General features: G+C 32.2%; 1 pseudogene; it reads left to right on the forward strand.

Moving 5' to 3' along the window:
• Positions 1–12689: 12689 nt before the first annotated feature.
• On the forward strand, positions 12690–40310 carry LOC139852372 (pleiotropic drug resistance protein 3-like; annotated as a pseudogene).
• The last annotated feature ends 31779 nt before the right edge of the window (positions 40311–72089 follow it).

Consider the following 72089-nt stretch of genomic DNA (forward strand, 5'->3'; position numbering starts at 1 on the left):
TTTTTAAAACAACCATAACCTTTATTTTATCAATAAAGGTTTTAAAAACATTACGTAGATTATCAAATAATGATAATCTAAAATATACTATTTACACATGACCATTACATAATGGTTTACAATAGAAATATATTACATCGACATATGTTTCTTGAATGCAGTTTGTACACAATATCATACAAACATGGACTCCAAATCTTGTCCTTATTTTAGTATGCAACAGCGGAAGCTCTTAGTATTCACCTGAGAATAAACATGCTTTAAACGTCTACAAAAATGTTGGTGAGTTATAGGTTTAACCTATATATATCAAATCGTAACAATAAACCACAAGATTTCATATTTCAATACACATCCCATACATAGAGATAAAAATCATTCATATGGTGAACACCTGGTAATCGACATTAACAAGATGCATATATAAGAATATCGCCATCATTCCGGGACACCCTCCAGATATGATATAAATTTCGAAGTACTAAAGCATCCGGTACTTTAGATGAGGTTTGTTAGGCCCAATAGATCTATCTTTAGGATTCGCGTCAATTAGGGTGTCTGTTCCCTAATTCTTAGATTACCAGACTTAATAAAAAGGGGCATATTCGATTTCGATAATTCAACCATAGAATGTAGTTTCACATACTTGTGTCTATTTTGTAAATCATTTATAAAACCTGCATGTATTCTCATCCCAAAAATATTAGATTTTAAAAGTGGGACTATAACTCACTTTCACAGATATTTTCTTCCTCGGAAATAAGACTTGGCCACGGATCGATTCATGAACCTATACAAATATGTACATATATATATCAAAGTATGATCAAAATATAATTACAACCATTTTTATTATGTTTTAAAGATTTGAGTGTATTAAGTCAGCTGTCCTCGTTAATAACCTACAACTAGTTGTCCACAGTTAGATGTACAGAAATAAATCGATATATATTATCTTGAATCAATCCACGACCCAGTGTATACACGTCTCAGGCTAGATCACAACTCAAAGTATATATATTTTTGGAATCAACCTCAACCCTGTATAGCTAACTCCAACATTACTGCATATAGAGTGTCTATGGTTGTTCCAAATAATATATATACATGGGTCGATATGATATGTCAAAACATTTGCATACGTGTCTACGGTATCCCAAGATTACATAATATATTAGAATACATGTATAATACAATATAAGTTAGCTAGGATATGATTTGTATAGATTTGTTAAACATTTCCCGTAGCTAAAAAGATCAAAAATATCCAATCTTGTTTTACCCTTAAATTCTTCATTTTAAATCCGTTTTGAGTGAATCAAATTGCTATGGTTTCATATTGAACTCTAATTTAAGAATCCAAATAGAAAAAGTATAGGTTTATAGTCGGAAATTTAAGTTACATGTCAATTACTAAAGAGGTAGTCATTTTCGTCGAAAGAACGACATCTTGATGACCATTTTGAAAAACATACTTTCACTTTGAGTTTAACCAAGATTTTTGGATATAGTTTCATGTTCATATGAAAAATCATTTTCCCAGAAGAACAACTTTTAAATCAAAGTTTATCATAGTTTTTAATTATCCAAACCAAAACAGCCCCCGGTTTCACTACGACGGCGTATATCCGATTTTATGGTGTTCATCGTGTTTCCAGGTTTTAAATCATTAAGTTAGCATATCATATAGATATAGAACATGTGTTTAGTTGATTTTAAAAGTCAAGTTAGAAGGGTTAACTTTTGTTTGCGAACAAGTTTAGAATTAACTAAACTATGTTCTAGTGATTACAAGTTTAAACCTTCGAATAAGATAGCTTTATATGTATGAATCGAATGATGTTATGAACATCATTACTACCTCAATTTTTCTAGATAAAACTACTGGAAATGAAAAAAAATGGATCTAGCTTCAAAGGATCCTTGGATGGCTTGAAAGTTCTTGAAGCAGAATCATGACACGAAAACAGTTCAAGTAAGATTTTCACTCGAAATAAGATTGTTATAGTTGTAGAAATTGAATCAAAGTTTGAATATGAATATTACCTTGAATTAGAAATATAAACTACTGTAAATAACAAAGGTTCCTTGATCTTAGATGATTACTTGGAATGGATTAGAAAGCTTGGAAGTAGACTTGCAAACTTGGAAGTATTCTTGATTTTTATGAAACTATACTTATGGAATTTATGAAGAACACTAAGAACTTGAAGATGGAACTTGAGAGAGATCAATTAGATGAAGAAAATTGAAGAATGAAAGTGTTTGTAGGTGTTTTTAGTCGTTGGTATATGGATTAGATATAAAGGATATGTAATTTTGTTTTCATGTAAATAAGTCATGAATGATTACTAATATTTTTGTAATTTTATAAGATATTTCATGCTAGTTGCCAAATGATGGTTCCTACATATGTTAGGTGACTTACATGGGCTGCTAAGAGCTGATCATTGGAGTGTATATACCAATAGTACATACATCTAAAAGCTGTGTATTGTACGAGTACGAATACGGGTGCATACGAGTAGAATTGTTGATGAAACTGAACGAGGATGTAATTGTAAGTATTTTTGTTAAGTAGAAGTACTTTGATATGTGTCTTGAAGTCTTTAAAAAGTGTAAGAATACATATCAAATCACAACATGTATATACATTCTGATGGATTCGTTAAGTCTTCGTTAGTCGTTACATGTAAGTGTTGTTTTGAAACCTTTAAGTTAACGATCTCAATTAATGTTGTTAACCCAATGTTTATTATATCAAATGAGATGTTAAATTATTATATTATCATGATATTATGATGTATGAATATCTCTTAATATGATACATACATTAAAATATCGTTACAACGATAATCGTTACATATAAGTCTCGTTTCGTAATTCTTGAGTTAGTAGTCTTGTTTTTACATATGTAGTTCATTGTTAACACACTTAATGATATATTTAAATATCATTTTATCATGTTAAATATAGTGTATCAATATCTTAATATGATACATATGTATTTAGTAGACGTTGTCATAACGATAATCGTTATATATATCATTTCGAGTTTCTTAACTTAGTAATCTCATTTCTTATGTATATCACACATTGTTAATATACTTAGTGAGATACTTACTAATCATAATCTCATGTCAACCATATATATATGTATATATATACCACAACATGTAGTTTTCACAATTTTTTAACGTTCGTGAATCGCCGGTCAACTTGGGTGATCAATTGTCTATATGAAACTTATTTCATTTAATCAAGTCTTAACAAGTTTGATTGCTTAACACGTTGGAAACATTTAGTCATGTAAATATCAATCTCAATTAATATATATAAATATGGAAAATTTCGGGTCACTACATAAGTTAAGTTGCCCATTGACGCCTTTGGATAGTAAATTTTTACTCGAATTAGCAAACGGTAAATTAATTTCAGCAGATAATATATGTCGGGATAGAGAAATTAAACTGGGGGATGAAACGTTTAAAATTGATTTAATACCAGTCGAGTTAGGAAGTTTTGATGTAATAATTGGTATGGACTGGTTGAAAAAGGTGAGAGCAGAGGTCGTTTGTTATAAAAATGCGATTCATATTATGCGTGAAAAGGGAAAACCTTTAATGGTGTACGGAGAAAAGAACAACGCGAAGTTAAATCTTATTAGTAGTTTGAAGGCGCAAAAACTAATAAGAAAAGGTTGTTACGTCATTCTAGCACACATCGAGGAAGTTAAACCTGAAGAAAAGAACATCAGTGATGTTCCCGTCGCAAAAGAATTTTTCGATATATTTTCGAAAGAATTACCGGGATTACCCCCACATCGATCCGTTGAATTTCAAATAGACCTTGTACCAGGAGCTGCACCAATAGCTCGTGCTCCATACTGACTCGCACCCAGCAAAATGAAAGAATTACAAAGTCAGTTACAGGAACTTTTCGAGCGTGGTTTCATTCGACCAAGTACATCACCATGGGGAGCTCCTGTTCTGTTTGTCAAGAAGAAAGATGGTACATTCAGGTTGTGTATCGACTACCGAGAGTTGAACAAACTTACCATCAAGAACCGTTACCCATTACCGAGAATCAACGACTTATTTGATCAACTACAAGGCGCGTCGGTTTATTCGAAGATCGATTTATGTTCTGGATATCACCAAATGCGGGTGAAAGAGGATGACATTCCGAATACTGCTTTTAGGACGCGTTACGGTCATTACGAGTTTATGGTTATGCCGTTTGGATTGACTAACGCACTAGCTGTGTTCATGGACCTCATCAACCGAGTTTGTGGGCCATATCTTGACAAGTTTGTCATTGTTTTCATCGATGACATACTTATTTACTCGAAGAATGATCAAGAGCACGAAGAACATTTGAGAAAAGTGCTAGAGTTGCTGAGAAAAGAAAAACTGTACGCTAAGTTTTCAAAGTGTGCATTTTGGTTGGAAGAAGTTCAATTCCTCGGTCATATAGTGAACAAAGAAGGTATTCAAGTGGATCCAGCAAAGATTGAAACCGTTGAAAAGTGAAAAACCCCGAAAACTCCGAAACACATACGCCAATTTTTTGGACTAGATGGTTATTACAGGAGATTCATCCAAGATTTTTCCAAAATAGCAAAACCCTTGACTGCATTAACGCATAAAGAGAGGAAATTTGAATGGAAGGATGAATAAGAAAAAGCATTTCAATTGTTGAAGAAAAAGTTAACTACGGCACCTATATTGTCATTACCTAAAGGGAATGATGATTTTGTGATATATTGTGACGCCTCAAAGCAAGGTCTCGGTTGTGTATTAATGCAACGAACGAAAGTAATTGCTTATGCGTCTAGACAATTGAAGATTCACGAGCAGAATTATACGACGCATGATTTGGAATTAGGCGCGGTTTTTTTTGCATTAAAGACTTGGAGGCACTACTTATATGGGGTCAAAAGTATTATATATACCAACCACAAAAGTCTTCAACACATATTTCATCAGAAACAACTGAACATGAGGCAGCGCAGGTGGATTGAATTGTTGAATGATTACGAATTTGAGATTCATTACCACCCGGGGAAGGCAAATGTGGTAGCCGTCGCCTTGAGCAGAAAGGATAGAGAACCTATTCAAGTAAAAGTTATGAATATAATGATTCACACTAACCTTACTACTCAAATAAAGGAGGCGCAACAAGGAGTTTTAAAAGAGGGAAACTTAAGGGATGAAATACCCAAAGGATCGGAGAAGCATCTTAATATTCAGGAAGATGGAACCCGGTATAGGGCTGAAAGAATTTGGGTACCAAAATTTGGAGATATGAGAGAAATAGTACTTAGAGAAGCTCATAAAACCAGATACTCAATACATCCTGGAATGAGAAAGATGTACAAGGATCTTAAGAAACATTTTTGGTGGCCAGGTATGAAAGCCGATGTTGCTAAATATGTAGGAGAATGTTTGACGTGTTCTAAGGTCAAAGCTGAGCATCAGAAACCATCAGGTCTACTTCAACAACCCGAAATCCCGAAATGGAAATGGGAAAACATTACCATGGATTTCATCACTAAATTGCCAAGGACTGCAAGTGGTTTTGATACTATTTGGGTAATAGTTGATCGTCTCACCAAATCAGCACATTTCCTGCCAATAAGAGAAGATGACAAGATGGAGAAGTTAGCATGACTGTATTTGAAGGAAGTCGTCTCCAGACATGGAATACCAATCTCTATTATCTCTGATAGGGATGACAGATTTATTTCAAGATTCTGGCAGACATTACAGCAAGCATTAGGAACTCGTCTAGACATGAGTACTGCCTATCATCCACAAACTGATGGGCAGAGCAAAAGGACGATACAAACGCTTGAAGACATTCTACGATGATGTGTTATTGATTTCGGAAACAGTTGGGATCGACATCTACCGTTAGCAGAATTTTCCTACAACAACAGCTACCATTCAATCATTGAGATGGCGCCGTTTGAAGTACTTTATGATAGAAAGTGCAGGTCTCCGATTTGTTGGAGTGAAGTGGGAGATAGACAGATTACGGGTCCGGAGATAATACAAGAAACTACCGAGAATATCATCCAAATTCAACAACGGTTGAAAACCGCCCAAAGTCGACAAAAGAGCTACGCCGACATTAAAAGAAAAGATATAGAATCTGAAATTGGAGAGATGGTCATGCTTAAGGTTGCACCTTGGAAAGGCATTGTTCGATTTGGTAAACGAGGGAAATTAAATCCAAGGTATATAGGACCATTCGAGATTATTGATCGTGTCGGATCAGTAGCTTACCGACTTGAATTACCACAACAACTCGCGGCTGTACATAACACTTTCCACGTCTCAAATTTGAAGAAATGTTTTGCTAAAGAAGATCTCATTATTCTGTTAGACGAAATCCAAATCAATGAAAAACTTCAATTCGTCGAAGAACCCGTCTAAATAATGGATCGTGAGGTTAAAAGACTTAAGCAAAACAAGATACCAATTGTTAAAGTTCGATGGAATGCTCGTAGAGGACCCGAGTTCACTTGGGAATGAGAAGATCAGATAAAGAAGAAATACTCGCACTTATTTCCAGAAGATACGTCAACACCTCCAATTGCTTAAAATTTCGGGACGAAATTTATTTAACGGGTAGGTACTGTAGTGACCCGAACGTTTCCATGATTATATATATTAAATGAAATTTTTATTTACATGATTAAGTGTTTCCAACATGTTAAGCAATCAAACTTGTTAAGACTTGATTAAGTGAAATAGATTTCATATAGACAATTGACCACCCAAGTTGACCGGTGATTCACGAACGTTAAAACTTGTAAAAACTATATGATGTTATATATATGGATATATATACAGTTAACATGGTATTATGATAAGTAAACATATCATTAAGTATATTAACAATGAACTACATATGTAAAAACAAGACTACTAACTTAAGGATTTCGAAACGAGGCATATATGTAACGATTATCGTTGTAACGACATTTAATTGTATATATATAATATTAAGATATATTAATACATCATAATATCATGATAATGTAATAATTTAACATCTCATTTGATATAATAAACAATAGGTTAACAACACTTAACAGGATCGTTAACCTAAAAGCTTCAAAACAACATTTACATGTAACGACTAACGATGATTTAACGACTCAGTTAAAATGTATATACATGTAGTGTTTTAATATGTATTCATACACTTTTGAAAGACTTCAAGACACTTATCAAAATACTTCTACTTAACAAAAATGCTTACAATTACATCCTCGCTCAGTTTCATCAACAATTCTACTCGTATCCACCCGTATTCATACTCGTACAATACACAGCTTTTAGATGTATGTACTATTGGTATATACACTCCAACGATCAGCTCTTAGCAGCCCATGTGAGTCACCTAACACATTTGGAAACCATAATTTGGCAACTAGCATGAAATATCTCATAAAATTACAAAAATATTAGTAATCATTCATGACTTATTTATATGTAAACAAAATTACACATCCTTTATATCTAATCCATATACCAACGACCAAAAACACCTACAAACACTTTCATTCTTCAATTTTCTTCATCTAATTGATCTCTCTCAAGTTCTATCTTCAAGTTCTAAGTGTTCTTCATAAATTCTATAAGTTTTAGTTTCATAAAATCAAGAATACTTACAAGTTTGCTAGCTTACTTCCAATCTTGTAAAGTGATCATCCAACCTCAAGAAATCTTTCTTATTTACAGTAAGATATCTTTCTAATACAAGGTAATACTCATATTCAAACTTTGATTCAATTTCTATAACTATAACAACCTTATTTCGAGTGGAAATCTTACTTGAACTTATTTTCGTGTCATGATTCTGCTTCAAGAACTTTCAAGCCATCCAAGGATCCTTTGAAGCTAGATCTATTTTTCTCATTTTCAGTAGGTTTATCCACAAAACCTGAGGTAGTAATGATGTCCATAAAATCATTCGATTCGTATATATACAACTACCTTATTCGAAGGATTAAACTTGAAATCACTAGAACATAGTTTAGTTAATTCTAAACTTGTTCGCAAACAAAAGTTAATCCTTCTAAATTGACTTTTAAAATCAACTAAACACATGTTCTATATCTATTTGATATGCTAACTTAATGATTTAAAACCGAAAAACACGAAAAACACCGTAAAACCGGACATACGCCGTCGTAGTAACACCGCGGGCTGTTTTGGGTTTGATAATTAAAAACTATGATAAACTTTGATTTAAAAGTTGTTCTTCTGGGAAAATGATTTTTCTTATGAACTTGAAACTATATCCAAAAATCATGGTTAAACTCAAAGTGGAAGTATGTTTTTCAAAATGGTCATCAAGACGTCGTTCTTTCGACTGAAATGACTACCTCTTACAAAACGACTTGTAACTTATATTTCCGACTATAAACCTATACTTTTTCTGTTTAGATTCATAAAATAGAATTCAATATGAAACCATATCAATTTGATTCACTCAAAACGGATTTAAAACGAAGAAGTTATGGGTAAAACAAGATTGGATATTTTTTGATTGTTGTAGCTACGGGAAATATTGTAACAATTCTATACAAATCATATCCTAGCTAACTTATATTGTATTATACATGTATTCTAATATATTATGTAATCTTGGGATACCATAAACACGTATGCAAATGTTTTGACATATCATATCGACCCATCTATATATATTATTTGAAACAACCATAGACACTCTATATGCAGTAATGTTGGAGTTAGCTATACAGGGTTGAGGTTGATTCCAAAAATATATATACTTTGAGTTGTGATCTAGACTGAAACGTGTATACACTGGGTCATTGATTGGGTCAAGATAATATATATCAATTTATTTCTGTACATCTAACTATGACAACTACTTGTAGGTTACTAACGAGGACAACTGACTTAATAAACATAAAACATTAAAACGTATTAAAAATGTTGTAAATATATTTTGAACATACTTTGATATATATGTACATATTTGTTATAGGTTCGTGAATCGACCAGTGGCCAAGTCTTACTTCCCGACGAAGTAAAAATCTGTGAAAGTGAGTTATAGTCCCACTTTTAAAATCTAATATTTTAGGATGAGAATACATGCAGTTTTATAAATGTTTTACGAAATAGACACAAGTAAATGAAACTACATTATATGGGTGAATGATCGAAGCCGAATATGCCCCTTTTTGCTTGGTAACCTAAGAATTAGTAAACCGATCTACTAATTGACGCGAATCCTAAAGATAGATCTATCGGGCCCAACAAGCCCCATTCTGGAATTTGGAATGCTTTAGTACTTCGATTTTATCATGTCCGATGGGTGTCCCGGAATGATGGGGATATTCTATATGCATCTTGTTAATGTCGGTTACCAGGTGTTCACCATATGAATGATTTTTATCTCTATGTATGGGATGTATATTGAAATATGAAATCTTGTGGTCTATTACTATGATTTGATAATATATAGGTTAAACCTATAACTCACCGACATTTTTGTTGACGTTTTAAGCATGTTTATTCTCAGGTGATTATTAAGAGCTTCCGCCGTGCATACTAAAATAAGGACAAAATTTGGAGTCCATGCTTGTATGATATTATGTAAAAACTGCATTCAAGAAACTTATTTTTGATGTAATATATTCTTATTTTAGATTATCATTATTTGATAATCTACATAATGCTTTTAAACTTTTATCGATAAAATAAAGGTTATGGTTGTTTTAAAAAATGAATGCAGTCTTTGAAAAACGTCTCATATAGAGGTCAAAACCTCGCAATGAAATCAATTAATATGGAACGTTTATAATCAATATGGAACGTTTATAATCAATATGAACGGGACATTTCAACTTGGTCTCGGTTCATTTTGCAAAAAAATCCTATACATGTTGTTTCTCATCATGATGATAACCGAATAATCAACCAATCAAATATATGCTTTCAATTCGCCATCGTGCCCGGTCTTCGAAGTCTTGAGCTCTGATACCACTTGTTAGGAATTGACAGCGGAAGAACCTAACTAACGATACCCTCGTCAGCAAAATCCCAATCCACGCAATACTTGTGTAAACGGATTACACCTACATACGACAAACGAATAAGCAAAACGATAAAGTAAATGTAAACGACACAAGAATTTAACGTGATTATATCTCAAATCCAAACACGATCAATTTATTTAAACGAGAATGTTGTGTCGTCCAGCGGAGCCTAGAAGAAGATGACTCGCGCAGACAGCTGACTCAAATGGGAGGTGGGTTTGTTTTTACTCCACGAACGCAAACCAGAGATTTCTTCTATCATTTTATGCACACGGTTACAATAAAGCCAGGGGTCTGTTTATAGTGAAAGATTAAATCTAGTTCCTTGTTGTGCAAGTTAACTTGATTTTCAAGCAAAAGACATTTTAAAAATCAATTACTTGCTCCATAGGTAAACTTGACATTCAAGCTAACTTAATCTCCAAGTTAAAATGATTTTCTTTACTTTTATGTTTAAGTTTTCATATCTCAACAAGAGGTGAGAAGAGAGAGGAAAATAAATAATAGTGAATTTACTTTTTTACCCTCACATGCTCTTCACTTTGTTAGAGTCAACAAAAAATTGTAAGGGAAGTTAACACGAGGAACTATTATTGTGCATTATCAAGTTAGTCAGAGATTATATATGTATATAATTCCTAAAAAATAAGAATGACTAGAACATAAACACTATCAATATATTTTACTCTCTGTTAAATTATATATACTGAAACTGAAATAGTTAAACTTTAGATATCAAGGAACTTTTTTAAAATTTTTCGTTTTCTTCTATTTGCATATTAAAAGATCGTTTTTTTTTTAAAAATTTTTTTTTTGAAATTTTACTTATCCAATTTGTACCTCATTTAGTGCTTATCCATAGATTGGTCCTCTCACTTATAATTGTAATTAAATTGAATATATATATATATATATATATATATATATATATATATATATATATATATATATATATATATATATATATATATATATATATATATATATATATATATATATATATATATATATATATATTCAATTTAATTACAATTATAAGTGAGATAACTATAATTAGTTACCCTTTACTTTCAAAAAATCATAGATTCTAAATAGATATGAGGTCATATAACTAAAGATTTACTATACAATGTAAGTGATATTTTGTAAAAAGTATCCAAGAGTAACGGTGTCACAAAACTAAAAGAAAGTATCATAGATTCCAAAACATTTGGTCCTATAACTAGAAAAAGTAATACTCAGTAATATGTATACAATTATTTTATCCCATATACTAAAACACATCCAGATTTTCGTCGTTTATATAGTTTCGGATTGTCGTTTTGAGTTTCCGTTCACACTACAATCGATCCCTTAACTTTTGCTCAACTTACACAACGATTCCTAACGTTTACATTTTTTCAGGAGTAGAAAGTGTAAATATATAATTTTATTAAAATAAAAAAAACTAATTCCACCCGAATTTATAACGAGCCCTATCTTCTCGCTCGGTGCGAGTTAAATTTTTTCGGGACCACCGTTTAACTCGATTTTACGAACACACCCAGATTTTCGTCGTTTCAGTTGTTTCAGATTGTCGTTTTGAGTTTGCGTTCACACTACAATCGGTCCCTCAACTTTGGCTCAACTTACACAACGACCCCTCAAGTTTACATTTTTTAGGGGTAGAAAGTGTAAATATATAATTTTATTAAAATAAAAGAAACTAATTCCACCCGAATTTATAATGGGTCCTATCTTCTTGCTCGGTGCGAGTATAATTTTTTCGGGACCACCGTTCAACTCGAAATAATTTTACGAACACAAAGCGACTAACTATACGCGAAACGGATATCGTTAAAAAAACACTAAATATTTCGGGCTATATCTCATACATATACATACACGTATTAGATATATTAGGTACCAAACAACATATACCCAAATTTGGCGGCGCGTTGAATACAACCGCAGCAATGCGCGGTCGAATTTTTTTCTAGTTATTTTTGATTATTAGTCATAAACATTTAAATATTAAAAAAAAAATCATACATTTTTTATTTAGTAAAGGTCAACATTTATATACTTAAAAAATATATTTTCATGTAAGACCATCAACAATTTAACAATATATATTTAGTGAGAACCTCTCATACACAATCATGCATACACACACAAACTCTGCTTTCTATATATCTCTGGATACAGTTATTTGAACTTTGAAGTCATCCTTTATAAATTATTCTATTTTAAAAAGTTATTTATTCTTCGTAATAAACTAATAACGTGCATCCTTACTAGTTACATGCATATATGATGATATGCAGCGGCGGAACTTGAACCCGACTACAGAGGGGGCGAGTCTAAAAATTTAATAAATTTTTCATTGTCAGCAGGGCGAACACTAAAAAAAACTTTATTTTTTGGTAAAAACAAACTTTTTTTAGTGTAAAATTTTTTTTCCCGTTAAATCCATGGGGGGCGGATATCCGCTTTGGGTTGCTCTATGTTCCGCCACTGATGATATGTTAATATGCTATTATTTTGATCATGTATATATGATATATGATTGTGTTGATTTAAACTTAATGAAATGTGCATAATATAAAGTGTTGAGATTAGAAGTATGGCTCAAGTAGTTGGTTCTGAAGATATAGAATCAATCAGAATTGAGCTGCAGCCGGAAATAAGGAGTTCAAGATCATATTTTCATCAACATCTACGATCTAACTCGGACGTCAACAATCTGCCTGATGATGAAACAGAAGAAAACGATGTTCAACAGTGGTCGGCAATTGAAAGATTGCCAACATTCGAACGTTTGAGGTCATCATTGTTCGATGATGAAAATGGAAAGAAAGTAATTGATGTCACTAAACTTCTTCCTTCAGAGCGACACATGTTTATCGACAAGCTCATAAAACATGTTGAACATGACAATCTTCAGCTGTTGCAGAAACTTAGACAACGAACACATAAGTAAGGTTACCTCAATAACAAACTTTTTAGATTAAGTAAAGATGCAAGTTAATTAATCTTTAATTAATTTATTTATCGGTTTTGTTAGAGTTGGCGTTAAGTTGCCTTCAGTAGAGGTGCGATATAAAGATCTATGCGTAGAAGCTGAATGTGAAGTTGTTCATGGCAAGCCCCTCCCTAATCTATGGAATGCTTTAAAAAGTTTGCTAGTATATATCTGAACCGATTTCGTCATTTAGCTATCGTAGTTGGTCAATTGGTCAAATCTGATGATCTGTCTTCTTCAACAGGACATTGTTATAATACCTGGGTTGAAGTCGAAACGGGAAAAGATAACCGTCATAAAAAATGTCACTGGTGTCATTAAGCCAGGAAGGTATGAATATATGCTAACATACAATCTATCTGATATTGCAGTCTTTTTTTTTTTTTTTTGGCGAAAAACGGAAATTTAAATTTAACAAGATCCGAGGATCTGAAACAAGTACAAGTTGTAGTGACCCGAACTTTTCCATGTTTAAATATATTAATTGAGATTGATATTTACATGATTAAATGTTTCCAACATGTTAAGCAATCAAACTTGTTAAGACTTGATTAATTGAAATATGTTTCATATAGACAATTGACCACCCAAGTTGATCGGTGATTCACGAACGTTAAAACTTGTAAAAACTATATGATGACATATATATGGATATATATATATATAGTTAACATGATACTATGATAAGAAAACATATCATAAAGTATATTAACAATGAACTACATATGTAAAAACAAGACTACTAACTTAATGATTTTTAAACGAGACATATATGTAACGATTATCGTTGTAAAGACATTTAATGTATATATATCATATTAAGAGATATTCATACATGATAATATCATGATAATATAATAATTTAAAATCTCATTTGATATTATAAACATTGGGTTAACAACATTTAACAAGATCGTTAACCTAAAGGTTTCAAAACAACACTTACATGTAACGACTAACGATGACTTAACGACTCAGTTAAAATGTATATACATGTAGTGTTTTAATATGTATTTATACAATTTTGAAAGACTTCAATACACTTATCAAAATACTTCTACTTAACAAAAATGCTTACAATTACATCCTCGTTCAGTTTCATCAACAATTCTACTCGTATGCACCGGTATTCGTACTCGTACAATACACAGCTTTTAGATGTATGTACTATTGGTATATACACTCCAATGATCAGCTCTTAGCAGCCCATGTGAGTCACCTAACACATGTGAGAACCATCATTTGGCAACTAGCATGAAATATCTCATAAAATTACAAAAATATGAGTAATCATTCATGACTTATTTACATGAAAACAAAATTACATATCCTTTATATCTAATCCATACACCAACGACCAAAAACACCTACAAACACTTTCATTCTTCAATTTTCTTCATCTAATTGATCTCTCTCAAGTTCTATCTTCAAATTCTAAGTGTTCTTCATAAATTCCAAAAGTTCTAGTTTCATAAAATCAAGAATACTTTCAAGTTTGCTAGCTCACTTCCAATCTTGTAAGGTGATCATCCAACCTCAAGAAATCTTTGTTTCTTACAGTAGGTTATCATTCTAATACAAGGTAATAATCATATTCAAACTTTGGTTCAATTTCTATAACTATAACAATCTTATTTCAAGTGATGATCTTACTTGAACTTGTTTTCGTGTCATGATTCTGCTTCAAGAACTTCGAGCCATCCAAGGATCCATTGAAGCTAGATCCATTTTTCTCTTTTCCAGTAGGTTTATCCAAGGAAATTAAGGTAGTAATGATGTTCATAACATCATTCGATTCATACATATAAAGCTATCTTATTCGAAGGTTTAAACTTGTAATCACTAGAACATAGTTTAGTTAATTCTAAACTTGTTCGCAAACAAAAGTTAATCCTTCTAACTTGACTTTTAAAATCAACTAAACACATGTTATATATCTATATGATATGCTAACTTAATGATTTAAAACCTGGAAACACGAAAAACACCGTAAAACCGGATTTACGCCGTCGTAGTAACACCGCGGGCTGTTTTGGGTTAGTTAATTAAAAACTATGATAAACTTTGATTTAAAAGTTGTTATTCTGAGAAAATGATTTTTATTATGAACATGAAACTATATCCAAAAATTATGGTTAAACTCAAAGTGGAAGTATGTTTTCTAAAATGGTCATCTAGACGTCGTTCTTTCGACTGAAATGACTACCTTTACAAAAACGACTTGTAACTTATTTTTCCGACTATAAACCTATACTTTTTCTATTTAGATTCATAAAATAGAGTTCAATATGAAATCATAGCAATTTGATTCACTCAAAACGGATTTAAAATGAAGAAGTTATGGATAAAACAAAATTGGATAATTTTTCTCATTTTAGCTACGTGAAAATTGGTAACAAATCTATTCCAACCATAACTTAATCAACTTGTATTGTATATTATGTAATCTTGAGATACCATAGACACGTATACAATGTTTCGACCTATCATGTCGACACATCTATATATATTTCGGAACAACCATAGACACTCTATATGTGAATGTTGGAGTTAGCTATACAGGGTTGAGGTTGATTCCAAAATATATATAGTTTGAGTTGTGATCAATACTGAGATACGTATACACTGGGTCGTGGATTGATTCAAGATAATATTTATCGATTTATTTCTGTACATCTAACTGTGGACAACTAGTTATAGGTTACTAACGAGGACAGCTGACTTAATAAACTTAAAACATCAAAATATATTAAAAGTGTTGTAAATATATTTTGAACATACTTTAATATATATGTATATATTGTTATAGGTTCGTGAATCAACAGTGGCCAAGTCTTACTTCCCGACGAAGTAAAAATCTGTGAAAGTGAGTTATAGTCCCACTTTTAAAATCTAATATTTTTGGGATGAGAATACATGCAGGTTTTATAAATGATTTACAAAATAGACACAAGTACGTGAAACTACATTCTATGGTTGAATTATCGAAATCGAATATGCCCCTTTTTATTAAGTCTGGTAATCTAAGAATTAGGGAACAGACACCCTAATTGACGCGAATCCTAAAGATAGATCTATTGGGCCTAACAAACCCCATCCAAAGTACCGGATGCTTTAGTACTTCGAAATTTATATCATATCCGAAGGGTGTCCCGGAATGATGGGGATATTCTTATATATGCATCTTGTTATTGTCGGTTACCAGGTGTTCACCATATGAATGATTTTTATCTCTATGTATGGGATGTGTATTGAAATATGAAATCTTGTGGTCTATTGTTACGATTTGATATATATAGGTTAAACCTATAACTCACCAACATTTTTGTTGACGTTTAAAGCATGTTTATTCTCAGGTGAATATTAAGAGCTTCCGCTGTTGCATACTAAAATAAGGACAAGATTTGGAGTCCATGTTTGTATGATATTGTGTAAAAACTGCATTCAAGAAACTGATTTCGATGTAACATATTTGTATTGTAAACCATTATGTAATGGTCGTGTGTAAACAGGATATTTTAGATTATCATTATTTGATAATCTACGTAAAGCTTTTTAAACCTTTATTTATGAAATAAAGGTTATGGTTTGTTTTAAAAATGAATGCAGTCTTTGAAAAACGTCTCATATAGATGTCAAAACCTCGCAACGAAATCAATTAATATGGAACGTTTTTAATCAATAAGAACGGGACATTTCAGTTGGTATCCGAGCGTTGGTCTTAGAGAACCAGAAAATTTGCATTAGTGTGTCTTATCGAGTTTGTTAGGATGCATTAGTGAGTCTGGACTTCGACCGTGTTTTCTTTAAAAATGATTGCTTAACATTTTTGTTGGAAACTATATATTTTTAACATATGAATATTATGTGATATATTAATCTCTTAACGTGTTTGATATTATGTGATAGATGTCTACCTCTAGAACAAGTCCCATTGACTCACCTAATAATAATGAAGAGTCAAATGTAAATTGGAATGATTTGTGGACTGATTCACAAGTTCCCGAAGAGGAACCGGAAGAAGAGTCGGAACCGGAAGAAGAATCGGAACCGGAAGAAGAATCGGAACCGGATGAAGAAATAGAACCGGTGGGGGAAATAATAAAACGGTTAAGTAAAAGAAAATCCTCAACCAACCGACCAAAGTTAATTATGGTCAATGGTGTTTCCGCCAAGGAAGCAAAATATTGGGAGGATTACCAATTCTCCGATGAATCGGATTCCGACGAGAATTCCGATGATGTTATAGAAATTACCCCAACTGAATTTAAAAAGGCAAAAGAAAATAATAAGGGAAAGGGCATAAAAATAGAGAAATCTAATTCCAACCCCGATGAACTTTATATGTATCGTCAACCCCCGAAGTCCTTAAGTTGTAACAATGACCCGGGAACCTCTAAACCACCAGGTTTTTCTAAACCAATGTGGACAACGACGGCTCGTATTAGGGGAACATCGTATATCCCTAGAAACTTGGCAAAACGAACCAAAACCGAAGAAGAAGAAACGAGCGAGTCGGAATAAGATAGTTGTATTCGTGTGGTGTAATATATGTAATATAGTGTTCTTATGCTTTATGATATATGTAAAAATTGCTTGTATTAATAAGTATTTTTTTATGAAACTAACTCTTGTCTATTTTACAGTTTAAAAACACAAAATGGATAGACAACCCAATATTTTAAGAGACCTACCCGGAGACATGATTGATGAAATCTTGTCTAGAGTCGGCCAGAATTCTTCGGCACAACTATTTAAGGCGAGATCAGTTTGTAAGACATTCGAAGAACGTTCCAAGAATGTCTTGGTTTATAAGAGACTTTCGTTTGAAAGATGGGGGATATCACATTGGGAAACCCATAAGTTACGATGTGTTTACTTTGACGCATATATTGCGGGGAACCCAAATGCTATTTTACGCAACGGGTTAAGATATTATTTTGACTCAATATATCCGAATATTGGACTTCATGATTTAGAAAAAGCGGCTAACATGCAACATAAAGAAGCATGTTATGCTTACGGATTAGTAATGTTCGCTTCTCACCAAAGTGAGAACAAGAACATCGGGCTACAACTATTAAACAAAACGTTTCCACAAGTGACGGAGTCGGTAATTGGGGTAAGAAATGAGGTTTTTAGATTATTACGGGACTGTTGGACATTACGTAACCCTCGTCCCTTTGATGACGTTACAACACGCTGTCTTATCAACGGCCATAACGGTTATGTTGCACAAGACCAAGGATGGGAAGTACTCCTAGTAAAACCAGAATGCATGACTTGTTTCTGGACGTATGAATTACGTGTCTTTATTGCCTTTGCTGAACGACTTGTGTACTAGCTAGAATTGTCTTCACAACTATCTTGTATCAAAGTTATTGTGTGCTATATTTCATGCTTTATGTAAAATAAGCGGTATTGTAAGTTTGTAAAATATTGTATAAAAGTTTGAACGCGAAATATTATTACAATCAGTTTTTCATATAGAATTGTAGTAGTTGAATTGTATATTAGCTACTAAGTATGAACTTAACGGGTAGGTACTACCCGAATTTAAACTTATAAAACGCTAATATAAAGAAAAAGCTTTTATAAATGAGTTCATATTATGCTACGAAATACTATTAACTACTCTTAATATTTTGTATGATTAACTTGTTCCATTTAACTATTTTGAAGGAAATGGCACCGACTACTCGACACACCGTGAATATGAATGAAGAGGAATTCCGTACTTTTCTAGCTTCAAACATAGCCGCAGTACAGGCTGCGCTACATACCAACAATAACCTTGGATCTAGCAGTACAGGAAATCGTGTAGGATGCACCTACAAAGAATTCACTGCCTGCAAACCTTTGGAATTTGATGGAACCGAAGGACCGATCGGATTGAAACGGTGGACCGAGAAGGTTGAATCGGTGTTTGCCATAAGTAAGTGTACTGAAGAGGACAAAGTGAAGTACGCTACGCATACCTTCACAGGTTCTGCGTTAACATGGTGGAATACCTATCTAGAGCAAGTGGGACAAGATGATGCGTACGCACTACCGTGGTCAGCATTCAAGCACTTGATGAACGAGAAGTACCGTCCCAGAACCGAGGTCAATAAGCTCAAGACAGAACTTAGAGGGTTACGAACCCAAGGATTTGATATTACCACGTACGAAAGACGATTCACAGAATTGTGCCTATTGTGTCCGGGAGCATTCGAAGATGAGGAAGAGAAGATCGACGCGTTTGTGAAAGGATTACCGGAAAGAATCCAAGAAGATATAAGTTCACACGAGCCCGCCTCCATACAACAGGCATGTAGAATGGCTCATAAACTAGTGAACCAGATTGAAGAAAGAATTAAAGAACAGACTGCTGAAGAGGCCAATGTGAAGCAAGTCAAAAGAAAGTGGGAGGAAAACGGTGATAAGAATCACCAATACAACAACAACAGCAATTACAACAATAATCGCAACAATTATCCCAACAATCGCAACATCAATCGCAACTACAACAAACGGCCCAACAACAACAACAACAACAACAGCAACTACAACAATCATCCCAACAACAATAATAACCGCAACAACAACAACAATCAGAAGCAAGTATGCCAAAGGTGTGAAAGGAATCACTCGGGGTTCTGCACCAAATTTTGCAACAAGTGTAAAAGAAATGGTCATAGCGCGGCGAAATGTGAGGTCTACGGACCAGGGGTTAATAGAACGAAAGGAACAAATGGTGTCGGAACGAGTAATGGCGGAGCAAGTAGTGTCGGAGCAAGTTATGCCAATGTAGTTTGTTATAAATGTGGAAAACCAGGCCACATTATTAGAAATTGCCCGAACCAGGAGAACACGAATGGACAAGGCCGTGGAAGAGTTTTCAATATTAATGCGGTAGAGGCACAGGAAGACCCGGAGCTTGTTACGGGTACGTTTCTTATTGACAATAAATCTGCTTACGTTTTATTTGATTCGGGTGCGGATAGAAGCTATATGAGTAGAGATTTTTGTGCTAAATTAAGTTGTCCATTGACGCCTTTGGATAGTAAATTTTTACTCGAATTAGCAAATGGTAAATTAATTTCAGCAGATAATATATGTCGGAATCGAGAAATTAAACTGGTTAGCGAAACATTTAAGATTGATTTGATACCAGTAGAGTTAGGGAGTTTTGATGTGATAATCGGTATGGACTGGTTGAAAGAAGTGAAAGCGGAGATCGTTTGCTACAAAAATGCAATTCGCATTATACGAGAAAAAGGAAAACCCTTAATGGTGTACGGAGAAAAGGGCAACACGAAGCTACATCTTATTAGTAATTTGAAGGCACAAAAACTAATAAGAAAAGGTTGCTATGCTGTTCTAGCACACGTCGAGAAAGTACAAACTGAAGAAAAAAGCATCAATGATGTTCCCATTGCAAAAGAATTTCCCGATGTATTTCCAAAAGAATTACCGGGATTACCCCCACATCGATCCGTTGAATTTCAAATAGATCTTGTACCAGGAGCTGCACCAATAGCTCGTGCTCCTTACAGACTCGCACCCAGCGAGATGAAAGAACTGCAAAGCCAATTACAAGAACTTTTAGAGCGTGGTTTCATTCGACCAAGCACATCACCGTGGGGAGCTCCTGTTTTGTTTGTCAAGAAGAAAGATGGTACATTCAGGTTGTGTATCAACTACCGAGAGTTGAACAAACTTACCATCAAGAACCGCTACCCACTACCGAGAATCGACGACTTATTTGATCAACTACAAGGCTCGTCTGTTTATTCAAAGATTGACTTACGTTCCGGGTATCATCAAATGCGGGTGAAAGAAGATGATATTCCAAAGACTGCTTTCAGAACACGTTACGGTCATTACGAGTTTATGGTCATGCCGTTTGGTTTAACTAATGCACCAGCTGTGTTCATGGACCTTATGAACCGAGTGTGTGGACCATACCTTAACAAGTTTGTCATTGTTTTCATTGATGACATACTTATTTACTCAAAGAATGACCAAGAACACGGTGAACATTTGAGAAAGGTGTTAGAAGTATTGAGGAAGGAAGAATTGTACGCTAAGTTTTCAAAGTGTGCATTTTGGTTGGAAGAAGTTCAATTCCTCGGTCACATAGTGAACAAAGAAGGTATTAAGGTGGATCCGGCAAAGATAGAAACTGTTGAAAAGTGGGAAACCCCGAAAACTCCGAAACACATACGCCAGTTTTTAGGACTAGCTGGTTACTACAGAAGGTTCATCCAAGACTTTTCCAGAATAGCAAAACCCTTGACTGCATTAACGCATAAAGGGAAGAAATTTGAATGGAATGATGAACAAGAGAAAGCGTTTCAGTTATTGAAGAAAAAGCTAACTACGGCACCTATATTGTCATTGCCTGAAGGGAATGATGATTTTGTGATTTATTGTGATGCATCAAAGCAAGGTCTCGGTTGTGTATTAATGCAACGAACGAAGGTGATTGCTTATGCGTCTAGACAATTGAAGATTCACGAACAAAATTATACGACGCATGATTTGGAATTAGGCGCGGTTGTTTTTGCATTAAAGACTTGGAGGCACTACTTATATGGGGTCAAAAGTATTATATATACCGACCACAAAAGTCTTCAACACATATTTAATCAGAAACAACTGAATATGAGGCAGCGTAGGTGGATTGAATTATTGAATGATTACGACTTTGAGATTCGTTACCACCCGGGGAAGGCAAATGTGGTAGCCGATGCCTTGAGCAGGAAGGACAGAGAACCCATTCGAGTAAAATCTATGAATATAATGATTCATAATAACATTACTACTCAAATAAAGGAGGCGCAACAAGGAGTTTTAAAAGAGGGAAATTTAAAGGATGAAATACCCAAAGGATCGGAGAAGCATCTTAATATTCGGGAAGACGGAACCCGGTATAGGGCTGAAAGGATTTGGGTACCAAAATTTGGAGATATGAGAGAAATGGTACTTAGAGAAGCTCATAAAACCAGATACTCAATACATCCTGGAACGGGGAAGATGTACAAGGATCTCAAGAAACATTTTTGGTGGCCGGGTATGAAAGCCGATGTTGCTAAATATGTAGGAGAATGTTTGACGTGTTCTAAGGTCAAAGCTGAGCATCAGAAACCATCAGGTCTACTTCAACAACCCGAAATCCCGGAATGGAAATGGGAAAACATTACCATGGATTTCATCACTAAATTGCCAAGGACTGCAAGTGGTTTTGATACTATTTGGGTAATAGTTGATCGTCTCACCAAATCAGCACACTTCCTACCAATAAGAGAAGATGACAAGATGGAGAAGTTAGCACGACTGTATTTGAAGGAAGTCGTCTCCAGACATGGAATACCAATCTCTATTATCTCTGATAGGGATGGCAGATTTATTTCAAGATTCTGGCAGACATTACAGCAAGCATTAGGAACTCGTCTAGACATGAGTACTGCCTATCATCCACAAACTGATGGGCAGAGCGAAAGGACGATACAAACGCTTGAAGACATGCTACGAGCATGTGTTATTGATTTCGGAAACAGTTGGGATCGACATCTACCGTTAGCAGAATTTTCCTACAACAACAGCTACCATTCAAGCATTGAGATGGCGCCGTTTGAAGCACTTTATGGTAGAAAGTGCAGGTCTCCGATTTGTTGGAGTGAAGTGGGGGATAGACAGATTACGGGTCCGGAGATTATACAAGAAACTACCGAGAAGATCATCCAAATTCAACAACGGTTGAAAACCGCCCAAAGTCGACAAAAGAGCTACGCTGACATTAAAAGAAAAGATATAGAATTTGAAATTGGAGAGATGGTCATGCTTAAAGTTGCACCTTGAAAAGGCGTTGTTCGATTTGGTAAACGAGGGAAATTAAATCCAAGGTATATTGGACCATTCAAGATTATTGATCGTGTCGGATCAGTAGCTTACCGACTAGAGTTACCTCAACAACTCGCGGCTGTACATAACACTTTCCACGTCTCGAATTTAAAGAAATGTTTTCCTAAAGAAGATCTCACTATTCCGTTAGATGAAATCCAAATCAACGAAAAACTTCAATTCATCGAAGAACCCGTCGAAATAATGGATCGTGAGGTTAAAAGACTTAAGCAAAACAAGATACCAATTGTTAAGGTTCGATGGAATGCTCGTAGAGGACCCGAGTTCACCTGGGAGCATGAAGATCAGATGAAGAAGAAATACCCGCATCTATTTCCAGAAGATTCGTCAACACCTTCAACAGCTTAAAATTTCGGGACGAAATTTATTTAACGGGTAGGTACTGTAGTGACCCGAACTTTTCCATGTTTAAATATATTAATTGAGATTGATATTTACATGATTAAATGTTTCCAACATGTTAAGCAATCAAACTTGTTAAGACTTGATTAATTGAAATATGTTTCATATAGACAATTGACCACCCAAGTTGATCGGTGATTCACGAACGTTAAAACTTGTAAAAACTATATGATGACATATATATGGATATATATATATATATATATATAGTTAACATGATACTATGATAAGAAAACATATCATAAAGTATATTAACAATGAACTACATATGTAAAAACAAGACTACTAACTTAATGATTTTTAAACGAGACATATATGTAACGATTATCGTTGTAAAGACATTTAATGTATATATATCATATTAAGAGATATTCATACATGATAATATCATGATAATATAATAATTTAAAATCTCATTTGATATTATAAACATTGGGTTAACAACATTTAACAAGATCGTTAACCTAAAGGTTTCAAAACAACACTTACATGTAACGACTAACGATGACTTAACGACTCAGTTAAAATGTATATACATGTAGTGTTTTAATATGTATTTATACACTTTTTAAAGACTTCAATACACTTATCAAAATACTTCTACTTAACAAAAATGCTTACAATTACATCCTCGTTCAGTTTCATCAACAATTCTACTCGTATGCACCCGTATTCGTACTCGTACAATACACAGCTTTTAGATGTATGTACTATTGGTATATACACTCCAATGATCAGCTCTTAGCAGCCCATGCGAGTCACCTAACACATGTGGGAACCATCATTTGGCAACTAGCATGAAATATCTCATAAAATTACAAAAATATGAGTAATCATTCATGACTTATTTACATGAAAACAAAATTACATATCCTTTATATCTAATCCATACACCAACGACCAAAAACACCTACAAACACTTTCATTCTTCAATTTTCTTCATCTAATTGATCTCTCTCAAGTTCTATCTTCAAGTTCTAAGTGTTCTTCATAAATTCCAAAAGTTCTAGTTTCATAAAATCAAGAATACTTTCAAGTTTGCTAGCTCACTTCCAATCTTGTAAGGTGATCATCCATCCTCAAGAAATCTTTGTTTATTACAGTAGGTTATCATTCTAATACAAGGTAATAATCATATTCAAACTTTGGTTCAATTTCTATAACTATAACAATCTTATTTCAAGTGATGATCTTACTTGAACTTGTTTTCGTGTCATGATTCTGCTTCAAGAACTTCGAGCCATCCAAGGATCCATTGAAGCTAGATCCATTTTTCTCTTTTCCAGTAGGTTTATCCAAGGAAATTAAGGTAGTAATGATGTTCATAACATCATTCGATTCATACATATAAATCTATCTTATTCGAAGGTTTAAACTTGTAATCACTAGAACATAGTTTAGTTAATTCTAAACTTGTTCGCAAACAAAAGTTAATCTTTCTAACTTGACTTTTAAAATCAACTAAACACATGTTCTATATCTATATGATATGCTAACTTAATGATTTAAAACCTGGAAACACGAAAAACACCGTAAAACCGGATTTACGCCGTCGTAGTAACACCGCGGGCTGTTTTGGGTTAGTTAATTAAAAACTATGATAAACTTTGATTTAAAAGTTGTTATTCTGAGAAAATGATTTTTATTATGAACATGAAACTATATCCAAAAATTATGGTTAAACTCAAAGTGGAAGTATGTTTTCTAAAATGGTCATCTAGACGTCGTTCTTTCGACTGAAATGACTACCTTTACAAAAACGACTTGTAACTTATTTTTCCGACTATAAACCTATACTTTTTCTGTTTAGATTCATAAAATAGAGTTCAATATGAAATCATAGCAATTTGATTCACTCAAAACGGATTTAAAATGAAGAAGTTATGGATAAAACAAAATTGGATAATTTTTCTCATTTTAGCTACGTGAAAATTGGTAACAAATCTATTCCAACCATAACTTAATCAACTTGTATTGTATATTATGTAATCTTGAGATACCATAGACACGTATACAATGTTTCGACCTATCATGTCGACACATCTATATATATTTCGGAACAACCATAGACACTCTATATGTGAATGTTGGAGTTAGCTATACAGGGTTGAGGTTGATTCCAAAATATATATAGTTTGAGTTGTGATCAATACTGAGATACGTATACACTGGGTCGTGGATTGATTCAAGATAATATTTATCGATTTATTTCTGTACATTTAACTGTGGACAACTAGTTATAGGTTACTAACGAGGACAGCTGACTTAATAAACTTAAAACATCAAAATATATTAAAAGTGTTGTAAATATATTTTGAACATACTTTAATATATATGTATATATTGTTATAGGTTCGTGAATCAACAGTGGCCAAGTCTTACTTCCCGACGAAGTAAAAATCTGTGAAAGTGAGTTATAGTCCCACTTTTAAAATCTAATATTTTTGGGATGAGAATACATGCAGGTTTTATAAATGATTTACAAAATAGACACAAGTACGTGAAACTACATTCTATGGTTGAATTATCGAAATCGAATATGCCCGTTTTTATTAAGTCTGGTAATCTAAGAATTAGGGAACAGACACCCTAATTGACGCGAATCCTAAAGATAGATCTATTGGGCCTAACAAACCCCATCCAAAGTACCGGATGCCTTAGTACTTCAAAATTTATATCATATCCGAAGGGTGTCCCGGAATGATGGGGATATTCTTATATATGCATCTTGTTATTGTCGGTTACCAGGTGTTCACCATATGAATGATTTTTATCTCTATGTATGGGATGTGTATTGAAATATGAAATCTTGTGGTCTATTGTTACGATTTGATATATATAGGTTAAACCTATAACTCACCAACATTTTTGTTGACGTTTAAAGCATGTTTATTCTCAGGTGAATATTAAGAGCTTCCGCTGTTGCATACTAAAATAAGGACAAGATTTGGAGTCCATGTTTGTATGATATTGTGTAAAAACTGCATTCAAGAAACTGATTTCGATGTAACATATTTGTATTGTAAACCATTATGTAATGGTCGTGTGTAAACAGGATATTTTAGATTATCATTATTTGATAATCTACGTAAAGCTTTTTAAACCTTTATTTATGAAATAAAGGTTATGGTTTGTTTTAAAAATGAATGCAGTCTTTGAAAAACGTCTCATATAGAGGTCAAAACCTCGCAACGAAATCAATTAATATGGAACGTTTTTAATCAATAAGAACGGGACATTTCACAAGTGATACAGATTTTAACTGAAATTGGAATCGGTCGATCACCAACTTTAATTAATAATATATTTCAGGATGACTCTGCTTCTTGGGCCTCCGGGTAGTGGAAAGACAGCGTTGTTGAAAGCACTGTCAGCAAACCTTACCAAAACTAAGTTCAAGGTTGTTTAAATCTTGTATTATTATTCTCATTTAATATCATATCATATCATATAATAAGCAGGATTGATACTCTTGTTTATGACCGCTCGATCGAGCACCAAGCTAGCTTTGATTATATGTGAATTGAAACATATAGGTTAGTGGTGACGTAACTTACAACGGATACAAACTATCAGAATTTGTACCTCAGAAAACATGTGCCTACATAAGCCAAAATGATTTGCATATTCCTGAGATGACTGTCAGGGAAACCCTCGATTTCTCAGCACGTTGTCAGGGTACTGGAAACCGTGCAGGTATACATACCTGCCTAATTACATATCTTGTTTCTCAACACTACAAACAACGTGAGAACGAACTAAATGATTAATAATCGGTTTCTTCTAATCCAGAGACTATGATGGATGTTAACAGAAGGGAGAAAGAAGCCCGGATTATTCCAGATGCAGATATAGATACTTATATGAAGGTGGTAACATGTTAATATTTGACGATTTCATTAAAACGATAAGTTACAATTGCTTACTGCGTTAGATTATATGCATTTGTAATAATACATCATTATTGTAGTTGCTGATGTATAATCTGTTGGTTTATTTTGGCTAGTAGAAGATATGTTTATCCCACATTGGTGGGAGGAAGATGTGAGGGGTGAGTGACTTGGTTATATAAGAGAGGCTAAGTCTTCATTCCAAATTGCACCAATCAATACACTTTAAGTATTTGATTATTTCTTTCTTTCTTACCCTTGTTTGAGAGTTGTATTAGTTAAATATTTTGGAGAGTGTAGTTGGCTTAAGAGAGTCGTCTATATCATTGTAACAATTTGTGATATAGTGTATTTTCTCTCTTTGGGGGCCGGTGGTTTTTCTCCTGTTTTGGAGTTTTCACGTTAAATCTTGTGTTGTGTATTGTTCTTATTTCTTTACTATTATTGTTGGGCTGGGTGGTGGGAATTAGTGAGACCGTAATTTCCCAACAACTGGTATCAGAGCGTCAGGTTTGACGGGGGTCTCGGTTATAGGAGTCGGAGTATGCTCTGTGGTTGCCACGGGAGTGGATCGTCCACATCAGAAACGAGTTCTATTGATCGTATAGGGTATCTGGTTAGACAATATTTTTTCTGATTCGTAGTAATAGTTGGATTTGTTAGTGGCCTAGTTGTGGATTTCCGATTTAAAGGGTCCTGGCTACCTGCTACATCTTTTGGCTATTTGAAACGTGAGCAAAATCAGAGAAAGTGTTGTTTATAGGATACGGATACGATGTCGAAGTTCAGTCCAATGAGGTTTGATGTTGATAAATTTGATGGGATGATCAATTTTGGCTTATGGCAGGTTCAAGTCAAGGATGTGTTGATTCAGTCCGGGTTACACAAGGCATTGAAAGGTAAACCCACCTTTATTCCCGGCAGTGATTCTAGCAGTAAGTTCGATGAAGAAGAATGGGATGATATGGATTTGAGGGCAGCAAGTGCGATTCGTTTGTGTCTTGCAAAGAACGTGCTTGCAAATGTGCACGGGTTATCAACGGCAAAGGAGCTTTGGGTTAAACTAGAGCAGTTGTACCAGGGCAAGGGCATCTCAAATCGGTTGTGTCTTAAAGAACAATTTCATACTCTGTGTATGGATGGGGGTTCAAAGATTTCAGATCATCTAAGTATTCTTAACGGTATTGTTTCAGAACTGGAGGCTATTGGAGTTAAAACGGATGATGAAGATAAAGCTTTGAGGTTGATATTATCTTTATCATCGTCTTATGAACACATGAAACCTATTTTGATGTATGGGTAGTAAACTCTGAAGTTTGAAGACGTTACTAGCAAGCTCCTATCCGAGGAGAAAAGACTGGAAGGTAACGGGGTCTCGTCATCAGGAGATGCGATAGTGTTGTGTTCGGATAGGCAGAAGAGAAACTCTAGAAAGAATCTGACATGCTGGAAGTGCGGGAAGACTGGGCATGTAAGGGTTAATTGTCCAGGTGGAGCTAATCCGGCAAATGGCTCCAAAGACGCTAACATTGTCTCCGTTGTTACGGAGAGTGACGAATTCCTCTGAAGTCACGTCATCCTCATGGTGTGTCCGTGCCACCGTGGAAAGGGATGTTCGTTAGCGGTTTCACAATTACACATGGGCATTGGTTTGGCATTTATGCAGGTTGTGTGGTGGAAACTGATGTTGTAGCTGATGGGACTTTCGGAAAAGCCAAACAGGGAAGTTGCACCATAAAGTTTCAGCTGGTTGTTCAACAACATGTGCCGAGGTGAAATGCTTGGAATGTGATATTCTAAATGCTATACTCTTAATGGTGGAGTATGATAATTCTTGTTAAGAGTTATGATTGTCTGTGATGACAATGATTGTCGGTTTAGACAATGTTCGATGAAGATGCAAGTTTTGTCTCTTGGGAGATAATGTCAACGGCATAAAGATGAGGATCTTGAAGTTGTCGTCGAGGAAGCGTCTACATCGGTTATCCTAGCAATGTGGAAGCATGGTTATCTTCTTCTATCCAAAAGGTGGAGATTTGTTGGTTTATTTTGGCTAGTAGAAGATATGTTTATCCCACATTGGTGGGAGGAAGATGTGAGGGGTGAGTGACTTGGTTATATAAGAGGGGTTAAGTCTTCATTCCAAATTGCACCAATCAATACACTTTAAGTATTTGATTATTTCTTTCTTTCTTACCCTTGTTTGAGAGTTGTATTAGTTAAATATTTTGAAGAGTGTAGTTGGCTTAAGAGAGTCGTCTATATCATTGTAACAATTTGTGATATAGTGTATTTTCTCTCTTTGGGGGCCGGTGGTTTTTCTCCTGTTTTGGAGTTTCCACGTTAAATCTTGTGTTGTGTATTGTTCTTATTTCTTTACTATTATTGTTGGGCTGGGTGGTGAGAATTAGTGAGACCGTAATTTCCCAACATAATCAACCATGTTTACGTATCACAGGGAATATCGATTGAAGGACAAAAGACAACTATTCAGACCAACTACATTTTGAAGGTACTGTATTTCTTTTAGCTGATGTCACACACACACACACATATATATATATATATATATATATATATATATATATATATATATATATATATATATATATAATTTTGTATCATAAGATATTTATTTATTACGTTCCAGATTCTGGGGCTTAATGTGTGCGCTGATACAATATGTGGGAATGCAATGAGAAGAGGAATATCCGGTGGCCAAAAGAAAAGATTGACTACAGGTAACCAACCAACCTCTAAATTTAAGGCGGTAACCAACCCCTAATGGGCTGGTACAGTAGAGTATGGGGTCGGAGGGAAAACCTTAGAACTTTTATATTAAATTTGACATTTATCTATGGTTTAATTTTTGCAGGGGAGATGATTGTTGGTCCCACAAAAGCTTTATTTATGGATGAAATATCAAACGGATTAGACAGCTCCACAACGTATCAAATAATCACGTGTCTTCAGCAGTTGGCACATGTAACAGATGCTTCTATACTCATTTCACTTCTTCAGCCTGCACCAGAAACGTTTGATCTCTTTGATGATGTCATTCTGATGGCAGAAGGGATGACTGTGTATCATGGGCCGCGAGATCATGTTTTAAATTACTTTGAGGCTATTGGTTTTAAGTGCCCCGAGCGAAAAGGTGTAGCTGACTTCCTTCAAGAGGTAGGTAATCTCGTTACCATTTTCGCGCTATTATTACAAAATAGATTATTAAAACAAACATTGATTAAATTTACAGGTTGTTTCAAGAAAAGATCAGGAAAAGTATTGGTTCCGAAATGAACAACCATATACTTACGTTTCAGTCAAAACGTTATCAGTACTATTTAAAGAATCTCATTTGGGAAAAGGTTTAGATGATGGATATCTCGAAACCGTTTATGAGATTACAGAGCCACGAAACTGCTATTTCATTCAGTATGTATTCTGTTTCTCAATGGGATCTTTTTGGTGCTTGCATGTCCCGCGAGATTCTTCTTATGAAGCGAAATTCGTTTGTCTACTTCAAATCAGCCCAGGTACAAATCTCAAACTAACTTTATTTTAGGATTTTTCTAGCAACACCCCCTTAGGGCTGTCGTTAAAGTGCAAAGAAACACTTGTACTTTATAATAACTGCCATGTAGAAGCGAATGTTAACCGCTTTGTACAACACATTAATGCTCATTAACGACAGTCGAAAAGGTCGTCGTTAAAAAAAGACCTTTTTTTTTTGTAATGGGTCTAACTAGTTGTGGAGCCCTCGCTTCGCGCCGAGGGTTCCATTTTGAATGCGAGTTAAAAAAAAAAGTCTTAATCTATTTTGTAAAAAAAAAATTTTTTTTCGACATCTAACATTGAAGGGTTGTTCCTTTTGTGAAAATTGCTTCTTTTAGCGTTCGTTGTTTTTTTTTGTTTTTTTTTTATTTTGAAAAAAAAATGTTTTTCGACATCTTTTGGTAGCATTGAAGGGTTGTTTATGTTATGAAAGTTGCATCCTTTATCGTTGAGGAAGAAAAGAGAGAAGGGGAAAAGAAAAAAAAGTTAGTTGATTTTTTTGTAAAAAATAATTTTTTTGACATCTTTTGGTAACATTGAAGGGTTGATTCTTTTCCGAAAGTTGCGTATTTTATAGTTGGGGACAAAAAAAAAAGGTGAAATGACGAAAATACCACTGGTTACTATTGATGAATAGTGAAATAGTGTTTTGCCAAAAAAAAGGTGAAATGACGAGAATACCCCTGATTATTATTGGTGAATAGTGAAATAGTGTTTTGTCTATTATTATATATATTAATAAATATGAATAGTGAAATAGTGTTTGTCTATCGTTGAGGAAGAAAATAGAGAAGGGGGAAAAAAAGTTAGTTGATTTTTTTGTAAAAAATAATTTTTTTTGACATCTTTTGGTAACATTGAAGGGTTGGTTCTTTTCCGAAAGTTGCTTATTTTATAGTTGGGGACAAAAAAAAGGTGAAATGACGAAAATACCCCTGGTTACTATTGATGAATAGTGAAATAGTGTTTTGCAACCATGGTTACTATTGGTGAATAGTGAAATAGTGTTTTGTCTATTATTTACGATATATATAACAGCCGGCACGAATGAACAGTACCCGCTACAGTAATTTTTTTTTTTTTTTTTTTTTTTTTAAACAAACATCATTTAGTAGGCTCAAATTTTCTGGCCCAACGAAGTGGGCCAACGGCCACTTCCTAGTTATATATATTGATAAATATGAATAGTGAAATAGTGTTTTGTCTGTTAGTATGTATATAAATAAATATAAATATAAATATAAATATAAATATAAATATAAATAAATAATACTTAACTAGTTACTTACTAATGTGCAGCTTACAGTTGGTGCTTTAATAACAATGACTGTATTCTTGCGAACTAGATTGAACGTCGATATCTTCGATGCAAATTATTATCTCGGTTCACTTTTTTTCGCAATGCTACTTCTTCTAGTTGACGGGCTCCCAGAATTATCTATGACAGTTGCACGGCTTCCAGTTTTTTACAAACAAAGAGATATGTATTTATACCCGGCTTGGGCATACGCAATTCCTGCATCAATTATTAAGATTCCCGTTTCATTGTTAGAAGCGGTTATTTGGACTTGTCTCACTTATTACGTTATTGGATACAGCCCCGAACCAGGGAGGTCAGTATATTATATTATACACTATCAAATGACTAATGTCAAAATTTATACTGGCAAACGTGTTGGGTTGGGTTGGGTCGAGATTCGACGGGTTTAGGTTAAAACGGGTCATGGTTTAACAAGTCAGTTTTTCCAGATGGGTCAAACGGGTCAGGTCAGGTTGGGTCTAGACCTGTTTCTCGAAGTTTCTTAAACTTGTAAAAGCTCTAGATAATAATATCTAAAAAATGTTGTAAAGACCCGTTGGAACTTATATATATTTGTTAGGCTTCATATGGCTCTAAATTGAGCCATTTTTTAACTTTTGTATGGACTCAATTTTCAAGCTATGGGTCTCAATTGTCGGGTATAGTCAAATTTATCATCAAGAAACTATGTTTTTAGGATGTGACTTAACGATTCACATATATTTGTGTCAAGTATAACCCTAAATTCTGAATGATTAACTAAACAAGTGAAATTGAAAAGAAAAAAAATAAAGAATATACTGGGGGGTTATGATTTTTAGGTTCTTCAGCCAGGTACTACTATTTTTCGCGATGCACTTCATGTCAATATCCTTGTTTCGTTTCATTGGATCGTTATTTTCAACTATGGCTGCTTCTACAAAAGCGGGCAGTCTATCGCTTTTTTTATTGTTGGCATTTGGTGGCTTCATTCTACCACACAGTAATTTTCTTGTATTTATATAAAAATTATATGTATATGTATATGATATAGAGTGACCTGTAAAGAGTTTAAGATTAAGCTAAGTAAACAGAACTGGTTTGACTACAGATTCAATGCCAGCTTGGTTAAAATGGGGATATTGGGTTTGTCCTCTTTCATACGCTGAAATAGGCCTTGCAGTGAATGAATTTCTTTCTCCCAGATGGAACGAGGTAATTGAAAATATATCATATGAGCTTTTATCGTGACTTTGCGAGTTTGCATTATAATAAGGACAAATAGCTCAAAAACATAATGTAAAAACCAAATTATCCGAAACAGAGAATGCCACATTTACTGTTGCTCGCAAAGGAGTCTTAATTTTAAGATGGAGCATAGAAAATATTCGTCCATGTGTGTAGCCACGTAGATGCCACCTCATCAAATCTGATAAGGTGGCGCCACGTCATCCAATTTTCCAGCGTCACATCATCCAATTTTCCGATGACCACCTCATTAGAGAAGATGATGACGTGGCGACACCTAGTCAGATTCGATGAGGTGATAACTATCAGGATGCACATGTGGACGAATATTAATGTAATTGAACATTTTTACAAATTATTACTTTACTCTTTGCACCAAATCAAAATCAAAATCTTTATGGGCAATGAGAAAAACATTATTCTCTTTATTGTTAGAACTTTTTTACTTTTATGTTAATTTTTTGGGCTATTTGTAGTGAACATATTTCTTGCCTAGTTTTGGTAATAGTCCTACACTTAAATTTTGCAAACAGATGGGCAACAAACGCTTAAAAGTCGTGGACTAGATTATACCGAACACTATTTCTGGATATCGATTGGTTCCTTGTTCAGTTTTGCACTCCTATTTAACATTGGTTTCATCATGGCTCTGAGCTACTTGAATGGTAACTTCATATTTATTTCCATAGTAGTATGAGTAATAAATAAGGATGATATCTTATTTTTTTTATTTTCTTGATTTTTGATCTTAATAATAATAACAACTCGTCATGTAACATAACACATCAGCTCCTGGTACTCATGCTACTATTTCAAAGGAAACATTGTCCCAACTGCGTGAAAGTGAAGAATTCAAGCACCATAAAACAACCATTAGTGAAATTACTGCTGTCTCGGAGCCTTATGAAGGAAAAATTGTGTTGCCTTTTGTACCACTAACAATTACCTTTCAAGATCTACACTACCATGTCGAGCCATCGCGGGTAATTGTTTAAAAAGTTATAAATCCTAAATGTTTAATGTCTACATATACATCTCTGATTAAATAAAAATAAAAAATTTGTGTTTTCCTGCTGATTTAATGTCAGAAAATGAGAGAGCATGGGTTTACTGGAAAAAGGCTTCAACTACTTAGTGACATCACAGGGGCTTTTAAACCTGGTGTTCTGTCAGCATTAATGGGTGTAAGCGGTGCAGGAAAAACGACACTTTTTGACGTTCTTGCAGGAAGAAAAACTAGTGGCGTTGTGGAAGGCGAGATTAAAATCGGGGGGTATCCTAAAGTCCAACGTACGTTTGCTCGGATTTCAGCTTACTGTGAGCAAACCGATGTACACACCCCACAAATTACCGTTGAAGAATCAGTAGTATTTTCTGCTTGGCTTCGTCTTCATCCTGATATCGATTCAAAAACTAAATATGTATGTAATTTAATAAATATGTATGTAATATATATATGTGGAATGCTTACAAACATTTCAGGGTGTACAGTTAGGGCATCAAGCATGGTTGAAACTTTGGAAGAGCCCAAAAATAATAAAAAACGGTTTATATATACTTGTTTTGCTATCAGTACAAACATCAATAAAAAAATCTGTCTTCTTTTGACACAAATGACATCTATGAAGTCATTTTGATTGAGAGAGATTCAAAAAGATGATAAATTGTTTTACTATTTATAATGATAACTCTTTAGTAGTATTATATTTATTATATGTACTGAAATATTTAATGTTTATAAGGGTCCATTTTTATACAGAGACTTATAAATTAATATGCTCGTAGGTTTTTGTAACTGCACGATTTGATGTTTGATGACACGTGCAGAAATTCGTAGAAGAAATACTGGAGACAGTTGAGCTTTATACGATTAAAGATAACTTGGTTGGGGTTCCAGGTGTTAGCGGTTTATCAACGGAGCAGCGTAAGCGGCTCACGATTGCTGTGGAGGTTGTGTCTAATCCATCGATTATATTTATGGATGAACCAACAACGGGTCTGGATGCTAGATCAGCTGCTACTGTAATGCGGGCTGTTAAGAATATTGTTGATACAGGACGAACAATTGTGTGTACTATTCACCAACCGAGCATTGACATATTTGAGGCTTTTGATGAGGTTAAAAAGAGATAACTAAATACTTTTTGTGTTTTGAACTTAACGAAAAGCATATGTTATTTATTGCCGGAATAAAATTTGTGTCCTTGCAGTTAATCCTACTGAAAACGGGAGGGCGTATGATCTATTGTGGGCCTGTGGGTCACCATTCAAGTAGAGTCATTGAATACTTTGAGGTAAGTTGAGGTTGTCATAAGGTGCAAAAAAGACTTGTATTTTATAATTGTCATGTAAAAGTCAACATTAACCGCTTTGTACAACACATGAATGCATCGGGCTGGCATTAACAAAATCATATTACCGTATACGGAGTGTGTTTTATGCTTATTGTACGGAAAATTCATATATGTTAGTTCAAAATTGATGAAACAAATATGATGACATCTTACATTCACATGAATTTTAGAGCATATCTGGGGTGCCAAAGATTAGAAAAAACCATAATCCCGCAACATGGATGTTGGAGGTTACTTCATCTTCAATGGAAGCTCAACTTGGAGTCGATTTTGCACAAATATATCATGCTTCATCTCTATATCGGTAAGTTAGTTGTTTAATCTTCATCTATCTTCAATAAATGAAATTTAAAAAGTAAAAAAAAAAAAAAAATATATATATATATATATATATATATATATATATATATATATATATATATATATATATATATATATATATATATATATATATATATATATATATATATACACACTATAACAAGATGCATCATGTCTTTGAAAAATGAATGTGCTCCAAAAGACTCTACGCAATCTATTTTAAGTCAATTAAGACTCGTTATACATATCAAGTACGTACAGCTACGTCTGAACTGAAATTTGGATGACCTAAATGTCAAAACTGTTAATTAGAATGGGTCTCGACCCAACCCGTTTTGACCCATTAAAAAGCTGACATGTTTTGACCCACGATCCGTTTCGACCTAACCCATTTGATCCTTGACCCAATCTGACCCGTTTCCCTATGTCTCAATTGAAATTTGGGTGACCCAAATTGTCATAACTGTTAATTATATTTGACTGCTGTCACATTCGGCTGCACTATCTGGCTATCGTTTATGTTATCTGATTACTATACTTCCAATTTTTTCAATCACATCAGAATGAACAAAGAGCTGGTAACTGCTTTAAGCAAACCGCCTCCCGGTTCAAAGGATTTATATTTTCCGACCCGTTTCCCTCAAAACGGGTGGGGCCAGTTCAAGGCCTGCTTGTGGAAACAACACTTGTCATATTGGAGAAGTCCTTCATACAACTTGATGCGTTTCTTGTTTATGCTCTTTATGTCGTTTGTTTATGGGATACTTTTCTGGGACCAAGGGAAGAAAATGTAAGTATCTGATTTTATCATGCGTACCTTATATATTATATATATAATAATCTAATTTAATCAATAATATCTCTTTGCGTGACAGACAAAATCAGCAGAGTGTATTCAATATTCTTGGTTCAATGTTTGGCGCTGTACTTTTTCATGGCACAAACAACTGCTCTTCAGTTGTACCATATATTTACATGGAACGAACTGTGGTCTATCGAGAAAGGTTTTCCGGGATGTATGCATCGTTAGCTTATGCTCTTGCACAGGTATACAAACATTTTTATTTTTTTTAAACATTATTAGTTGCTCGTTAAAGGCCGGCAGCCTTTTAAGAGAACCGTAAATCATACTATGGAAATGCTTATTTTGTAGGTGACAATCGAGATCCCTTATCTCTTTGTTCAGTCACTTACATTCGTCGGTATCACATACCCTATGGTAGGATATTATTGGTCATCCTACAAGGTTCTCTGCTACTTCTATGCATTTTTATCCACATTGATGTACTACACTTATATGGGTATGCTGCTTGTTTTTTTTTGAAAAGCAAGATAATTTTATTGATAAGGAAATGATACAACGAGGATTACAACATGAGAAACACTAATTTGAGCGAAACTCGAGGACCTATACTAGATATAAAGTAAGAAACTAACAAGATGTAGAATACCCTGATTTCGGAGCAGTATTATCAAACCTAACATCAATCACCATTACCCTCATCATCTACTAATACATAAAAAGGATTGTTTGCTTCAATTCTATCTTTGGAATGTGTCTTATTATTACCTTCACCATCAATGCCCTTCCCTTTATCTCTTTTCCTTAAAACATTATGATTTCGATTTTTCTGGGTCTCCACATTCCAATTTGTTTCCTCCACAGCAATATTGTCTTTAATACCATAATTATTCTTAACTGCATTTTGCTTGATACCTTTTGCTTCTATTGACTGCCATTGACTTTTATTATTATCAAAATTCAGCTTATGAAATATCCTTCCATTCTTACCAACAACTTTAGAGCCATCGTCAACACACTGGTTATTTAAATCAACTGTTTCACCATCATTGTTGATTTTCAAAGCGTCTTTTAACACTTGTGCAGATACTTCATCTTCTGTTTTAGGCCTAATTTTACAAGTATTAAAAGAGTGCCCAAACACTTTGCAATGAGTGCATAAAGGCGGTTTCCATTGATAAGTCACCTCAAGTTTACCCACTTTGGCTGGAAAAGAACCAATCACAGGATAGGAAAATTCGACAAAGCTAGGAAGGTCATCAGCTGCATTGACTTCAGTCAAAACTCTAGCAAAGCCTAGTCTTCCACTTTTACTTAAACATCTCTCCGAAGTAACTTTGTCCATCAATATAGGCCTACCAATACCACTAACAAGTTTACCTATACTTCTGCCACTCCATAATTCAATGGGTATATTGTGAATGCAAATCCAAATTGGAACTTTTTCAGGTTCAATTTTTTCAAGCCAAACCCCAGGTTCCCACTGATTCACGAAAAAAGGAACATTATTAACTAACCATGGACCACTCTCAAGAACCTCCTTCATACCCTTTTCATTATTAAATTTGCATAAATAAAATCCTGCAGCTGTTTTGACGATTTCTTTAAGGTCAAACCTCCGCCACATTCTCCTTAGATGGGCATTAACAACCCTATAGTCCATAGAAGTTCCAATAAAATACCCATATAATTGAAGAGAAAATGCACTACCGCCCTTCTTAACCTCCTCAGCTGAGAAAACTACTCTCTTTTGACCATTAGACATTAAAACAGGAGGAATGAACTCCATTTTTAATTCTTCTTCATCTTTATTTTGTTTTAAGAAGTCAGCAAAAGTGATTCAATTTTTAATTCTTCTTAACCGCCACATTCTCCTTAGATGGGTATGCTGCTTGTTGCAATTACACCAACCTTTCCGGTAGCTGCCGTTCTACAGTCTGGATTTTACACCATCTTGAACTTGTTTGGTGGATTTTTAATTCCCAAATTGGTAAGTCCCAGTTGACTCTTAATTAAACTGATTCAATTTTTAGATAGTTAATTTCAAACATGGTTGCAAACGGCAATCGTTCCATCCGCTGCAATGGCTGTTGCGGCATTTTGGTAACAAACTTTTTCGACCCCGTCTCTGCATCTAATAAGTCGGTTAACAGTCAAAAGTCAGGTCAAAGGAGGGAAAGGTTGGGTCAACGTCAGTCAAAAGTCAAAAATTCGGTTAAAATCGATCAAAAGTCGGTCAAATCGATCAAAATTGCCGTAGCTTAGTGTTACCTTTTTTTTAATAATATTAGCCGTAATAGCGATTATGGATACAAACTTATGAACGAAGTTTTTTTGGTTAAAATATGTGTAAGTATATTTAAAAATTCAACGTCAGTCTTGCATAAACTGATTCATTTTTTAGATAGTTAATTATAAACGAAGAGATAGTTTGCATTACATAGATGCTTAGGTAATTTGTTGATATTTGATGTCAGCGACATAAAAGCCCCCCAAAAGCTAAAACAATGGACTAGCAACATCTTCAGGCCTCAACTAAAAAACATGATAATAATATTAGTTACCCTAAAAGTTTAAAAGGAGCTCACACATCTTTTCTCAAAAGAGTGTGGGACGGGTTGTTACTACCAAGAATACAAAAACGTAGTGTAACGGAAAGAGTAAATTCATGTCTTTAATTGTTAATACAATCTGAATTCATTTTACTAAGGTTGATGTATTTACTAAAGGATTCACTTTAAATTCTAAGTATGGATGGATACTCATTGACATTGATTTTTAACAAAAAAACATAATGCATTCATGTGTTGAAGAGTTTTGTGAAGCTTATTATTTTGTTTTCTTGCAGAAAATTCCGAATTGGTGGATATGGCTCTACTATGCGACTCCTACTTCATGGACGCTTAATGTGTTGCTTACGTCACTGTTTGGTGACGTTAAGAAGGAGATCACGGTTTTTGGAGAAACTAAATCTGTGGAAGCCTTCTTAATAGATTACTTTGGGTATCATCATGATCAACTGCCACTTGCACTTGTTCTTCTTGCACTATACCCATTCATGTTTTCTGCTCTATTTGCATATTGTATAGCCAATCTAAACTTCCAAAGAAGGTAAAAATGCACCCAAAAACTATTGTAAACATCGGTAAGAGCTTCGCCAATCGAGATTGTAAGTAATAAAGTAATGAAAGTTCACAACTTCACCTTCTTTAGCTCAGTATCATCTGGTAACTGATCATGGATGTCCTCAAATATCAAATGATTACAAGAGGATAAAACGTGAATAATGGTATGATCATCAAACATATATATCAGTCATCAAACTTTGAAGTCAAAAGTTCAATGTTAAGGTGGCCCGAGTAATCACTACAAATCTTCGCTACTTTTTTTCCGAAAAAGAGGAAAACTCATATAGAAATGAAAACGTTTTTCAAAAGAAAACGTCTTCAACCAAAAATACAATAATGAAACCAATTGGCTCTTGTACTTTACATTCAATGTTGCTTTCTTCAGATAAAAAAGAATTTCTTTAACAGATGATGATTGAGATACTTGTATCATCGAACTAACATTTTTCAATTATTAAGTTGAGTATTTAATTATGTAATGAAATTGTTCATACATACTAATTGTCCCACAATTGTCCCATAGAATTTAGTCGTTTTAGTTTTCGCTAACTGTCGTTAGAATTCATATGTCGACGTTTAAGCTTTGCTAAGTGGGTTTAATAAGATTGGATGGGTTAATAAGATTATATATATTCGTGGGTTAATTTGTACTGGTTGGCATTTGGTCCAGTTTTATCAAAAGAACTCATTAATCTTGAAGTTATAATTTTGAGTCTGGACTAATAGAGTGTATATTTTGTGTGTGTGTTTTATTTTATTGTTAAAAAAATAATCCATCCTAATCTAAAGTGTGAATAGCTAACTTTTAAAAAATTAAAAACAAAAATAAAATATTTTTGTTATAAGTCACAGACTTTTGATAAAGTGGCCGACACTTTTGATAAAGTAAATTTAGTAGATCAACAAATTTGGTGGATGAAACTCACGGATATTACTGTTCTACCTAACTCCACAGTGAATTATTGTACTATAAATATGCGATCGATTGTAATCAGTATGTACACCAATATTTTAATTTACTTCTGAAGCTTTTCTCCATTCTTATAATACTACAAGTTCTTAATTAGAGCATTGGCTACTAAAGGTAGTTATATACTATTAAATTACAACACGTTATCAGCACAATTATCTCAACATTTATATTAAATATGGTTGGCTCTGCTACCTAACGAATATATGGTCGGTTATACCACCTAAATGATACATGGTCGACATTGTCGTCTAACATTTACATTTATGTTAGCTAACATTTATTTATGTATACTAACATTTACATTTATGTGTTATCTAACATTTATATTTATGTTATCAACCATCTATTTATGGTTACTTACATTTATTTATACACCGTCATATCACCACCGGAGTAGCTACCTCACGGTTGAAATATACACAGTTGCAGCTCCAAAGGACGATCATGCTCTTCCCTGCCGCCATCAACATATGGCACCTTTGGAATCAAAACCCATATTTCGATTCTAATTTGTGACTTGGTTTGCTCCTAATCTATGATCTGCTCACGTTTTGTTTTGTATTTGGTGAGAAAGTGAAAGAGACATATGAGAGAGGGAGTGAACCCCAATTGGAATGTAAAAAGAACAAATGTGAAATAGGTGAGGAGAATTAATAGAAGAAAGGAGATATCTGATACCATAAAAAGGAAAAAATGCTCGTTGCCCTCGTTCCTTTACAGAATCGGTATGTGTATACAACTCTAGCCTACCAAATTTTGTCATGTAAATAATTACTATCCTGGCCTACCTAATCATATCACCTATTTATTCTAAATCTTTGACTATTGTTATTGAAAGTATGACAAGAATCCCACTAATTGAGGGATGATATACACGACAGTGGTTTTTGTTTTTATTTGGACCTCTCCAATTTAATAATTGGACAATGTGCATCATTGGGAAGAAAACAATTAGGGTAAAAGTGATTGATTGCACATACCGTCTAAATATATTTCAACCACTTATGTTTGAAGCTTTAATAATAAAAAAATCAAAGTAGAAAAATAATATGAATAGGTATGCTTTAGTGAGGTTTATTTTTGGTATGTAAATTCGTGAGTCGTTGCTTGAATCATATTTGTTGGTTTGGTTGTATTATTTGCACTCTTATTTCAAGTTAATATTATAATATTATAATACAGAGTATATATATTACGAAGTATGATTTTTTTTATGATTATTTTACTTTATAAAAAAGGGGGATCAAAATGTAAAAAGTAATACTCCGTAAATGCCTAACGGTTAAAAAAAGTAAGTTGACATTGACTGCCGAACCTGCACTTGTACTTGCACTCTAATTTAGTTGGGCCTATATCTATTTTTGGACATGGATGGTCTAAATGGTAGCACCCCTTAAGAAACTGATATAAATTAAATTGAACTCATTATGGTTAAATCAAAAAGTAATAGGCGTGCAAACGATTTTCAAGAAGCTATATTAACTTTTTACTCTTCCACTATGCATGATTTTGAAATAATGAGTCTATTGTAAGTGTGTCCAATAATTAAACAAATAAAGGATATTTAACATAGCTTTTTACGTTATTATTCTATGTTATTTTTTTAATACAATATTATTTCCTATTATATGACCTCTAGTATTTATTGAATATCTCAACATCTTATTTAGTCCTACAAAGAATTCACAAAAAAGAAACGAGAGGGAATCTTTTGAAAACCTTGATTAAGTAAACCCTAAGCAACCTTAGACTTAAATGATATGAGTTTTTCTAAGATGCCTAGTTTGTTATGTGTCACTCCTATATAAATGATTTTAGGCCATAACACATATATGTTTATTAGGTGTTATTTTTATGTACTGCGGATTGTAAGTTGTTTGCAGGTAATATAATTTGATTATCTTGCTGAAATATTACTCATTATTTGCTTATCTTGTTGAAATTTTAATATGAATACTGCCAAAGTACAAAATCAATCACATGGTGGAAATATTTGTATTGCATATAGTGGTACCACACACACACTATACTCAAATCTAAGAAATATTTCATTAATTTGAAATCAACTTAAGGAATTATAAATACTATATCAGGTATTGCAAACTTGGTAAAATGAACGAGAAAGGCAAAATTCATGTTACCAAATGGTACGAATTTTCTGATAAATAAAATCTTGTTTTCTCTCAAATCAAAAAGAAATTTGTTAAGTTTATCTGATATATAATAATGGATATGATTATCAGTCAATGATAACATAAAATGAGAAATATCTATGTAGCACCGAAAAGCGCATATGATGAAAAGCGCAGCGCATATGATGAAAAGCGCAGCGCATATGATTAAAAGCGCATATGATGAAAACCGCATATGATGAAAAGCGCAGCGCGTATGATTAAAAGCGCATATGGTGAAAAGGATATATGATGAAAAGCACATATGGTGATTAATGAAAAGCACATATGGTGATTAATGAAAAGCTCATATGGTGATTAATGAAAAGCACATATGATGATTAATGAAAAGCACATATGGTGATTAATGAAAAAGCACATATGGTGATTAATGAAAAGCTCATATGGTGATTAATGAAAAGCACATATGGTGATTAATGAAAAGTATATTGTGAAAAGGAATCACAAATATTTCTTGAAAGAATTCAAGGTGAAATATGTGAATAAATTCATCCACAATGTGGACCATTTAGACATTTCATGTTCTGATAGACACATTTAGTAGATGGTCTCATGTTTGTCTATTATCAAGCCGTAAAATGGCATTTGCATAGTTTCTTGCAAAAATTATTAAATTAAGAGCACATTTTTTTGATTACACCATTAAAAGGGTGCAAATTCATAATGCTGATGAGTTAACATCTCAAGCATTTAATGATTATTATATTTCTATAGGGATTGTTGTTGAACATCCTAGTGCTCATGTACATACAAAATTGGTTTAGTTGAATCAATAATTAAATGCTTGTAGCTAATAACTAGACCATTGAAAATGAATACTGAACTCTCAATATTTATATGGGACATGCAAATTTACATGATGAGACATTAATTCATATTAGACGAAGTGCAAGTCATACATATTCTCCCCGACAACTTGATTTTGGCCGAGAGCCAAAAATTTCCCACCATTAGAACATTTGGTTGTGGAGTGTATGCTCTAGTTGCACCACCACAACGCACTAAATGAGCCCTCAAAGGAGGATGGGGATATATATATATATATATATATATATATATATATATATATATATATATATATATATATTGGATATGAAACATCTTCAATTATAAGATATATTGAACCCATGACGGGTGATGTTATTACAGCACGTTTTGCTGATTATCTTTTTAATGAAAAATTGGTCCCTAGATTAGGGGAAGAAATGAAAAATAAATAAAATGATGTTTCATGGTGTGAACATCAATTAAGGTATCTTGATCCTCGCATAAAAGAATGCGAAACAAAAGTTCAAAAAATAATGCGTATGCAAGAACTCGCAAATCAATTACTTGATTCATTTAAAGATACAAAAAGAATGACTAAATCATATATAATAGTAGGAAATGCTCCAGCTCGAATTAAAATTCCAATAGCTGGCAATAATGTCACTCATGAGTCTTTGTCACGTATGAAACGTGGAAGACCAATTGGTTCTAAAGATAAAAATCCTCGAAAAGGAAAATCACCTGATAATGAGGTAACAGAAAATGTTCAAGAAGAACCACAAATTAATATCCCTTATGCAGAGGATATTGATACATGTAAATACATAAATTGCGATAAATTATGCAATATTATGGAACCGAAATGAAATGAAAAATCTTGATGAGATATTAATGTTACAATGACATCATGAATAAAGATGATGATCTGGAACCAAAATCTGTCATTGAATATCAAAATAGACATGATTGAGCTCAACGGAAAGGAGCAATACGAGCTGAATTAGAATCGCTCAATAAAAGAAAAGTTTTCAGATGAATCGTTATCACTTTTAAAGATGTGAAACGTATGGGATACAAATGAATTTTTATCCGAAAAAGAAATGTGCAAATGAAGTTACAAGGCAAAACTAGACTTGTAACTCAAGATTTTTCACAAAGACCATAAATGAATTATGAGGAAAACTTATCCTCTTGTAATGGATACAATTACTTAAATGCATCTCATGGATGTTGTTACTACTTATCTGTATAGATCACTTGACAGTGATATATATAAATATACCTGAAGGGTTTAAGGTATCATAAGCATCTAATGCAAAACCCAAGGGAATGTATTCCATTAAATCACAAAGATTTTTAAATGGGTTTATACAATCGGGACGTATGTGGTATAACCGATTAAATGACTACTTGATAAGAAAAGGGTATACATATAAACTTATTTGCACGTGTGTTTTATAAAAACAATGTTCGGATATGTGATCGTAGTTGTTTATGTCACTTATCTTAAATAAAGAAATCTATGAAGTCATTCAACTTTTAAAGAAAGAGTTTGAAATAAAAAAATCAAGTATTACGTTGATTTACATATTGAGCATATGACTAATGACTTACCTAATACATCAAACAACTTATACCGAAAAGATTTTAAAATATTTTTAAAGATAAAACCATTGGTTGTTAGATCACTCAATATTGATACTGATCCATTTCATCCCCGTGAAGACCATGAAGATCTTAACGGATCAGAACTTCCATATCTTAGTGAAATTAGGGCTATTATGTATTTTACAAATTGTACAAGACCTGACATTTCTTTTATAGTTAATTTGTTGACAAGGTTCAGCTCAGCGCCTACCAAAAGACACTAGAATGTGATCAAACACATATTTCAAAACCTTCGAGAAACTAATGATTTAGGATTATTTTATTCTAACGAATCAAAACAAGATTTGGTTGGTTATTCAGATGCAGGTTATTTATCTGATCCACATAAAGCTAAATCTCAAACTAGATATGTATTCCTAAATGGAGGTACTGCAATATCATGGCGTTCTAAAAAACAAACACTTGTTGCAACATCATCAAATCATGCCGAAGTGATTCCATTACATAAAGCCACTCGGGAATGTTTTTGATTGAGATCAATGACACAACTCATTACTAATTCTTGTGGACTAGAACGCGATAAAAGTCCAACAACTATCTATGAAGATAATACAGCTTGCATAGCACAGATGAAAGAAGAGTATATCAAAAGTGACCGAACGATACACATACCTCCTAGATTCTTCTCATACACTCAATATCTCATCAAAGACAACCAGATTGAAATGAGATATGTTCAATCCAGCAAAAACGCTGGCGATCTTTTCACCAAAGCACTTCCAACTGCTATTTTCAGAACGCATGTTCACAATATTGGCATGAGGCATGTTCAAAAGATATGACGACTCAGCGATGTCTACTTGAGGGGGAGTCAACTCTATGCTGGACTCTTTTTCCCTTGGCTAAAGTTTTTATCCCACTGGGTTTTTCTTTAGCAAGGTTTTTAACGAGGCAGTAACATGTAGTTGATTTTTTTAATGAAACAAAATTGTCGTCCAAGGGGGAGTGTTATAAGTCACCGACTTTTGATAAAGTGGCCGACACTTTTGATAAAGTAAATTTATTAGATCAACAAATTTGGTGGATGAAACTCACGGATATTACTGTTCCACCTAACTCCACAGTGAATTATTGTACTATAAATATGCGATCGATTGTAATCAGTATGTACACCAATATTTCAATTTACTTCTGAAGCTTTTCTCCATTCTTATAATACTACAAGTTCTTAATTAGAGCATTGGCTACTAAAGGTAGTTATATACTATTAAATTACAACAATTTTGTGTTTTAAGGTATCAATTCTTTTTTCTCCAACCTATCGACAAGAAAGTCATCTTAGCGTGAATAATTATTCTTTCTTTATCTTCTCATATAAAACAAGACTTTGTTAAGCAGATTAAGTGTTTTATTTATTTTTTATAAAGTTATAAATAAATGTCAATAGCATTATGATATAAATGATTGGCTTTTTATGCCGTTGGTCCCTCCATTATACACCAAAAAGCTAACAACGTTCCTTCGATTTTTTTTTGTCTAACATCATCCTTCCATTATTTCATTTAAATATACCGAGTCCCTCCATCAACCATCTGTTTAAATTGGACGTTAAGTACCATCATGTGCCTTGCATGTGAGGGTAAATTCGTCTTTTTAATTATTTTTCACTAAAAATGAGATACCACCGGCGCAAAAAAATTCTTATAATTATATATTTTTAATTCATAATTTTATAATATAACTGAGAATATATATCACAAAAAAATTTATTCTTTTCTTCATGAACACATCATCTTCAACAACATTTATTTCATAAGGTTATCATTTATTCTTCATCATCAACAAACCCTAACCTTAATCACCTCTGCTTCACACAAATTCCCTCGATCTTTTCAGTATACCACAACATTTTTTCAACTCCAGAAAAACTCACAATTCAATTATCATTACAAAATGGAGTATATTATAATTAAGCTTAAAGGGAAACAATATAAGCACACAATATAAGTTTCCGGACTAATTGGCTAACTCAAATACACAATTTGAACCAATACAATACGGTATTGAAAAGATTTAAGCTTAAGGTGCGTTTGTTTGCCTCTTAATGGAATGATTCAGCGCTGAATGCTGAACCATTCAGCATTCAGCGTGTTTGTTTATAACTTCTGAATGAAATATGGTGTTGAATGGATCAGAATTCAGTGCTGAACCATTCAGAGTTAAAACACTCTCTTAACCATTAAGAGCCTAATTTTTCTGTAATATTCTTTGCAAATCACATCCAGAACGTATAACCAACAAGTATATTGTATTTTTTATTCATGTAACACGTTAATAAGGTAATTATACTCAATTCATATCGTTCATTTAAAATGATTATCAAACAGCTTATTTTCATTCAGAGCAAACTTTACTCAGAGGCTCTGAACCTTCCAGGTTCTGAACCATTCAACGCTAGATGATTCAGTTTTATCAAACGCACCCTTAATCAACTTAATTAACAAATAGAAATTAGTAGCCCTAACCTTGTACTTGTAGCTGTTATTGTAATGTAATTGTACCTATATGTACAGTTATCAACACCAGCACCAATTCTATAATTTAAAAAAATGGGCAGTGTAACGATTCTGAAACAACTATAAATTGCAAATTATTTAGGGATTCGGTCATGAATTTTCTGAGTCGGTAACACAATATTCCATCAGATCCAAATATGTTCTTCTTGTTTGAAGATGAAAAGCAGATCTCCCGATTTTGTCAAAACTATCAGATGTTGAGATTAACACTTGAAATTGATTACAAAAATATCCCAAATGTAGCGATAAATACTTTCTTGTGCAAATTTAAGTCTTAAAACAACACTACATATAAGAATTAAAGATGAACCAATGACGATAGACTATGAACACAAAATTTGATTATGAAATCCATGATGTTTCTGATGATGATATCAACATGACAAGTGTTTGATATCATGATATGAACCATGTACAATAGTTTTAACATCTAACAATCACAAAATCATTCCAATTTATTCATTGACTGAAAGGCACCAAAGCTTGACTTTGAAATCTGGATTCATGTGATGATTCTAACAATGATTTGAAGTTTCACGATGCTCAAACAAGTGATAAGGATCACAAATACATAATCATTTCGATCTAAAAGTGGTTGAAACTGTCCGAAAACTTCAACCATGTTCAGATATGAAGATGACAGCATTCACCATATTCCAGATCTCAGATCTGAAATGATTTCGTAACTCCATCTGAATTCTGATGATTAAGTGATGATTTTGTGTGTGTTTTAGGTTAAGAATGAAGATGAGTGTCGAAGAAATGAAGAAGTTATGGTCTATGATGATGAAAGTGAATGACGATGATGATGAGGTAACAAGGGTTTACCTTCTGCCCGCATTCATACAACAAACAAATGAAAAGGGCGACAATACCCATCAAGTTTCAGGCACGTGATGGCACTTAACGTCCAATTTAAACGGATGATTGACAAAAGGACTCGATATAATTAAATGAGATAATGGAAAGATGATGTTAGCCAAAAAACCAGAGAGACGCTGTTAGTTTTTTAATGTATCATGTAGAGATCAACGGCACAAAATAGTCTAAATGATTATATCTTTGTTTTATTGGTTATATTGTTGTTGATATCGTATTATGGAAAATCTGTAAAATATCAGGAAAATAGATATATGACCCGGGAAATCGTTGGGAAGCTGCAAATAAAAAAGATTTTTGTTACCCTTTTGCGCAAACATGTCCACGCAATAGGATAATTGTGAGAACACTTCTTGAGTGGACATGTTTAAGCGCAAAGTCTATTGGGAAAACCTTTTCTTTGCATTCCTGTAATAAGTATCATATGTAATAGTTCATCATGCTTCTCAACAGAAAAGTCAATGTGTGTGATATTGCTCAAATTATACATATTATATATTACGATATAGAGTTCGGTTCGTATTCATTTTGTGATATTTTGAAGATATAATGAGGTTTTTATAAAGTTTATCGCCTTTTGGTTTAAGTGATGTTTTGAAAGTATTCTTGGTGTTTACAAGAGTTTTGGAGCTAAAAAGATGGATGTTGAAGAAGGTTCAAATTCTGGTTTGCGCGCCTCCACCGTTTTGGCCATAACTTGACCATACGGACTCGAAAAAAGTGAATCCAAAGCCCAGACGTCCGTAACTCAGAGCTCTATGATAATCAAGAAGTGAAACTACTGTTCAGAGGATGTGCACATCGCGGTCGTGATTGGCACATCGCGGCCGCGATTCAGAGGCAGAAAATTGCAGTTCTCGAACAGCAATGTATCCCGGTCGCGATTCAGCTATTCCGATCGCGATTCAGGGCTTTAAGAATTTCGAATTTCCATCTTTAAATACCCCTATTTAACCACAACTTTAGGGTATCGATTTGGGGACGAATCTAGAGGCTAGAAGGGTCATTTTTAGAGGTTTTAAATCCATTCTTCACCAAAGCTAAAGGGATTTCATCTAGGATTGAAGATTGGATCATTACAACATCGTTGGTACTCTAGATTTCATCTCTTTTAGTGATAAAACTATGAATTCTTATTGTTTCCATTATTTGTTTGATTTTATGATCACGTTTGGCTAAAACCCTTAGTGTTTGCTCAGATGTAATAGCTTTTGATTGTTGGATTGTTCTTTATTTCATGGATTTAATGTTTGACTGATTTAGTTTATTTAAGTTTGGTCAAAGACCCATTATTATGCATGCTTTCTACTTTAATTCAATTATATATGCTATCAATTAGTTATTGTGAGATAATTGATGGTAGATAACGCGTACTTCAACACATTTAGTGATCTAGACGATTAGGGCTTTGATTTCAAGTGATTGTATTAAGGAACTAATCGGTAATTGAATGGTAGGTTTGCATCATAATCGTGATAATTCCATTGAGTTATCTTTGTAGTTAGGATTTTAAGTGATTTTAATCTGGATCAAATCTTAATAGTTGAATCTAATTGATTAATGATTATTGTGTTCAACTAAAAGATCCATTATTGTGCAAATTGGTTACTTTACTTTAATTACATATTTTGTTACCTAGTTTATGTGAGTTTATTAGTGATAAACGGATTATGCTTCAACTCTTAGGAGATTTAGACATTTACATGTGAGTGTGAATGGTAATTAATTGGTAATTTGATAGCACACTGGTGTAGTTGCTCCGAGTGATCAGTGTAATTAAGGTTTTATGTGAGTTTAACCTAGATTGAATCACAATAGTTTTATCATGTATGATTTGATTGTTTCTAATGAGATTAATGTGAGTTAGTCAAGTTTGAATAATTGAATTATAACTTATCATACATTTAATCGGTTTTAATTGAAAGAACAATCCACGTCACTAGTGAATCATCTGAGTGAACACTGCTTCATCCATCTGGTTATTCGTTTTATTTATATTCACGTTATTAGTTTATTCAAACTCCCATTTTTACAACATAAATCTTCAGAATAATTATCAGTCTTAAAATCTTAAACGCTGCTCCCTGTGAACGAATTCGCAATCATATTACAATAAGATTAGGTGTGTCTAAAGCATATCAAATTTTTGGCACCGCTGTCGGGGAGCGGTGTGTCTTAAGATTTTAAAAGCTCTTAGTTATTCGATCCTTTAGTGGGAACTTGTTTTCACGAAAGTTATTTTTCTGTTATTTATTTTCTGTTTTACGCTTTGGTTTTGTTGTGATGTGATTACAGGTTAGGTACAAATAACTCTAAAACCATCTAGAATTTACCATACACGCAGCAAAGCTAAAGAAGAACAGGAAATCGCCGAAGGTTTCTCAATTTTACCTTTTTATATTCCGAACTTTGAATATATCAAGAAGGAGGAAGATACAATGGGTGAACCAGCAAGAGGTCAATTCATGGAAGCTTTAATGGAAGCCACGAGGGCTGGTAATGGACATGCCATTACCCAACTGGTAGTTGATAAAGATTTTGAGGTTAAGGGGCAGATCCTAAATATGATAACTCACCAATGCCAGATCAGGGGTACACCGAAAGATGATGCATTCGAGCATCTTCGTTCCTTCAAGAGCATCTGTAATTTGTTCAAAATCAGCCAAGTTGCGACACGGTAATCTATTTGAGAGTTTTTCCTTGGTCTTTGAAAGACGATGCCAAGGACTGGTTAGAATCATTGCCCGAAGGTGAAATTGATAGTTGGCCTACAATGGAAGATAAGTTTTTGCAGCGTTTCTTTCCAGCTTCTAAGGCTGCTAAATTGCAGAGTGACATTAATCACTTTGTACAGAAGTCAAACGAGACACTCTATGATGCATGGACACGGTTCGGTAAAATGCTACGCAATTGTCCTCAACACAGGTTGAACAATTTTAATAAGGTCCAGATTTTCTACAAGGGTGTTAATGTGCCGACAAGGAAAGAAATCGACATTGCTGCAGGTGGTTCTTTAATGAAAAAGACTTCGGATGAAGCTTACAACATCATCTCCAAAACAGCTACACATTCATACGATTGGCATCAAGAGATGGATGTTTCTCGATCATCTCATGTACCGAACCTAGTGATGAACTCGCATCTGTTAAAGCACATGTTGCAACCATGAAACGACAGATGGAATCTATGACTAAATAGATGCATGCGATAAGAGTTGTGAAACGACCCATCCTAATCCATAAGTGTGATGACCCGGGAATTTTCGACCAAATTTAAACTTGATCTTTATATGATTCCGACACGATAAGCAAAGTCTGTAATGTTGAGTATCAGAATTTTTGAATTGTTTATATGAATTCATTTAACCTTCGACCAATTCCGTCGATTCACGAACAATTGTTTGTAAACAACTAAATATATACATATAAATTGTTATATCTTAAATATTATTATGTGTATAATTATCAGATATTAATACTACCTTTATCACCAAAAGTAATTATCAATATCAATAATAATAATATTATTATCATTTTTATTATAATTATCATTAGTTATTTTTTTAATATTTATATCCTTATTATTATTAATATAATAATTATTATTATTAGTATTAGTGATATTATTATCATTATTATTATTTTATGATTACTATTTGTATTTTAATTATTATATGATTATAATTATTAATTCAATATAGACTAATATTATTTATATAAAAACCGTATATATTGGGAAGTTGTTAAACGTTATCATCATCCTGTGTCTAATTGATTCCTAATCGAATTATTTGACTCCAACCACTGTTTTTAATTGATTCAATTCTTCTACTTTCTATTACCTGTCATCATCTAACTATCCACTATTTTTCTTCTTCTATATCTGTTCTTTTCTTTCTCCTATATATCTAACTAAACTCTATTATATGATAGAGACATAACTTAACAAACACACATAAGAACTTCATTTATACATACTTACATTTACATATTATATCATCATACTCAACTCTATCACAACCACCATTCTATCACTTACAACCGACACCATGAATCACCTCATAACCTTTGACAAAATCACCAAGAATTGCCATCATCATCATTATTGGTGTACTGCTATTGCTCGTTCTTCCTATTTTTCTAGTTGTTGCTCGATGAAGACACACACACCTGCTACATGCTTCCGTTCGGTTACAATCCAGAAAATAACACTTCTTCATCGTTATTACTTGTTCTTTGTGTTTCCATTCAACCACCACAAAATCCAATACCTTTGATCAACCCTTATACTGCTATTTATTTGTTGTTCAAAACCCACACAAACACATCATTAAATGTACAGCTGAATCTATTGTTTTTCTATTTGATCTTCACTATTTGATCTATGTTCAATCAAGATCAAGATAAAGATCAAGAACAAAACCCTTTCGGTTGGGTTTGCTAAGGTTACGGTTATCAACAAACACCAATACACGAACACTGCTACAACTTCTTATTCTGTTTTCTGTGTTGATCAAAACCGTACCCTCCAACTCATGTTCGACTGCTGCTGTGTTGCTACTATTATTTTCCTTTTGTTTATTCAAATCACAAAACCTGCAACTTGTATGCTACAATTGAAACTACTATGAACCTGTCATCTGTTTCACGATCAATAAACCCACATGAAATCACAATTCAATATTACAACACTTGTTATCTTTTCTTTCGTTCACTGTCTCGAATCAAGAACAGCAGTTGCTGTTTTATTGTTGCTGCTACTACTCGTTATTTTTTTTATGCTGTTGAAGTTAAATCACGAAGATAAATATTGATGCAGTGAGATAATGATAAAGATGAGTGAATGATGATGAGAAAGTAAAAGGGACGTATTTTTTTTCTTTCCTTGGATTCTAATAATCCACTTGCAAATAAACAAGACAGGTTGTGGCCACTTGATTGAGTTTATCCCTTTTTGTTATACCGAAAAATTCCCTTTTCTCTTAACCATATCTGTTAAACAAATTGCTGGTGAAATTCCATAAGTAGAACTAAGCTACCGATTTATTGGGCTTCTTGATGGCAGCCCACTTTTATTTTTCTGATTCATCCGAGTGAAAAGGAACCGGAATCCGTGGTATTTTTATTGCTGTTACAATGACTCACTTCTGTTACAGCAATGTTTTGTCTACGTGGATTTACAACGATTGCCTCTACTTCTTTATCAATCAACAAGCCAAAAAAAAAAAAAAAAACCGAACCATATTACTAGTCGGCTACTCGATTCTGTTTATATAACAACCTCTCATGAATCAACAAATGGGCTTGGGAAAATTGTTATTTGGGCTACAAGGATATTATATGTTGGACTCAAGTTAAGCTAACCCACTTGTTCCAAGAAAAGGTAGATTTATTATTAATACATGTTAATGTTATTAAAATTATTGTTATAAATATTATTATTATCAATATTAATATTAGGATGAATTATGATTAAAGTTAAATTATAATGATGAACTAGATTAGTTATGACTGAATGATGTTAATGTTAATTCGGATGATGATGAATGACAAGAACGATTAAATAATTATGTGATAATGACGATTATGATCATAAAGATGATAACAATAGAAAACTAAAATGATAATAATAGAAGTTAGGGTGTTGATGATCACTAAATGGGTTTGGTCATGATTAATAGTGATTAGAAGATGAAGGAAGCAGAAATACATATTAAAAGGAATTAAAATCCTTAACTAAATAGAATGTAAGCAATGGAGTGATGGTTTAGAGTGTTTGTGTTGAATGTAAGGTCACAGGTTCGAGCCCGGTCTTGGACATTTTATTATTATTATTATTATCATTATTATTATTATTATTATTATTATTATTATTATTATTATTATTATTATTATTATTATTATTATTATTATTATTATTATTATTATTATTATTATTATTATTATTATTATTATTATTATTACTACTACTACTACTACTAAAAGTATCGCTATTTTAAATCTATCCTTTTATCAAAAATTAGTATTATTATTAAGAATATTATTAATAGTATATGTATTATTAAAATTATCATTTTACATAAAAATTATCATTTCCTGTATTATTATTATTATTAAATCTAAGAGTATTATTACCAGTATCTTAGTATTATCAATAATTTAACAAACAAATGGTATTTATATAAAAGTATACTTAATACACATAATTAAACTATAATAATATCTTATTTATTAAAATATATAAAATAAATATATTTAATTAAATAATGAAATATATAGGTTATTAATATAGAAGTTATATCACCAATAATAATAATAATATATATATTTGTTCGATTATAGGTATATGTTTTAATATATATATATATATATATATATATATATATATATATATATATATATATATATATATATATATATATGAATGATATAGGTTCGTGAATCCGAGGTCAACCCTGCATTGTTAAATGTCGTTTTATGTATTTTTACTACAAAATACATTAGGTGAGTTTCATTTGATTCCCTTTTTACTCATTACATTTTTGAGCTGAGAATACATGCAAATGCTTTATTAACTGTTTTACAATATTTATATGCGTGAGTTTCATTTGCTCCCTTTTTAAATGCTTTTGCAATATATATTTTTGGGACTGAGAATACATGCGCTGCTTTTATAACTGTTTTACGAAATAGACACAAGTAATCGAAACTACATTCTATGGTTGGATTATTAAACCGAATATGCCCCTTTTTATTAAGTCTGGTAATCTAAGAATTAGGGAACAGACACCCTAATTGACGCGAATCCTATAGATAGATCTATCGAGCCCAACTAGCCCCATCCAAAGTACCGGATGCTTTAGTACTTCGAAATTTATATCATGTCCGAAGGAGGATCCCGGAATGATGGGGATATTCTTATATGTATATTGTGAATGTCGGTTACCAGGTGTTCAATCCATATGAATGATATTTTTGTCTCTATGCATGGGACATATGTTTACGAGAAATGGAAATATGAAATCTTGTGGTCTATTAATATTATGAAATGATTATTTATGTTAAATTAATGAACTCACCAACCTTTTGGTTGACACTTTAAAGCATGTTTATTCTCAGGTACGAAAGAAATCTTCCGCTGTGTAATTGCTCATTTTAAAGATATTACTTGGAGTCATTCATGACATATTTCAAAAAACGTTGCATTCGAGTCATTGAGATCATCAAGATTATTATTAAATCAGTTATAGTTAGATATATTATAAAATGGTATGCATGCCGTCAACTTACGTTGTAGTGAAAGTTTGTCTTTTCAAAAACGAATGCAATGTTTGCAAAATGTATCATATAAAGGTCAAATACCTCGCGAGGTAATCAACTGTTGTGAATCATTTATAATCGATATGGACTTCGTCCGGATGGATTAGGACGGATCCTTTCAGTTGGTATCAGAGCGGTGGTCTTAGCGAACCAGGTCTTGCATTAGTGTTTCTAACCGATAGATGTTTAAATGCATTAGTGAGTCTGGACTTCGACCGTGTCTGCATGTCAAAAGTTTTGCTTATCATTTCTAGTCGGAATTCATCTGCTTATCATCCTTAAGAAATTACCTTCTTATCATTCTTATTCTAGACATGTCTTACTGCCTCTATTGCGTAGACAGTGTATAGATAAATTCATATCTTACCGTATCTGTTAATGTTACTTTTGTCTGACAGCTTCCGTAGATTCCTCCGTAACTTATGAGATTTTAGTATTATATATGTATATGTAAATTATGTATTGCAGGATACTAATCTACATCCTATAATCTATTTTCTTATCGAAAATCCTTCATCTGATCATATGAGATAAATCCCTCAACTAGATCGAGTCCCTCGGATTCCGACAGCTATTCCGATAGTTATCCCGGCAGTTATTCAGAATGGATAGTCATCTAAGCTTCGAAAGCAACGACACTAGAATGAAACTACCAATCATCCATCCCAATTCATTGGATGGATTCATAGTTGACTTAATTAATGGAAACGCGCAGAAGGCAATCTCTTCCACCAACCGAATTCACCTCTTGACAATGAACCTGAAGCGGTTACCGGCGAACCTGTTCGAGACACCATTTTCAGTCTCATTTCCAGGGTAACTCGACAAGATTATATTCTATCCACAATTCTGAACCTTATTCACCCGCTCGTTCCGACCGATAATCATCTTGGAGTAATAAGTCAACGAACTTCGTGCTCGAATAATCAATTCGGAGAATATGGTGCAAAATGTACCAGCTTTAGCAACATCACCGTCACCAACAGTACAATCAATAACAGCACCAGTACCATCAACAATCCATGTTTCAATATCATCATCTGTACTTTGAGTATGATCTTCGTTCTACGTATCTTTCTACCTCACTTATCTTCATTCGACATGGCGAATATGTAATCTCTAAAGTTTTAGAGATTATTTATTCTAGTTCCAACCGAAAAGCAAATGAGTTTAATATCATATTAACTCATTAAACCCATGAATACATCTGAAGAAAATATATATGTATATATGTTTTCATAAAGATTGTAATTAAAAATTCTCTTGTACAAACTTTTAATGGTGAAAATATTTTAACGGGTAGGTAATACCCAAGGAATATTTAAATTTCACATTAATAAGTTACATTATACGTTCTTCGAATCTGTTTCAACGGTCATTTACTATTCTACTTACATCCACCGATATACGTATCCGTTCACCACAGAGTAACCATATTCATCCAATTACATATTTGGATTTTGACCTATCAGAATCCAACAAGTGGCATAATGAAGAAATAATGGACACAATAAAAATTGATTAGAAACAGATTAATTAACAATATGAAATTCTATTAAGAATCCACGCTAACAAAATCCTAGCTAACTGTTCCTAGCTAACTGTTAATTCCGTATCGCAATTTAATTATCGCAATTTAATTATCGCAATTTATTTTATCGCAATTTAATCCTCGCAATTTTATTTATTGTTATTTAATTTCTGTTATTTACTTTACGCACTTTACTTATCGTTATTTAATTTCTGTTATTTATTTTACGCACTTTAAATATCGGGACACGTATACAAGGTTTCGACATATCATATCGACGCATCTATATATATTATTTGGAGTCACCATAGACACTCTATATGCAGTAATGATCGAGTTCTCTATACAGGGTTGAGGTTGATTCTCAAATAATATATATACTTTGAGTTGTGATCGAGTCTGAGATGTATACGGGTCACGATACGTATTAATTAATTCAAATATTATATAGTAACTTATATATGAATTATTGGACTGCCAACTGTGGACTAATAACATTGGACAATTAAATGAATTAAAATATTGATTATAACATATGAAACTAAACAATTCTTCAAGTTGCCACTTGATCCCATCTTAAACCTCATTGTATCTCGACGATTACAACCTGCGTTCAAACCTGTTATAATTCCTGAAAACACCTCAATCGAGAGGATGAACCAACCGCACTTCATCTATAGAAGAAAAGATTTATGCATATAGCTATGCACCTGAGAAACTCTCGGCAACTGAGTAAAAGTTTAACATATAGCCGCGTCAGATCCTTTGACATTTTTTAGTAAAAAAAAAAAAAAAATTAACTTTGCGATCCCTTTTTAAAGTAGCCAATTTTGTCACAGCTCCAGCAAATCAACTTCAACTTCCATTCGAATTAGCCTTATTATAACCTCGATATATAAGTTTTCCTGTCGTCATCGTTACCGGATAACCGTTTATATTTCACCACAGTAGCAGTAAAATTACCAGTAACTTCAATGAATTTGGACTTTTCGAAAAATCATTATATTCATTGAAACCCCATCTTGTATTCATCTATACCCTGTAACAATAATTGTCATACCAATTACCGAGAATCAGCAATCAGTATTTCAAAACTCACAGCATATCTACATCAACAGTTATATGTATGATATTTATCTCTTAGAATTATGATATCTCATTCTAAAATTCTGAAAAACACTCAGCCACAAATCAATACTCTGAATGTTGAAAAAGCTGAATGAAGCAGCAGAAGCTATAGACAACCGTAAACGACCTTAATCATCGGAAGTTTGATGATAAAGAATAGTATGTTGGAAAAGCTCAGAAAAGTTGGAACTGGAAAACGGATTGAGCTAACCACGAAGGAGACCAAAGACAAATACAAGGACCAAACTCTATATTCAAAGAATCCAGGTAATTCTGAATCTGATGAAATCTTTAGAGAATATCTTGCTCCGAAGTCATGTTAAAATCTTGCGGAAAATCTTTCTCCATCAACCATCGAACTTAGAAATTCCAAAATATCATCATCAATATCTCCGATATCTCTGAGGATATTTTCATAAATATTCTCGTCTGAAATTATATACCTCTTCGTGCTTCCTGTGTATCATTATATTGGAAATATTCAATAGAAAATTTAGTACCGAAAAGCAGATTATGCGAAACTATGAAGAAAGCCGTGGACAAATCACAAAGAATAAGTTTGACTTCAAAGACTCTAAATGATTCAATGTCTGCTGAAGTCTTTAGCGAATATCTTGCTCGTTACTCTAAACCCTTGCAGACAATAGTCTCCATCATTCTCTGATCTTAGATATTCAAAGATATTATCGTATCTTTCATTATAAATATCCTCCATATTTCTGAAGATATTATTATAATTATTATTATCTGAAATCATTAATCTCTTCCTGATATCAGTGTTACATCATATAGAAACTGTTAGTTTCTATATTCTGTAAACTTTTGAGCTTAAAATATGAATGTTATTGAAGTAATGTTGGAAACTGATGCATGAATTAGTATAATATAATGACACTTGATCAACGTGATTATATTACAGTAAGTCATGCTGAGTTTCTAATGAAACTTGATGATTCACAGATCGTAACGTCATCATGTGCCATGTTACACTACTCGTTCATTCTACTTCACCTCCGAACATATCAAGAAAATATATTCTTGATAGTTCTATTCTCAGTGATTCTGGTAATTTGACAAATCAAACCGTGCTATCACATTCCTTCCTGCTTAAAACATTATAATCATTCGAAACTCTATATCTACAAATTCTGGACTATTATTCGCTTGACTTGAAGTCAGGAAGAGAAAACAAAAGCATAGATCTTTGAAATATAAGGGAGAATATAAAACCTGATAACAACACATAAATTACAAACTGTGTATATCAATGTTTATCCCAACATATAGACACGGGAGAATTAAAAACATTATAATCCCAAGGGCGAAGTAGAAGAAGGCAGATTCCTCTAGTGGAAGTTGGAAAAGGAGAATGATTGTTGCGATAGTGAGAATGAGGACAAGGATTAGAACTGGATTAAGCATTTTTAGAATCTTTTGGATGTATGAAACAAGAAGGAAAGTATAGGAATGGTGCGAATAATGGAATGGAAAAAGTTTAATTTATAATGGGAATATCAGACAGTATGATCGAGGCAGATCACCGTATTTAATTATAAGAGCTCTTAATTTCCTTATTCGCCGAAGAAATCAAATCTTTTAGATTTCTAAGATTTTCTATAAATCCCTTGAATTCCGGAATTCAATCAAGACGACGTCAAAAGTTAAGATCAACTTTATTTTCTAAATTCAACCCTGACTACGTCAAAAGTTATGATGCATCTCATTTTCTAAATTCAACCAAGACAACGTCAAAAAGTTAAAACGAAATTTCATTTATTCATTTCACTCTTTTGTGATAGCTTCATTCGTACTCTTCGAATAATCGAATTATTTTATTTGTATTATTCAATATTGATAAAACTCTATTTATCAGCTCATATCCGTCAGGAAAACATATTTATTGTTAGCCATGACGACCTCACTCAAATTTCAGGACGAAATTTCTTTAACGGGTAGGTACTGTGAAGACCCGGGAATTTTCGACCAAATTTAAACTTGATCTTTATATGATTACGACACGATAAGCAAAGTCTGTAATGTTGAGTATCAGAATTTTTGAATTGTTTATATGAATTCATTTAACCTTCGACCAATTCCGTCGATTCACGAACAATTGTTTGTAAACAACTAAATATATACATATAAATTGTTATATCTTAAATATTATTATGTGTATAATTATCAGATATTAATACTACCTTTATCACCAAAAGTAATTATCAATATCAATAATAATAATATTATTATAATTTTTATTATAATTATCATTAGTTATTATTAGTATTAGTGATATTATTATCATTATTATTATTTTATGATTACTATTTGTATTTTAATTATTATATGATTATAATTATTAATTCAATATAGACTAATATTATTTATATAAAAACCGTATATATTGGGAAGTTGTTAAACGTTATCATCATCCTGTGTCTAATTGATTCCTAATCGAATTATTTGACTCCAACCACTGTTTTTAATTGATTCAATTCTTCTACTTTCTATTACCAGTCATCATCTAACCATCCACTATTTTTCTTCTTCTATATCTGTTCTTTTCTTTCTCCTATATATCTAACTAAACTCTATTATATGATAGAGACATAACTTAACAAACACACATAAGAACTTCATTTATACATACTTACATTTACATATTATATCATCATACTCAACTCTATCACAACCACCATTTTATCACTTACAACCGACACCATGAATCACCTCATAACCTTTGACAAAATCACCAAGAATCACCATCATCATTTTTAGTGTACTGCTATTGCTCGTTCTTCCTATTTTTCTAGTTGTTGCTCGATGAAGACACACACACCTGCTACATGCTTCCGTTCGGTTACAATCCAGAAAATAACACTTCTTCATCATTATTACTTGTTCTTTGTGTTTCCATTCAACCACCACAAAATCCAATACCTTTGATCAACCCTTATACTGCTATTTATTTGTTGTTCAAAACCCACACAAACACATCATTAAATGTACAGCTGAATCTATTGTTTTTCTATTTGATCTTCACTATTTGATCTATGTTCGATCAAGATCAAGATCAAGATCAAGAACCAAACCCTTTCGGTTGGGTTTGCTAAGGTTACGGTTATCAACAAACACCAATACACGAACACTGCTACAACTTCTTATTCTGTTTTCTGTGTTGATCGAAACCGTACCCTCCAACTCATGTTCGACTGCTGCTGTGTTGCTACTATTATTTTCCTTTTGTTTATTCAAATCACAAAACCTGCAACTTGTATGCTACAATTGAAACTACTATGAACTTGTCATCTGTTTCACGATCAATAAACCCACATGAAATCATAATTCAATATTACAACACTTGTTATCTTTTCTTTCGTTCACTGTCTCGAATCAAGAATAGCAGTTGCTGTTTTATTATTGCTGCTACTACTCGTTATTTTTTTTATGCCGTTGAAGTTAAATCACGAAGATAAATATTGATGCAGTGAGATAATGATAAAGATGAGTGAATGATGATGAGAAAGTAAAAGGGACGTATTTTTTTTCTTTCCTTGGATTCTAATAATCCACTTGCAAATAAACAAGACAGGTTGTGGCCACTTGATTGAGTTTGTCCCTTTTTGTTATACCGAAAAATTCCCTTTTCTCTTAACCATATCTGTTAAACAAATTGCTGGTGAAATTCCATAAGTAGAACTAAGCTACCGATTTATTGGGCTTCTCGATGGCAGCCCACTTTTATTTTTCTGATTCATCCGAGTGAAAAGGAACCGGAATCCGTGGTATTTTTATTGCTGTTACAATGACTCACTTCTGTTACAACAATGTTTTGTCTACGTGGATTTACAACGATTGCCTCTACTTCTTTATCAATCAGCAAGCCAAAAAAAAAAAAACCGAACCATATTACTAGTCGGCTACTCGATTCTGTTTATATAACAACCTCTCATGAATCAACAAATGGGCTTGGGAAAATTGTTATTTGGGCTGCAAGGATATTATATGTTGGACTCAAGTTAAGCTAACCCACTTGTTCCAAGAAAAGGTAGATTTATTATTAATACATGTTAATGTTATTAAAATTATTGTTATAAATATTATTATTATCAATATTAATATTAGGATGAATTATGATTAAAGTTAAATTATAATGATGAACTAGATTAGTTATGACCGAATGATGTTAATGTTAATTCGGATGATGATGAATGACAAGAACGACTAAATAATTATGTGATAATGACGATTATGATCATAAAGATGATAACAATAGAAAACTAAAATGATAATAATAGAAGTTAGGGTGTTGATGATCACTAAATGGGTTTGGTCATGATTAATAGTGATTAGAAGATGAAGGAAGCAGAAATACATATTAAAAGGAATTAAAATCCTTAACTAAATAGAATGTAAGCAACGGAGTGATGGTTTAGAGTGTTTGTGTTGAATGTAAGGTCACAGGTTCGAGCCCGGTCTTGGACATTTTATTATTATTATTATTATTATTATTATTATTATTATTATTATTATTATTATTATTATTATTATTATTATTATTATTATTATTATTATTATTATTATTATTATTATTATTATTATTATTAAAAGTATCGTTATTTTAAATCTATCCTTTTATCAAAAATTAGTATTATTATTAAGAATATTATTAATAGTATATGTATTATTAAAATTATCATTTTACATAAAAATTATCATTTCCTGTATTATTATTATTATTATTATTAAATCTAAGAGTATTATTACCAGTATCTTAGTATTATCAATAATTTAACAAACAAATGGTATTTATATAAAAGTATACTTAATACACATAATTAAACTATAATAATATCTTATTTATTAAAATATATAAAATAAATATATTTAATTAAATAATGAAATATATAGGTTATTAATATAGAAGTTATATCACCAATAATAATAATATATATATTTGTTCGATTACAGGTATATGTTTTAATATATATATATATATATATATATATATATATATATATATATATATATATATATATATATATATATATATATATATATATATATATATATATATATATATATGAATGATATAGGTTCGTGAATCCGAGGTCAACCCTGCATTGTTAAATGTCGTTCTATGTATTTTTACTACAAAATACATTAGGTGAGTTTCATTTGATTCCCTTTTTACTCATTACATTTTTGAGCTGAGAATACATGCAAATGCTTTATTAACTGTTTTACAATATTTATATGCGTGAGTTTCATTTGCTCCCTTTTTAAATGCTTTTGCAATATATATTTTTGGGACTGAGAATACATGCGCTGCTTTTATAACTGTTTTACGAAATAGACACAAGTAATCGAAACTACATTCTATGGTTGGATTATTAAACCGAATATGCCCCTTTTTATTAAGTCTGGTAATCTAAGAATTAGGAAACAGACACCCTAATTGACGCGAATCCTAAAGATAGATCTATCGGGCCCAACAAGCCCCATCCAAAGTACCGGATGCTTTAGTACTTTGAAATTTATATCATGTCCGAAGGAGGATCCCGGAATGATGGGGATATTCTTATATGTATATTGTGAATGTCGGTTACCAGGTGTTCAATCCATATGAATGATATTTTTGTCTCTATGCATGAGACGTATGTTTATGAGAAATGGAAATATGAAATCTTGTGGTCTATTAATATTATGAAATGATTATTTATGTTAAACTAATGAACTCACCAACCTTTTAGTTGACACTTTAAAGCATGTTTATTCTCAGGTACGAAAGAAATCTTCCGCTGTGTAATTGCTCATTTTAAAGATATTACTTGGAGTCATTCATGACATATTTTAAAAGACGTTACATTCGAGTCGTTGAGATCATCAAGATTATTATTAAATCAGTTATAGTTAGATATATTATAAAATGGTATGCATGCCGTCAACTAATGTTGTAGTGAAAGTTTGTCTTTTCAAAAACGAATGCAATGTTTGTAAAATGTATCATATAGAGGTCAAATACCTCGCGAGGTAATCAACTGTTGTGAATCGTTTATAATCGATATGGACTTCGTCCGGATGGATTAGGACGGGTCCTTTCAATAAGGACGAAAACAAAAACATATGGTTCCATTGTGAGGTATTTGACCTCTATATGATACGTTTTACAAACATTGCATTCATTTTTAAAAGACAACTTTCATTACAATGATAATTGACAATTATGAATGCCATTTCATAATATCTCCAAACTATAAATGACTTAATCTGTCATTTATTTAATAACAATCTTTATGAACTCGTATGACTCGAATGCAATGTCTTTTGAAATATGCCATGAATGACTCCAAGTAATATCTTTGAAATGAGCAAGTGCACAGCGCAAGATTTCTTTAATACCTGAGAATAAACATGCTTTAAAGTGTCAACCAAAAGGTTGGTGAGTTTATTAGTTTATCATAATCAATCATTTCCATAATTTTAATAGACCACAAGATTCTCATTTTTCATAAATAACATTACACTCGCAAGTGCATAAAAATCATTCATATGGTGAACGCTTGATAACCGAACTAACAAAGATGCATATAGAATATCCCCTGCATACTCGCAAGTATGCTATATAATGGCAATCGCAATCACCTTTTTAAATCGAAGTACTAAAGAATAACATTTTCCAGTATGCGGGGTGTTAGTGCCCGTAGATCTACCTTTAGGATTTGCGTCAATTAGGGTGTCTGTTCCCTAATTCTTAGGCTACCAAGCTAAAAGGGGTGATATTCGATTTCGATAATCCAACCATAGAATGTAATTTTCGAGTACTTGTGTCTATTTTGTCAAACATTTATAAAACAGCGCATGTATTCTCAGTCCCAAAAATATATATTGCAAAAGCATTTAAAAAGGGAGAAAATGAAACTCACGATACTGTATTTCGTAGCAATAATGCAAATGACGGTACTGAACAAGTGAAGGGTTGGCCTCAGATTCATGAACCTATATTAAGTATATATATTTATATGTTGGTCAATATCTGTCTAATAATTTAGGTCAAGTCGTAGTGTATCACAATCCTAATGCTCGAGATTATCATGCATAAGTTAACAAAAGTCTTCTAATTCCAAAAATGACTTTCAAAGTCTATACATGTTTACTATATAACTTAAATATAGTCGTTTTATATATTTGAATATATTTATCAGATTTTATTAAAGTAAATAATACAAGTCATTTATTAATAATTAAAAATTTATATTAAAATTTATATATGATGAAAATATACTTTTATATATCTCAAGTAATAAAATTTATACAGTTCACTCAATATCATAAAAATATAGTGGTATGTATTATTAATGTAATCATATTACGTGTGGTAAAAATATCTTTGTATCACGTATTTATTTGATAAAATAATATTGATAATAATAATGAGTAAAAGTTGTATTATTTTGCAATAATAATAATAATTATTATTATTCTACTAATACTAATAATAACAATATTTATTTACTAATGATGATATTAATTATAATAAAATAATAATTCTATTCATGATAATTTTAATAATAACGATACTTTTTAATATTAACCGTAATAATAATAATATTATATATAAAAATAATAATTCTATTCAAAATGATAATTTTATTATTAATAGTAATACTAAAATGATAATAATAACGATATTTTATAATAATAATGATATTTATATTAAAAATGTTAATTTCGATAAAAATGATAGTTTTAATATTAATGATACTTTTAATAATAATAATAATGATAAAAATAATAAAAACAATACTTTTATCTTAATAAATATCTTACAATATTTTAATTTCATCATGATACATATATTCATTATTTCTTAATCGATTTGTTTAATAGCTTTTAGCCCTCATTTATAACGCATTCATGATAATAATAGTAATCATAATAATTAGATGATACTAATATTAGTTTTAATGATAATGATACTAATAATAATAAATATTATAATAATATTAATGATAATAATAATAATAATAATAATAATAATAATAATAATAATAATAATAATAATACTAATACTAATAATGAAAGGACCCGTTCATATACATTATAAACGATTCACAATAGTTGATTACATCGCGAGGTATTTGACCTCTATATGATACGTTTTACAAACATTGCATTCGTTTTTAAAAGACAAACTTTCTTTACATCAAAAATTGACGGCATGCATACCATTTCATATTACATCCAACTATAATTGACTTAATATTAATCTTGATGAACTCAACGACTCGAATGCAACGTCTTTCAAAGTATGTCATAAATGACTCCAGGTAATATCCTTAAAATGAGCTAATGCACAGCGGAAGATTTGTTTAATACCTGAGAATAAACATGCTTTAAAGTGTCAACCAAAAGGTTGGTGAGTTCATTAGTTTATCATAATCAATCATTTCCGTAATAGTAATAGACCACAAGATTTCAGTTTCCATAAATATCCGTACACTCGCAAGTGTTTAAAAGTATTCTATAAGTGGTAGGCACCCGGTAACAAGCCTTTACGTTCATGTTTTACCCTCTGAAGTACACCAGATCAGGTGTGTTTAATATAACCTCGAAGTACTAAAGCATCCCATAGTCAGGATGGGGTTTGTCAGGCCCAATAGATCTATCTTTAGGATTCGCGCCTACCGTACATAGACAAGTAGTTTAATGTTACCAAGCTAAGGGTATATTTCTGGTTTAAACCCACATAGAATTAGTTTTAGTACTTGTGCCTATTTCGTAAAACATTTATAAAACAGCGCATGTATTCTCAGCCCAAAAATATATATAAAAAGGGAGTAATGAAACTCACAATACTGTATTTCGTAGCAATTATATATATGACGGTACTGAACAAGTGTAGGGTTTGTCTCGGATTCACGAACGTATCAATATTGTGATTCAATATTGCAGGAAAGTACGTAGACGCAACGAAAATGATAAACGTTAGGTTGACCTCACAAGTAATACCCTCGATCAATACCCATAACCTCCATAGCTATAACCCATAATTTCCTTAGCTCTATCCCGTTTGAAAACTTATTTTGAAATCGTCTGAGTATAACTCCGTCGTAGTATTTTATGTATACTAATAATATCTTGAAATAATACAAAGAAAATATATATATGTAATTCGATTGAGAGAGTTTAAAAAAATATATTTTCAAGTTTCCATGAAATAATGAAACCTATTGAATTCTATTTATAATAGATTTTTGAATTATTAAAGTGAATTATTAAAGTATGAATTATTAAAGTGAATTATTAAAGTATGAATGATTAAAGTGAATTATTAAAGTGAATTATTAAAGTGAATTATTAAAGTTAAAGTAAAATAAAAGTAAAGTAAAGGTAAAGTTAAAGTATCGTAAAAGTATAAAACTATATACGTATAATACGCGTATAAATATATATAATATTAATTTAAATCATTATATATATTTAATAAAATAAAATATAAATATCGTTATCTTTATCATACTGGTTAAGTAATGAGTTGTCAAAAGTAGTTCTAGATATTTATAAAAGATATATATGTTTTAATAATAAAGTTTTTTTTTAAACTGAAAACGTTTTTTGTACTTTTGAAACTAAATCAAATAAATATGATAATTTTGTTTTCCAAAACTAAATATATTTAAGAATCATTTTGTTAAAAGGTTAAAATAATGGAAATCGTTATATCACAAAACATTTTAGAAAAGTAGAATTATATATATTCATAATAGGTTTCAAGTTTTTAAATTACAGTCTGTTGGTGAAGCATGGGATAAAGTCCAAAGGTTAAATAAACGTATGAAATCATCTTAATGAAAAATGTCGAATTACTTAACTTGTCAATATCCAACATCTAAGTTATTTACACTCCACGTTCTTATTTTCATATTAAATAAAACTAAAGTTAACATAGTTATCTTATCAAGGTCACGAGGAAAATATTATAAAACATGCCTTGGAAATTAAACAGGAATTTCCACTAACCCTTGTCTAGTTCTCGTTAATTGACACATTTGTTCTTATTTATAAATCACTTTACCATTTTCCGAATGTTGTCAAAAAGAATAGATTTCTTAAATCACAGTGGACCACATAACATAGGCCCGTAATCATATCATAATGTATCTGATAATTCAATCATTTGATATTATCTCTTAATTCTGTCGATAAATATATCGAAATAAATACGTTCATGTAAAGTATCATATATCTAATACTTTGTTAATGTTTTCAGTTAATATTATATATTATATATACATATCTATATACTCATAATTGTTCGTGAATCGTCGAACACGGTCAAAGGGCAATTGATTACATGAATGTAGTTCCAAACTTTTTGATATTCAATATTACAAATTCTGCTTATCGTGTCGGAAACATATAAAGGTTAAGTTTAAATTTGGTCGGAAATTTCCGGGTCGTCACAAATAATAACCTTAATGATAATAACGATAGTAATAATAATAACAATAAAATTTTTTAATGACAATACTTATATTAATAATGATAATGATAATAATAATAATAATAAATATTAGATAATAATAATAACGACGATAGTAAAAATAATAATCATTTTAATAATAATACTATAATTAATGATAATTCAGTTGACTATATCTTTTAATCCGTTCATCGATACCATACGCTTTCTAAATGAAAAGTTATTAATTTTTCGCCAGCTTTCCAATGAAATGCATATCATATACCTTATCTCAGTAGTATATGCATTAAATTCATGATTTATAATAAACTATTTAACGATGAAATTAAGCATACAAGCATGCATAAACATATACACTCGAGCACTAGTCAGGGATACACTATTAATATATAAAAGATGAGATATGAATGCTCACATATCAATATTGTGATTCAATATTGCAGGAAAGTTCGTAGACGCAAAGGAAATGATAAACACTAGTTTGACCTCACGAACAATACCCTCGAACAATATCCATAACCTCCATAGCTATAACCCATAATTTCCTTAGCTCTATCCCGCTCAAAAAACCCATTTTGAAATAGCTCGCTCATGACCTCGTCGTAGTAATTTATGTATAATACTAATAATAATACTACCACTAAAAATAATAATACTCCTAACTATAAGATTAATAATAATATTAATCTTAATAATAATAATAATAATAATAATAATAATAATAATAATAATAATAATAATAATATATTTATAGAGAGAGTAGAGAGATCGATTGATAAAATGTGAATTGAATTCGTCAGAAAACTTCGCGTTTTATAGAACCTCACCTACCTCTCCTTGCCATGCGATTGCATGGCTGTGAAGGGTATATCCCATGCGATCGCATGGGGTACCTGGCCAGCACTCACTTGTTTTTAACATTTTCCTGCTGACGGTTTTATATAATATTTAATATAATATATTTAATTCTTATAATTATTTAATTATTATATTATATTTACATGCATAGTTAACTTGTAATTTTAGTTTCAAAGACTTGTACATTGTCTTTCGACTTGTGGTCCGGTCCCGATTTTTAGAACGTGGTTTCGTATGCTATAAAATCTTATACTTTACGTTTCGTGTAATGTACCTTTATCAATAACACGACTCAAATCAATGAAAAACTATCCCACTCAAAGTGTAACTTATCTATTTGAGTGTTTTGGTCATTTGCTTCTTTAAATCATCGTTTTGCTATATATATATATATATATATATATATATATATATATATATATAATAGTATTATTATAAATCAAAACGTTTCATATCAAGGTTAATATTATATTTTATCTTGTTGTAAAATATATATATATATATATATATATATGTGTATATATATATATATATATATCACTTAGAAATATCAATTTAGAATTATTTATTTAATAATATAATATTCAGTTTTTTTAAATAATAATTATATTTCAAAGTATAATTTAAGATCGTTTACATAATAGAAATTATTATATTACCTAACGTTTACGCTCTAGAACTTAGTTTGATATAATTCATTTATGCGCCAACATTTATTTTAACTTCTCAAACGTTCTAATTAACATGACTAAATATCAATCGAATCAATAACCAGTTGTTACTTTCGTTTACTTAATTAATTTGAAATCATATATATATATATATATATATATATATATATATATACATATATATATATACATATATATATATATATATATTCAATATACATAAACACGTTTTAAATATACGTTGCAAGTTATTTATATATTTAACAACCAATATTCAAACTCACGTTATTTAATCAAAGACATTTTAAATAATCAAATTCTATTATATCGAAAAATGTTTTCGTACCTTTGAAACTAAATTAATTGATTATTATGAGATTTAGTCTTCCACTAACTTTTGTCTAATTATCGTTATTTGACACTTTGTTCTCATACGTAGATCACTTTACCAATTATTCCGAATACCGTTAAAAAGGAACGACTTCTCAAATCAATGTGGACCTCGTAATAGAGACTCGTAACAATGTCATAATGTATCTGATAAATCAATCATTTGATATTATCTTTTAATTCCGTTGATAAATATATTGAAACAATTACGTTCATGTAAAGTATTATTCATCTAATACTTTGTTAACGTTTTCAATTAATATAACTATATATACATATCCATATACACATAAATGTTCGTGAATCGTCAAACACAGTCAAATGGGTAATTGATTACATGAATATAATTCCAAAACTTTTGAGACTCAATATTACAGACTTTGCTTATCGTGTCAGAAACATATAAAGATTAAGTTTAAATTTGGTCAAAAATTTCCGGGTCGTCACAGTACCTACCCGTTAAAGAAATGTCGTCCCGAAATTTTATTGGGATGGTCATGGCTGACAATAAGTATGTTTTCATGACGCATACGAGCTAGAAATTAGCGTTTTATTGTCATTGAGTAATATGGATAAAACAACTCGATTATGTGAAAATATGAGTGAAGCTATTGTAAAAGAGTGAAATGAGAAAATAAAGTTTCGTCATATCTTTTGACGTAGATAGGGTTGATTTCCGGAGTTCAAGGGATTTAGAGAAAATCTTCGTAATAAGATTTGATTTTTCGATAATTAAGGAA

Source organism: Rutidosis leptorrhynchoides, chromosome 6 (assembly GCF_046630445.1).
Source record: "Rutidosis leptorrhynchoides isolate AG116_Rl617_1_P2 chromosome 6, CSIRO_AGI_Rlap_v1, whole genome shotgun sequence".
NCBI lineage: Eukaryota > Viridiplantae > Streptophyta > Magnoliopsida > Asterales > Asteraceae > Rutidosis > Rutidosis leptorrhynchoides.